At 31.2% G+C, this 72,089-nt stretch overlaps 5 protein-coding genes and 1 long non-coding RNA gene across 7 annotated transcripts; 3 read left to right on the top strand and 3 right to left on the bottom strand.

Moving 5' to 3' along the window:
• Positions 1–4,179: 4,179 nt before the first annotated feature.
• Positions 4,180–6,443, top strand: LOC119371407 (uncharacterized). Its single transcript, XR_016322887.1, has 3 exons — positions 4,180–4,426; positions 5,310–5,395; positions 6,229–6,443. It is a non-coding gene; the product is annotated as an uncharacterized LOC119371407 (long non-coding RNA).
• A 6,544-nt stretch (positions 6,444–12,987) lies between these two features.
• LOC105647204 (tubulin beta-1 chain) lies at positions 12,988–16,231 on the bottom strand. Its single transcript, XM_012233209.4, has 3 exons — positions 15,720–16,231; positions 14,495–14,764; positions 12,988–13,902 (listed from the first exon to the last, which is right to left on the bottom strand). The coding sequence occupies exons 1-3, from the start codon at positions 16,111–16,113 to the stop codon at positions 13,232–13,234; spliced, it is 1,335 nt and encodes a 444-aa protein (XP_012088599.1). The 5' UTR covers positions 16,114–16,231; the 3' UTR covers positions 12,988–13,231.
• Positions 16,232–35,384: 19,153 nt separating this feature from the next.
• On the top strand, positions 35,385–37,626 carry LOC149493105 (uncharacterized). The gene is made up of 7 exons (XM_089726891.1): positions 35,385–35,672; positions 35,765–35,944; positions 36,364–36,414; positions 36,658–36,730; positions 36,864–36,949; positions 37,094–37,168; positions 37,270–37,626. The coding sequence occupies exons 1-7, from the start codon at positions 35,385–35,387 to the stop codon at positions 37,624–37,626; spliced, it is 1,110 nt and encodes a 369-aa protein (XP_089583017.1).
• Positions 37,627–53,946: 16,320 nt separating this feature from the next.
• On the bottom strand, positions 53,947–58,502 carry LOC105647202 (pentatricopeptide repeat-containing protein At1g31430). The gene is made up of 2 exons (XM_012233206.4): positions 56,389–58,502; positions 53,947–56,078 (listed from the first exon to the last, which is right to left on the bottom strand). The coding sequence occupies exon 1, from the start codon at positions 58,092–58,094 to the stop codon at positions 56,418–56,420; it is 1,677 nt and encodes a 558-aa protein (XP_012088596.1). The 5' UTR covers positions 58,095–58,502; the 3' UTR covers positions 53,947–56,078; positions 56,389–56,417.
• LOC105647203 (uncharacterized) lies at positions 54,393–56,126 on the top strand. The gene has a single exon (XM_012233208.4). The coding sequence runs from the start codon at positions 54,393–54,395 to the stop codon at positions 55,923–55,925; it is 1,533 nt and encodes a 510-aa protein (XP_012088598.1). The 3' UTR covers positions 55,926–56,126.
• A 9,322-nt stretch (positions 58,503–67,824) lies between the features above and the next one.
• LOC105647215 (LEAF RUST 10 DISEASE-RESISTANCE LOCUS RECEPTOR-LIKE PROTEIN KINASE-like 1.1) lies at positions 67,825–70,872 on the bottom strand. Of its 2 annotated transcripts, XR_005179025.2 has the most exons (5): positions 70,051–70,872; positions 69,948–69,971; positions 69,585–69,839; positions 68,408–69,479; positions 67,825–68,262 (listed from the first exon to the last, which is right to left on the bottom strand). XR_005179025.2 is itself a non-coding variant. In XM_020684543.3 (4 exons), the coding sequence occupies exons 1-4, from the start codon at positions 70,799–70,801 to the stop codon at positions 68,515–68,517; spliced, it is 1,995 nt and encodes a 664-aa protein (XP_020540202.1). In that variant the 5' UTR covers positions 70,802–70,872; the 3' UTR covers positions 67,825–68,514. The 2 variants fall into 2 exon arrangements, 1 of the variants encoding a protein (XP_020540202.1); XM_020684543.3 differs by having other exon boundaries at positions 67,825–69,479.
• Between the last annotated feature and the right edge of the window lie 1,217 nt (positions 70,873–72,089).

Here is a 72,089-nt window from a genome sequence, read left to right as displayed (position 1 = left end):
ATAAGGTTTAAATATTAAAGGATTTGGTGTGATTTGCTATAATAATTGGTGATGAGTATTTTTCATAAAGAATAATATTGGTGGAATTATTATACCAAGTGATTTTTAATTATGAGAATTAATTACTGCTTGGTGAAGAAAAGTGTATTGTAGCATTCATCAGCTATTTCTTTTCAAGGGTATGAATATAGGGAATAATATAAATTATTGTGGTTATAAGAAAAGTAAATTGTGATTCTTAGTAAGAGATAAAGTACTCTAATCTTTATGTACTTAGTAAAGGATATTGTGTGGATTGTGGCATCTTATGGTTTAATATGGTACAAGTAAGAATTAAATCTAATGGTATTTAGCCTTTTGATATTTAAAATAATTGTTGCAAACTCGATGGTATGTGAATTACAAATAATGATTTTTGTTTAATGGGAGATTCTATAATCTGAGAAGGAGTTAATGACTCCATAAGGGAATTAAAGTACTTATGTTATGTAAATAGTGGGCTATGATGATTAAGTGTATTGATGAATGACATCAGACATGGAGAGATAATTGTCCAATTATTGAATTGATATAGTACTACTGAATTAGATAAGTAAGGATGGATCTAGTCCTGTTATTGTATGGATATTAAGAAGAATCAATTACAGAAACGTGATGAGTATAAATTAGTATGATTTAAATGAGGATAATTATTATTTGGAGTTTGATAAATTTGGGTCATTGTTATTAAAATTGATAAAAAAAAATAGGAGTGATGATGTATTAGGGGATTTAAGATAAGGATTTCTATATTTTGGGATTTCATGAGTGTAGAAAAATTGTGGTTTACAAGTCATGAAAGAGTTATGGATCCATGTGTAATATAATTAAGATCCTAGTACATGTAGGATGTTTAACAAGCCAGACTAAACTTATGGAGCAAGTATAATAAAATGAAAGTAAAAGATAGCAAAGGAAATTAGTGGTTTTGGGATTGAAATGCTATTATATTCGATGATAATTATATTAGGAAAATTATAGCTCGAATAAAATTTGAATATAATTTGAACATAATTTGAATATAAAGAATGAAGGAGAATAATGTTGGTATAATTAAACAGTTTCTTGTTATCTCTTGGAATATAGAGAGAATGTGAATGTTAAGAAATTAAATGATCATGAATAGTAATTTTATGATGTAATTAAATTAAAAAAAAAAAATTTTTTGAAAGTTAAAAAGATGCTTTAGAATAAGTAGTTAAGAATATGTAGCTAGACAAAAAGAAGTGAAATATTATTAATGGTAGAATGATGGAACATGTATATTATTGAAGGTAGGAAAATGGCTTTGAGGTTTAAAATAATTATCACTGTCGGTGATAATTCTACTAGAATATTAAGCAAATAATTGATAATGTTATGACCAAACTTTTGAGTTGAGTTAATCGGGTCTTGCGAGGTGAGTTTCGAGAATTTAGTGGTTCATAAATAGTAAATTTAGAATCTAAAAAGAGATCAAATGTAGGAAGCTATTAAATGTCTGGTGATAAACAAATAGATAAATGATTCAAGGATTGTAATCCCGATGAGGAAAAGAACTAAGTACTTATATGCAGGAAGAAAGATAGACTTTCTACTTGAGAGTAAGAAATTTTTTTGACTTCTGTCATTTGACAGCGTCTAGTTAGGATATAGTTTTATGAGTTATATGAATCGAATCCATATAATGAGCTTATAAATGTATTATGTACAAGTGATGAGTGTTATTAATAGTAATAACTGGGAATAAGAGTTGATGAAGAATCATGAGGTTCAGCTTGAGGTGGCGATGAATATGAATAAATGTAATGTCTTGATGCAAAGTAGTTAGAATAAGAAATTCCTATTACTTAGTGCATTTTTGTAAGTTACTTAGTTTATTGGATGGAGAAAGGGAGATATAATTATGCCTCTAGGGAACAGAAAGGTATCTAGAGTATTTTATACGTCAATGAACTAATTAAGTTTTAATTTTACTATTCATTTGGAATATTGAGATTTGTATAAGAATAAATAAGTGGATTTGGACTAATTTTAACAAATTTAGTAAGGAGGATACACATAAGTATTCGAGGATTGAAAACATAAACTATAAGATTATTGGATGGGTAACGAGATGGTTAAGATTACATTTTAATTATATTGGAACGCCAACTCATGTGTGTCAATTAGATAAATTATTAGTTTAAATTACCCATGGAATGATTGAGGTACTAATTAAGGTGAGAATTATTGAAATATAATTCAGAGTCAATGTAAACCTATTCCGAATTTCTTAGTAATTGGTAGCAATTATGATTGAATGAATATAATTGTGTTATAAATGGCAGCTTGCGACATATCTTGTGGTTTAAGGGAATACTTAATTAATTAGGTCCATTGAGGATTGGTACATTGTAACTCCGATGTTGAAGGATTCAATGAGGTATTAACCTTATTTGGAGTAAAGAATATAGAGATAACATAATTGAGGTTGAGGATATTCCTCGATCGTGTTAGGTATAAATTTTACAGATGATAGACATTAAGATAGACTTGGAGAAAAGGAATAAACCAATGATATTATTATCTGAATATTCATAGGCATTCATGGGATTAAGACAAAGGACATCGTCTAAACAGGAGTTGAATTATGGGTTAACATTCTTAATCTCTTACTTAGTTAGAGCAAAAGGCACTACTTGTTTAGGATTCGTGATTTCTAGATACGTAAACTTAGGTTTAAAAGATTGATTAAAGACAGAAGAAATAAGTAAATTGGATATAAACGACAGTTTGGAGAATTTTACATTTTGATTTAGCTTGTAAAATATATATATATATATATATATCTAGGCTGGATTTCTTCATGGAATCGAGTATAATAGAATGGCATTTGCAAATTTTAGAAAATACATTAAAAATTATTTGGCATGGCAATAGATAACAGGGCTAGTTGCATAATTTCTAGTCATAATTAGTTAAGAAATGGTATGGTATGACAAATTGGAAAGAGGAATAGAGAAGTTAATAACTAAAATAGGGACTTGATGGTGAATTTTAAATTTTCTCTACATAATTGATGCACTACTTGTTTTTTTATGGGATTCTCATTAGTAGGATTTGAAAAGAGATTGTGTATCTATCTTTAGTTGGAAAATGGTTGAGTTGATAAATGGATGATGAACTTGGGATAGAGATTAGGATCTCCTATCAGTTGATAACAACTAGCTAGAGAAATTGCATGATTTTGTTTGAAATAAGCTTGTAGTAGTGCCATAAATTGTTCTCTTAATTGGAAATGATCAAATAGTACTTAATGGCAGCATTTGATAATAATCGAAAATCTCCTTGAATTGGCAGCAACCATCTTATCTAATTATAAACTTCTTCCATGATTATTGGAGCAATGATATTAATATTTGGAATTTATGGAAAATGGATGAGTTAGCATGTAGGTTTTGAATTTTGAAATAAGGATTCTAAATTGGGATAGTAGTAAATTTGAATATGTGGATTCTTGTATTAGAAGACTTAATACTTGGTTTGTGTATGAGCGTCTTATTGAGCAATGATTATTGCCTATAATAGCTAATGAGATTAATAACTCTTACTTGAGCAGAAGTTATAAAGGATTTAAATTCTTAGATGTAAAAGTGAATATTAGTGTCGAATCTGTGCTTGGGGTTATGAATATTTGACTTGAGTTGACGACTTGGAGATATAGTACGATTCAAATTTAAATTAACTATGGTAAGGTGGATATCTAAACATTGGAATGAATAAGTATTCTCCTGATTGTGAATGAAATAACTTTTAGCAGTTGCACCATTATGTGAGAAGCACAACTATTGCATCCTAGTCTATTGTTACTTTTAAAATTCGAGGACGAATTTTTTTAAGGGGGGAAGACTGAAACAACCCGAATTTTTATTTTCAAAGATTTTCCAATTAAATTTAATGAATCAACAGCCTGGAAATTAATATTAATATTTTAGTGCGAATACTGTGAGAAACCGGATCGAAAACCGATTGAAAAAGTTGAAAACCAGTTAAAAATCGATGATTTGGACCGAATCGAATCGAACCGAACTGGTTCGACCCAAACCATCTAGAAAATTCTTTTTTTTCTTATATCCAGCGCTGCACCTTCATTTCTCACCCACCATTTCTGCGCCACCTCCAGCCCACCACCGCACCACCACCTCCTCCTCCTTTCTTCCTTTTCTTCTTTCTTTCTTTCTTTTCTTTTCTTTTCTTTTCTTTTCTTCTCCTTCCTTCTTCCCTGCGTCTATCTCTGTGTGACTGGCGAGAAACAGCAGATCCACTGCGCGCCGCCCAGCCCTCACCGCCTCTCTCCACACCGCCAGTCGACCTCCGGCCACCAGCCCCATTTCCGGTTAATCGAATTCCGGCAACAATATATTAGGTATAATTTAGTTTTAGTGAATGAAATTAATTGTTTGTAGGTAATTTATTTAGTTAAGTTAGGGTTCTTGAATTTATTTAGTTAATTTATTTAGTTAATTGATTTAGTTTAGTTAGATTAATTTTAATAATTTTAGTCGATTTAGTTAATGTTAGTAATATTAGTTAATTAAATTAATTTTATTATTTGAAGTTAATTAATTTAGAAATATTAGTTAATGAAATTAATTTTATTACTTGTAGTCAATTAGTTTAGTTAAGTTAATGTTAGTAATGCTAGTTAATTAAATTAATTTTATTATTTGTAGTTAAGTAATTTGGTTAATTTAATTTGATAATTGTGAGTAGTTAACAGTTTTATAATTTTAGTATTGATTTAATTAAGGTAGTTTAAATATAATGTTATTGTAATGTATAATTTGGATTGTGTGGTGATGTTGAGATTGAAGGAGGATGGGAAAATGTTGTTTGATTAATTGCCCGACGGATGGGCCGTATGGATTGAATATTTGATAAATTGTTGATATTTTAACAGGAGGATAGTCCAACTTTTAGGGGAGATGCTGCCGAAATTTCGGTAGGAATTAGATTATTTTTAGAACTCTAATAGATAGTACGAATTAAATTATTATTGTTAGTAATATTATATTATCAATCATATTATTCTTATTAATACTATTATTATTATTAATATTAGTATTCTTATTAGTATTATTATAAAATATTACTTAACCTTTTATTTAAAGTTGATAAATTAGAATAAATATATATATAGTTTAATTTAATAAGTGAATTAAATGACTGGTAACCAAAACTAATAAACGAATGTGAAATATAATTTTCCGAATTAGAATTCTTACTTAGAATTTTCTTGTTTATTTTAGAGGATTATAAAAATTCAAAAATGCGAGGACAAAAGCTGGAAGCATGTGGCTAAAAAGGCAGTCCTTTTAAAGGACAATAAAGAACTGTGAGTAGTGTTAGATAACTAGTATCATCCGCTTGCATTCATGCATTCACGGCTAAATGTTATCATGCATTATTTTGTTGAATTATCATACTGTGATGCACTATTTGTTGATATTAAAAATTGTTTGATTATTTGTGTTGTGACTATGCTGTGCTTTGTTTGTGTGGAATTGGGATGAAGTGGGTCACCATGGGTTTGTGAGACCGTTACCGTTATATGGATCCCGATTATGATTACCGTTACCGTTATATGGATCCTGATTACCGTTAGCCGGGTAAATGGGAGATCGGCGCCCCCGTGTGCCCCTACCGTTACCGTTAACCACAGGTTGGCTTCTTTATTGGGCGCACCGGATAATCTAGATTTGATCGCAGCCCGCAGGGTGGCCTCCTGTTGTGAGCGCCTGATGATCTAGATTTGATGGAGACGACCGGGTTGCCTCCTGTTGGTATAAAAAAAAAAAAAAAAGAAAAAGAAGAGAGAGAATGGAAAAACAATGAGAGGGCTGGTCAAGTGAGGATTAGACCGGTCGGCCAGAATGGGGGATCGGCTCCCTGGTGCACACGTGAGAGGATGGGCCATGTGGGAGGACGGCTCATCGGGGGTTTCGGTGACTCCACTGACTAATTTCCACGTGATGTGATTATATGAAGGTGATAATAATTGTGATTGCTGTTGTATTGCCATTTGTGTGATAAACTTCATGATCATATACTAAATCGGTGATCAGATAAAAATATTTTAGCATCTGTGTGATTGTGTGGGGTGAGAGGGTTATCTAACCCTACTCATTGAGTTTGGCGCTCACCCCTGCCTACTTATTTTTTTTTCAGGTAATAGAAGAAAGTCCTATGGAGTTGAAACATTAATTATAGAAGACTGTTAATGAGAAAATAATGAAGTAAATGTACAGGTAGAGTTCCGCAATTGTATTCCAACTGGGTTGTAAATGATCAAATAGAGTATAGACATTTATTATGTGGGTTGTACTTTGGATATATATTTGTGAAATAAATTATTGGGCCTGAATCCATAATTATGAATAGAATGTAAGATTTAAATAAGTTAGGCTTACTACGGGCTTTGGGGGCCTTAAGCCCACCCAGGTCCTAGTGCCGGTCCGGCCCACGGAAATGGTTCGTGACACTGTTAGTGGATAAGATAGTGTTTATTAAAACGTTAATCCATTTAACGTTTAACGTTTCCATTTTGTGATTGAAATTTTTTTGACAATTATGTCCTTAATTAACTTATATTAATATTAGTTTAAAGTTTTTCTTTCCAATGGTTGCTATGTTATTGCAAGTCTGCAATTAAATTAAAAAATTACATTATTTTACACAAAAATTTAAATAAAATAATTTAATAATGAATTAATAGAGGAATATGAGAGGAAATTGTATTATTATTTTAGAAATGATCATGATTTCAATTTATATAATTGGACTACACACAATAAATTGATATTCTTTTGACAGAAAAAATAACAACACGTTATATAAATTATTTCTTTTTTTTTATAATGAGTTTACTTCTATAGACACAAGTTAAAATTCTTAACTCAATATTTAAATGTTCTTTTTTGTTATTTTAAATTCAACAATTAATCAAACAACTATTTTTACCAAACATTTTACTTTAAATAGCTAACAGCTAACAATTTACGGCTAATATCTAACGGCTAACAGCTACTAAAACCGTTAATATTGCCGAACGGGCCCCTTGATTTTTTTTTTTTTCTTTTGAAGAAAATGTGTATTTGCTTTGATTACTTGAAGAACGGAATTTAGAATATTTCCAGTAAACTAGGAAGTATTTGTACTTTGCACACTTAATTATAATAAAATCTTATAAAATTACTAAAATTAATAATCACCAAATCACAACTTGTAATCTAATTCCCAAACTAAAAAGTCCAGTACAAGCCAAAACCCCATAGTAAAGGAATAACCCTCTTACAAAAGAATGCAATAATAAGAAGTCTGAAAGCAAAAACCACAAGCCCAAAACCACAATGAAATTCCAACTCTAACACATCTTTGAATATATAGCTTTTTATATATTTTCAACCATATCCACTCTTAACAAGACTTGGATTAATAAATCTTAAGCCTTGAGTAGTCACAGTGGCACCTAAAAACACAAGGAAATATATATATACAATGTGGGTCCCGTTTATGTATGGCACAATCCAAGATGGGGTGAATCGAGTTTTCTAAAAATTTAATTTTTAAAAATAAAAATCAGAATTTTGTTGTAGCGGAATTAGAAAATATTTGTGAGAGATACTTATCAAGTTTAGAACCACCTCACAAAGCTTGTTGTAAATATAGAAAGACTGTGAAGAACAATTATTGCATTTAGAATTGCTTCACAAAGCTTAAACAATTTTAGAATAACTCTGTGAAGAATAGTTATTGTATTTAGAATTATTTCACAAAGCTTAAGCAAGTTTAGAAAGACTATGTGAAGAACAACTATTGCGATTAGAACAACTTCACAAAGCTGAAGCAATTTTAGAAAGACTTTGTGAAGAACAACTATTGCGATTAGAACAGCTTCACAAAGCTTATTGCTATTTTAGAATTCTGTGAAAAACAGTTATTGCATTTTAGAACTGGTTCACAAATCTTTAAGTAAGATTAGAAAACTAATTATAATTCATATTGTGAATTACGTTGAATATAGAAGGACAGATTAAAACTTGGTATAATCACAATACAGAAATCCAGAGTTCTAATGTTCCACAGAAATAAAGCTTATTCACGTTTAAAATCAAAAATTCACTAACAACTTTGCATTTCTGAACAGGTTAACAGTTGTGTAAATAGAATATAATCAAGCAGAACTTCAGAAAAAAAAAAGAGAATAAACACAGAGATATATAGTGGTTCGGCACTAATTCACCTACATCCACTTTCCAAGACTATCTTGAGATCCTCCACTATGTTATTTCTTTTCAAGGGTAAGAGACAAACCAACAATATAAGAAAATAGATCAACACCTAGATCTAACATTTATCCCACTAGATTTTCCAAAGGTTCTAGGCAACCTCAACCCTTTCTATTTTTGCAGAGAATAGAAACTCAAATCAAGACATTAGAATCTCACACAAGGAGAAGGTCGCTTGATAACCTATTACACCATAGCTTTTCACCTAAGCTATTACACAAAAGTTTTTAAAATAAAAAGCATGTCTACAACAGATTATAGAATCTATATAGACAGAGAGAAATGCAAATACAAACACAGAAAGAACGGAAAACGGATTTAGAAAACAAATTTAAAGATTACAAATGTTCTTCGAAAATGTTGTTATAAAGTTTTCTTTTCTCTAAAAAATTTTTCTTGAAGCAAAAAGACGAAAAGAAATAGGGAGTTGAAGAGAGAGCTTTGAGAGATTTAAACTTTAAACAATGGACTCATACTCTTTTGCAAAACCCATTCTTTTTAAAAGAGGAAAGGATTTTTATATGAAAAGATGATAATCTCTTTAGAAGTTAACGTTGAGATTTTTTGCTTTAATGAGCAATGAAGTTTCTGACATTTTTAAACTAAGGAGGCAATGCATGGATTGCAATTAAAAAGGCTGTCAGACCACTTTTAATACTCACACACGCAAGGTTTAGAGGTGAAAGGTTTAGTTTAGAAAACAGTATAACATTTACAGCAGAAACAACCAGCTGTATTAGAAACATACAGCTGTATTAAATTAGAAATTGCTTTTTAGATCAGAAACTGCTTTTTGCAAAATTTCATTTAATAGCCACCAAGGATATTTACTCTAAAGATATTTTAGATGTAAAAACATGAAGAGTAAAGATTTTGACTATATCCTCTTAATAAATTTATTCAAAAACATTTCAAAACAATTTTGAGAGAGAGATAAAATAGATTTGTGCTTATAAAATTGTTTACTCTCTATCCTACAATAATCTCCTAAGACTTATTATAATACTAACCAATAGAAAATATCTTCATTAATCTTCAAGGTCTTCAAATAAAAGTCTTGGATTGCAGGAACTTCATTTCTTCAATAATTTGCATATAAAAAAATCTACATAAAATAATATTAGCATAGACAAGAATATTAAATTTATTTGTTTTGTATAATCATCAAAATCTCAAGATAAAATTGACTCTTGAGCCAACATACATACACCATCTGATAATAGATATGGGTTCGAAAACCCCTCCCCAATACTCAGAAAAAAAAAAAGAAGAAAAACTTAACTTGTTTCTTATAAAAGCATATCCACTCTAAAACACAAAACGTCGATAAAACTCGATAGAAGTTAAAACAAAAAGCAAACAACTCACCTGAATAAGAGATGCCACACGTCAAACCTTCTGAGGACTGTCGAGGAGTCCAAGAAGAGACGAGATCAAAACAGATATTCTAATGTAAAAGTGACTTAAATTCAAAAGACATAAGGATATTGAGGACCTCAAGTGACCCAGAAACGATTCCCTTGTTCATCCAGTGCACAATAGCAGTGATGCAAATCCAATTCCAAAAGATTTTAGAAGAAAAATATAAACATACAAAATAGAAATTGCAGGGATTTGTGATTGTGTATTCGTAATCCTAATATTCCTAGAGTTATTCAAACACTAAAAATAGGCCAACAAGTTATTTACTTTGTGATAAGACTTTGATATGAGAACTGTTTGTGAACAATACAATTGAGAACTAGTTTCGCTCTTTCTTTAAGGATTTATTCCTTGTTTGCCTTTGTTCTTTCTGATTCTACATCAAGCAGCAAAGGAAATTTGGAAGAAAATAACAAACACTACCAATGCATTTATGCATCTGCTGGATCCGTAAGAAAAACACAGTAGTAAGAAATGAAAACAATTCACACAAAAATTTGTAGCATTCTTTTCCAAATCTCCTCATATTGTCAATAGTACATTCGATACAAGACATTGCAATGTAAACTCACTCATTATCAATGAGATGATGATGATATAGTTCTTTGGAACTATAATCAAAGCAAACCAAAGTTGTCTATTAACTCGAAATGACCAAAGTTGTATTATGGTAATTCCATCTATTCTAGAAAAATTTCTTTCTAAAACTTCCTTTCATCTAGTAGTTAAAGCTAACGTAAATGATTTTTTATTTTGAAAGTTCCATCGCCTCAAAAACAACTTAGACTCATGCCCACATGGTTCTAGTAGTTTAACCTCTAAGGGCTTTTCATCTAGAGTTCTTCTATCATCCACGGTAAGAAAGTTGTAATCTTTTATTTGCTTTCAAGGAATTGTTAAACAATCATGATGAGCACTTGTATCGGTCTTAAATATTTGTTTCATTATCACTAACTTAATTTCAGTATCTCCTTTTCTCATAATTTCCCTCTTCCATTCATCTAGAAGATCTGGTGGGGCTCTAACCCCAGTTCTTTTAAATACTCTCTTGGTCTTAGTCGACTCTTTTGGCTTTTCAAGTCTCTTGCTTTCCCTTTCTTCTTCTTTTGCACAATCTTCAATTTCAAAACTCTGTTTTTGTTTCCACTAATTGACGGTTATTTTTCTTCTTCCTTTTCGTAAGTTTCACCATGAATGTGTCTTTTCCATTACTGTCTCTCCTTCTTTTAGTTACATAAGCACCTAAACGATCACCTCCCTCCATAGATTTATTAATAGCCTCCTCTTCAAATCCACGCACAAAATTTCTAAGAATTTTATGTTGAAGCAACTCTAGTACTTTGGATTAATCCTTTTCTTTTTTCTAATTTATGCTAGAAGTTTTTCAAAAGACCCATCATCATCGGTATTCATAATTCTCACCATCTTTCCCCTTTCTTGAATAAAAGCAGCAGATTAGTGAAAAAACAAAAAGTATTACTGATATTTATATATAATAAGTAGAAATCCTAATTCTAACCTGAATAGAATAAAGGGATTGTATACTAATATAAATTAGAAATCATAATTATAAACTGATTAGAAGAAAGTTCCTACGGACATGCATTTATCTATTTAACTTTTTGTCCTTATTTTTGCTACATCAAAAGCAAGTATTCAGAATTTAAAAATTTAGAAGACATCTCACCTCTCAGGTTCGCTATTTATTTCTTCGTCTTCGAGTTTATTCTCTTTTGTCTCAAAACTCTGCTTTTTATTTCCTAATTTGATACAAAGTCGTTTTTTTAATAATCATGGCAACAGACGATTCTCCTCTGTTTTCAAATTCTGAAAATCTTGTATTGCCGGTATCTAAAGCAATATTTTGCAGACTTATTAGCTTGATTAATATGATTTTCTGCTTCATTATCTTTTGAGTTCCCTTTGTGAATCGCTTAATACTTATTTGGTTGAGATTATAGTTTGATTGACAGAGGTTATGCATGGCTGAAATTGAAATTAGGGTTTTGACATTTTTATGTTGCAGAGAACGGGTTTTAAATCAGATGATATAGGGGACACGGAGAAGATGAAGGAACCATGGTTTTTCTTTGCCAGTTCTTATATCTCTTTTCTTTAGTCTATCTTTTGTATATCGATGCAAGCTATTACATGATAAGTCTGGTAATTTAGAAAGGTTTTGTGAATGAAAAAGGGCAGCTTGTTTATTTGATAGTTTAAGGGGAAAAAAATAATAAATAATAGATATTCATTCTTATAATTAATTATCCATCTTTAATTAATTAAGACTTAATAATTAGCTTATGATTGTGTTTATATAATTTTTAGCTTGCAGTGTTTAGCTTCTGGCGCTGGAACAAAATGTTCTCATTTACAGTGCAGACTGCAGAGGTTCTAATCTTTTCATAGGCCAAACATATTATTAATCATACTGCTGCTGCTTGCAATGTCAGTGCGTAGCAAAATTTTCAAAAGGTAATTAATAAATTAATTAAGCCAATAATATTTATTTATTTCCATAATAGTATAATTTAGCTGTGACATTTTCTTCGAATAACAGTTGTAAATTACGTGCGAAAAATGTATTAATTTTATATGCGTGTTCATTCGTAATTATGTTAATGTGGTTCTTATAGTTTTATTTGTTTTATTGATGAGAAAGTTGCCTGCTATGAACCTATTTTTCCTCATTTTTTATTATTCTATTTATCTTTATATTATATATATTCTAGTACTCGCTTTTTTTTTTAAATATGATTGACCGGTTCTTTGTATTATAAATTATTGAGAAAAAAGATAAATACATTAAATGATGTTTATTTAATATTTTACAGTAAAAATTATAATATGTATGTAAACAAAATGAATGAATATTTTAAAAAATTAATGAAATAAAATGCAAAAATAAAACTTCACCATTGAAATGAGGTGAAAAAATAAAAATAATCTAACTCAAGCAAAATGTACATCTAAAATTAAGAAGTAAAACGATAAGTAGAAAAGTCTTTGACTTAAAATAATAATAACCTGCACCTGCAGCCAAAGAAAAATATTTGGGAATGTGATTGTGTCATGTGAATTGTTTGCGTCCTTAATAAGCAAATAGCCAACTGTTAGTGTTAATAAGCAAACAGCCATAAGACATTACAGAATCCCACCAAAAGATTAAAAAGAGAGAGAGAGAGAGAGAGAGAGAGAGACTCGCCGCACAGTCATATCAATGAACCCCTAGCAACATCAATAATTTCAATTCATATACCCATCCTACTAGATACAAACAGCCAGCAGTGAAATACAAAAAACAAAACAGAGTCGAGAAAACCCCATTTTCTGATACAAGGACTCACAATCCATACACGAGCATGTCAATCTAATTTGACCCTTTTAAACAACATTACATAATCACTCACTGACAGCAAAATACAAACTTCAGACATAGTGAAAAGGACTTTTAAGCAACCTCACTCAGGGATCTCCTCGTCTTCCTCCTCGTATTCCTCGTCGTCAGCTGTTGCATCTTGATACTGCTGGTACTCAGCCACCAGATCATTCATGTTACTCTCAGCCTCAGTAAATTCCATTTCATCCATACCCTCACCGGTGTACCAGTGCAAGAAAGCCTTGCGCCTGAACATAGCCGTGAATTGCTCACTAACGCGCCTGAACATCTCCTGGATAGAAGTCGAATTTCCTATGAAAGTTGATGCCATCTTTAGACCTTTAGGTGGGATGTCACAGACACTGGACTTAACATTGTTGGGGATCCACTCAACAAAGTATGAAGAGTTCTTGTTCTGGACATTTATCATTTGCTCATCGACCTCTTTAGTGCTCATTTTACCTCGGAACATAGCTGAAGCAGTTAGATAGCGACCATGTCGTGGATCAGCAGCACACATCATGTTTTTGGCGTCCCACATCTGCTGGGTCAGCTCAGGCACAGTCAGAGCCCGGTACTGCTGTGATCCTCTTGAAGTCAAGGGTGCAAACCCAACCATGAAGAAATGAAGGCGAGGGAATGGGATAAGGTTAACTGCAAGCTTCCGAAGATCAGAGTTCAACTGTCCAGGGAAACGAAGGCAACAGGTAACACCACTCATGGTAGCAGATATGAGATGGTTAAGATCACCAACTGGAACATGGCAAAACAAAACATACGGCACAATGGTCAGATTGTGTCTTTTCCAAAATTATACATCATATATGCAAGCACTTCATGTTAATATTTCTATAGGTGCAATTTATAATGATATGAGAAAGATATTTGCTATATTTACATATTTAATTAACAGAACCTCCAGAATTCATGTCTCATGTTTATACTATTAATGGGACCATAAAGGAATTGGTCGTTGTCAAGATGTGTAAACTTATGTTTCTCCAGAAATGTGCATGTGTATCCGCATGTGCATGTGCATGTATGTAGATAGAGAGGGACCAAACCATGTGAAGGTAAACCATCAATAAGTAAAGTGTATAGTAAGCAACACATCCACTTTTAACCACCAATGAGAAAGACAAATCACCTACCAAATTGGACCCTACATCTCATCAATCTTTGCATGCAAGATATGAAACAGGTAGGTAACCGTTTTATCCCACTTTTATAAATTTTCATTTTCAATCTTCATGGGGGAATACGGATTTTTGGATCATCATGCATTAAACAGAATTAACTGAATAAGTTCTGAACACAAATAATAAAGCATTTTTATGTAACTTACAAGTTGGAGTAGCAAGCTTGAGAGTACGAAAGCAGATATCATATAAAGCCTCATTGTCCAAAACCATACATTCATCAGCATTTTCCACAAGCTGATGAACAGAAAGAGTCGCATTATATGGCTCCACAACTGTGTCAGAGACCTTAGGAGAAGGAAAGACGGAAAATGTCAACATCATTCGATCAGGATACTCCTCCCTGATCTTGGAAATAAGAAGAGTTCCCATACCAGAACCAGTGCCTCCACCCAACGAATGACAAACTTGAAATCCTGTTCAGAAATATAATAAGTGATACTTGAAACCGATAAGAAAAGAAAAGGTCTAAATCTATAGTATTATATGGCTGATATAGAATTTCAGAGCCATAATATACTGCAAAACGATTGGTTAGGTGAGAACACCATTGGTAGCACCAGAGACCAATGATGGTCCAATTATATAACCAAGAAAATCAAACTGAAATACGCAATAAAATTGCGAGGAAAACATTGGCCATAAAAAGATGAAGAAATATAGTTTAAGCCATAACAGATTATTCTGGATACTTGAACAAGCACAAGAAAATATTTTCCTGCATACAATCCGCAATGAAAAAACCAAGATTCAAGTTTCAAGTAAGGAAAACTCAATACATAAGTTACTATGTACAACTTAAAAGTTTATCACCAAACCTCTCAATCACACAGAATCTCTCAAGATGTAGCGCCACAAAGGGCAACTTAGCAAAGTATTCATCCCAATGAATGTAATAACTGACCCAATTTCTTTAAGGCCCTGTTTGGATAAATGATTTCAGAAGCTCTCCTGGAATATCATTTATAAACTTATTCTATATTTCAAGGTCATTTATACCAAATAAGGGGTAAATGAAAATCTATAAATATTTATCAAAATGAATCAAAATAAAACCAAATTCAGTACATGGAAAAAAATCAAGAAGCAAATGTAAACTATTCGGCCAGAAGGAGCTACACCATAGACTAAATTCATCAATATATAGGCCAAATAGGGAAAACAAACAAAAAGAATCAAACCCTTATAACATTTGCAAAAAGCTAACCAATGCCCGTACAGGGAAAAAAAAAAAGCATTTCTCAAGAACAAACCTCAGTCAATGCAAGATCAAATCAATAACAAAACGGAACATACTAACTCACACCAAAGCATTAGGATCTAACAAAAAGAACTAAACCCAATGAAATGCTAAATAAAATGATTCATTACCCTGCAAGCAATCACAATTCTCAGCCTCTTTCCTGACAACATCAAGCACAGAATCGATCAACTCAGCTCCTTCAGTGTAATGACCTTTAGCCCAGTTATTCCCTGCTCCAGACTGGCCAAAAACGAAGTTATCAGGTCTAAAGATCTGCCCAAAGGGACCAGATCTAACGGAATCCATAGTACCCGGCTCCAGATCCATAAGTACAGCACGAGGCACATATCTACCACCACTGGCCTCGTTGTAATAGACATTGATACGCTCAAGCTGGAGCTCAGAATCGCCACTGTACCTTCCGGTGTGGTCAATACCGTGCTCATCACAGATCACTTCCCAGAATTTAGCTCCGATCTGATTTCCGCATTGGCCGCCCTGAATGTGGAGAATTTCTCTCATTCTTTTCTTGGGAAGTGTGGTGTAATTTTCTCGGGAAAGTGAGGAAAACTCTTGACTGGAGGAATCTGATCTACAGAATGGGAGAGAAATGGACGAATCTGAAGATAAAAGTTGGGGATGGACGCTATATAAAGGTAGAGTTTTTTTATTTTTTATTTTTGGATTTCCGGTTTCTGATTGGTTGGTTTCATATTTTATTTGGTTTTTTTTATTTTATTAAATAAAAACACCTAAGTGAGTTCTTCTTTTTTTATTTATTTATAAATTTAGTGCAACCAAATCAACGTCTGAATTTCATTCGTTACATCAATTTAATTTTTTAAATTTAGATGAAATTTCGCGCTGTGAATTCAAAATGATTGTCTATTTGAATTTTTTAGAAATTTAATAAATATTTCATAAAAGCATAAATATTTCATATTAATTTTGAAATAATGTCAATTAAATATTTAAAGTATATATCATAAAAAATACAACAAGTTTCTTTTCTTTTTTTTATTATTATTTTTCAGACGGGTGAGTTGTAAGAGGGTTCTGGAACGGACCCACCTGTGTTTGGGTTCATGGAACCAATATTCTAAAATCCAATGTCACTGCGAGCAATAAAATATTACTATTTTTTTTTTTTTTACATATTAATATATAGATTTAGATTTTGTGACATATAAAGACGATAATTTTCGTTAAATTGTTGGAGTGTACCATTAGTAGTTTGAAAGAATTTCTAAAATAAATTATAAATAATGGTTTGTAAATTTTTCAAATTCAATTAAAGGCGTGTTCAGCAAGTACATTTAGAGTAGTTTTTTCAGAGGTTCAGGTCTTGGAGTGTTTTCTAAAATTTTGTATCGTCTAATGTTTAGCGTTTCACTCTTTTTATTGAAATATTTTTTTTACAACCTTATCATTATCCTTAATTATATAAAATATTTTTGTGTTTCGCTTGTTTATATAGTAAAAGAAAAAAAAAATTGGTCTATTTATATATTGTATTTAAACTCAAACAAATATTAAAAATTAAAAATTAAAAAGTCGATCCATAAAATATTAAAAATTTTCAATTAAAATACTAAACTTTTCAATTTTTGCTCCCTTAAATTTTGAAAATTTAGGTTTAGTGAAATCATCTTTTTTTTTTATAATGAATTTAATTAAAAATTCTAGGTGAATATTTTAATGTCCTTTTTTGCCATTTTAAATTTATTGCCAATTAAATCACTGTTTTTTTAATCAAAACTTTCTCTTTCAATCACTATTTCAACAGCTAACCACTAACATATACCACTACTAAAATAGCTAACAGCTACTATGATATGATGTAATGCTCTACGTTTTGTCAATTGCATAAAGAGTTGGTAGAGTTAAAGAAACGGTGCGTAGCAAAGAAAAATGGTTGATAAGAAGACAGATCATTAGCCGGCTGTTAGTTTGTTAAAATAGTTGTCAATTTGTTAGAGGCAATTTTCATTATATTAAATAATTAGTTAGCTCATTAATTGTTGATAAAAAGGAGATTTGTTCAGCTGTACAGGTAATTGGATTCATTTTATCATCTAATACAATCTATTCCCAGTTTTCTCTCATTATTCTCTCCTTCTTGTTTCTCTTCTCTATTCTTATTACTCTTCTATTCTTCTGCCCTATTCCTGCTCATGAATTAAAATCCACTTATCAATTGGTATCAGAGCCAACGGTCTCCGACTATGAGTGATGGAACCACTACTAAATCTCAAGAGGCCATAAGGAAAGAAATGGCACTCTTGATTACAGAAGCCGAGCGTAGGCAAGAAGCTAAGCTACAGGACATGGTCAAAGAATTAAAGAATTTAATTGCTTGTCTTAGTCACCAACACATTGAGGTTATGGGCAATAGAACCAGACAAGGTATTTCTCAAAACACTGGTAACACTACTGCGATGCTATGCACAATCAATGGGGAAACAATACTAGATTGGATTTTCCAAAGTTCAATGGAGGAGGTTTAGAAGGTTGGTTGATGAGATGTAATTACTATTTTGATGTGGGAAGAATTGCTCCAAGAAATAAAGTTAAAATTGAAGCTTTAAACTTAGAGGGCAAAGCAATTCAATGGCACCAAGGGTTTGTTAGGGTGAGGGGAGAGAGGGCTTATGAAGACTGGAATGAGTACATGAGATATTTGCCTGCTAGGTTTGGCAATAATGCATTTGATGATCCATTGGCTGAATTGAGAAATTTAAGGCACAATGATTCTTTACAAGAGTATTTAGATGCATTTGATGAGCTATACCCAAAAGCTAGTATATTTGAAGATCAAGCTTTGAGTTTTTTTCCTATCAGGTTTAAAAGATGAACTTCAGATGCTAATTAGGATGTTCAAGCCCCAAACATTTGCTGAAGCATATTCCTTAGCAAGGCTCCAAGAACTCACCGTAGCTGCAATTCAACAAAAGCCAAAACTAGTTAGAACCCCTTTAGTAAATATTACTCACAACACTAATTCTTCCAACTATGACATGAGCCACAACAACCAAAATCACAGTAATTCCTTTAAAACCATTTCATAGAACTAGAACCTAGACACTTATTCAAGACCAAACTTCGCTCAAAAAAACCAAAAAGGCTTATTACCTGCACCAAACAGGCTTAGATTGGACCAAAACACAAAATTCCCATCAACCTTAAATAGTAAAGAGATGGATGAGAAAAGAGCTAAGAATCCTTGCTTTTGGTGTGATGAGAAATATTCAACAGGTCATAGGTGTAAGAAGAAATAGTTGTATGTCTTGCAATTAAAAGAAGTTATTAGTGAAGAAGACAATGAGTTTATGGACTGTTTAGAGGAAAATGAAGATCTTTTACAAGGAAGTGAGATGGAAAAAGGCCAATTGTCATTAAATGTAATGTGGGGTACAGGGAGTAATCAGACCATGATGTTGAAAGGTTTAAGTGGCAAGAAGAGATTGCATATCCTCATTAATACTGAAAGTACTCATGACATCCTCAATGAGAAGGTGGTCCAAAAATTACATTGTCATGTCACTAAAATATCAGGCTTATGGGTGGAAGTGGCTAATGGCCAAGAGTTAAAATGTGAGACCATGTGCAAGGCCTTTCAATGGAGTATGCGGCATCAAGAGTTTACTGCTAATGTCTATGCACTACCATTAGAAGGATATGAATTATTCCTGGAAATTCAGTGGTTGAAAACATTTGGGAATGTAAACTGGAACTTTGTTAATCTGATTATGAAATTTCAATTCAATGGCAAAGAATATTTCTTAGAAGGTAAGCAATTTCCCAATACAGCTCAGTCACTTACCGTACTTACAGTTAAGTAAAAACCTAAGTTTTTCTCTCCACAGTTGAATTCTTTATATCGTACTTATAGTTAAGCAAAAACCTGAGTTTTTCTCTTCACAATTAAATTCTTTATCTGCATAGACTTCTATACCTATAAAATGGGGTGAATTAAATGCATTACTTAAGCAATTTGAAGATATATTCCAAGAACCAAAAGGCTTACCACCTAAAAGGGCACATGACCACAAAAAACTTCTTAAATCTGGTTCTCAACCAGTAAATGTCAGGCCTTATAGATATGCATTAGAACCAAAGACTGCAATTGAAGAGATGGTAAAGGAGATCTTAACTAATGGTGTCATTAGAAATAGTGAAAGCCCTTATGCAAGCTCTATAGTCCTTGTTAAGAAAAAGGAAAATACTTGGAGGATGTGTATAGATTATAGGGTTCTCAATAACATCACTATGAAGGACAAATTTCATATTCCCCTAATTGATGAGCTTTTGGAGGAATTGGATGGGGCAATGGTATTTTCTAAGATAGATTTAAGGTCGGGTTATTGGCAAGTCAGAATGCATGAAGGGGATATTTGTAAAATTGTTTTTAAGACACATGAAGGGCACTATGAGTTCTTGGTTATGCCCTTTGGCTTAACCAATGCTCCAGCCACCTTCCAGTCCTTGATGAACTCAATTTTTGAACCATTTTTAAGGAAATTTGTATTGGTTTTCTTTGATGATATTTTGGTGTATAGTAAAAGCAAGCAAAGTCATCTCCAAGAACTTCAGTTAGTTTTACAAACTATGAGACAACACTAGTTATATGCAAAACTTAGCAAATATCAATTTGGGGTGCAACAAGTGGAGTACTTGGGGCATATCATAATAGTAGATGGTGTCCACACAGATCCAGAGAAAGTTATGGCAGTCCAAAATTGGCCTATCCCTCAAAATGTAAAGCAATTAAGGAGCTTTCTAAGCCTTATGGGTTACTATAGGAGGTTTGTTAAGAATTATGGTAAGTTGGCTAAACAATTAACTGAACTTTTGAAATTGGGGACTTTTCAATGGAATTCATCTGCAGCAAATGCATTTCACACATTAAAGGAGGTTATGGTGCAAGCTCCAATACTAGCTCTTCCTGATTCTTCTAAGACCTTTGTAGTGAAGACAAATGCTTCAGGGGAAGGATTGGGAGCTGTACTTATACAAGATGGACATCCATTAGCATATGTTAGTAAGGCTCTTTCTCAGAAAAATCAAGCTTTGTCCACCTATGAGAAAGAACTACTAGCTATATTGATTACCATTAAACATTGGAATCATTACTTACTTCCAAGGCATTTTATAATCAAGACTAATCACAAGAGTCTAAAGTACCTTCTGGAGCAAAAAATTGTTACCCCGACCAAACAGACTTGGCTAATTAAGCTTCAATCTTACAATTCTGAAATTCAATACAAGAAAGGTCAAGAGAATCATGTTGTAGATGCACTTTCTAGATTACCTTTCATCAGTGTGTTAGCATTAACTGCTCATACTCTTCCTAATGATTTGTATCTAGTAATTCAAGACAGTTGGGGAACAGATTCAATGCTACAAAAGCTTATTATAGAGCTACAACGGGATCCTAATTCTCATCCCAAGTATTAGTGGCAACAAGATACATTAAGAAGAAACGGGAAGTTAGTGACTGGAAATGACAATGACTTGAAATTGCGACTTTTGAATCTTTACCATGACTCAGCAATAGGGGGTCATTCAGGGGTTTCTGTCACATGTAAAAGTCTATCTTCAATGGTCTATTGGAGGGGGTTATGGAGATTTGTGAAGGCTTACATTAGAGGTTGTCAAATATGTCAAGAGGCTAAGTAGGAAATTGTTGCTTTACTTGGAACCTTGCAGCCTTTACCATTGCCACAAGGATTGTCCACGGACATCACCATGGACTTTATTGAAGCCCTTCATAAGTCTCAAGGTAAGTCTGTTATATTGGTTGTGGTTGACAGGCTCACTAAATATGCGCATTTTATTGGGTCGGTTCATTCATTCTTTGCTAAGACTGTGGCCTAAGCATTCTTAGATAATGTCTTTAAATTACATGGCTTGCCCCTTACCATAGTCACAAATAGAGATGCCATATTTACTAGTAGATTTTGGCAGGAATTTTTCAAATTACAAGGGGTAGGGCTCCATTTGTCTACATCATATCACCCTCAAACAGATGGCCAAACTGAAGTTGTTAACAGGTGTTTGGAAACTTACCTAAGATTTATAGCTGGCCATCTTCCACGCACTTGGTATTAATGGTTATCACTTGCAGAATTTTAGTATAATACCTCTTATCATTCCACGATACACACCTCAACATTTCAGGCTTTATATGGTGTCCCTCCTCCTCTTCATTTACCTTATTTTCCCAATGAGTCACCTGTTGAAGCTGTGGACATCTTCATGAGGGAGAGGGATGATACTATCATATTTTTGAAGCAACATTTGCAACAAGCTTCTTATAGAATGAAAATGCAAGTTGATAAGCATAGAAGTGAGAGGGAATTTCAAGTAGGTGATATGGTTTTCTTGAAATTGAAACGTTATATGTAGCATTCTATTAATATAGCTCATTCAAAGTTGCATTATAAGCTCTATGGTCCTTATAAGGTATTGGATCATGTGGGAAAGTGGCTTATAAGCTTCAGTTGCCTGAAGGGGCACAAATTCACGATGCATTTCATGTGTCCCTTCTGAAATCAGTTCATTCTTCCATTACTGCTTCAACTCAGCCACCTCCTCTTGCTTTTGTAATGGTTCTAATGCCTTAAGCAATTTTGGATAGGAGGATAATTAAGAGACACAACCAAGCTACAAGTCAATGGTTGATTCATTGGACCAATTCTTCTCCTGTCGATGTTACTTGGGAGTATGCAGATCACATTCAATTGAGATTTCCTTCCTTCAATCCTTGAGGACAAGGATTTTCTCAAGGGGAAGGTGTTGATATAAAGTAATGCTCCACGTTTTATTAATTGCATAAAGAGTTAGTGGAGTTAAAGAAACGATGCATAGCAAAGACAAACCGTTGATAAGAAGACAGATCATTAGCCAGCTATTAGTTTATTAAAATAGTTGTCAATTTGTCAGAGACAATTGTCATTTTGTTAAACAATTAGTTAGCTCGTTAATTGTTGATAAAGAGGAGATTTGTTCAGCTGTAGAAGTAACTGGATTCATTTTATCATCTAATACAATTTATTCTCAGTTTTCTCTCATTATTCTCCCCTTCTTCTTGTTTCTCTTCTCTTCTTCTTGTTACTCTTCTATTCTTCTGCCCTATTCTTGCTCATGAATTAAAATCCACTTATCATACTAGAACAGTTAGTATGGCCGAACAAGCCCTAAATCTATTTTAAATACTCCGTCATTTCCATAATTTTTATATTAGTTTGACTTATATAAGAATTAATAAAAGTTGATATAATTAAATTATAATTTTTACTTTAGTTTATCCTAGTATTAATATTTCTTTAAAATTAAATGGTTCATATTAAATTATTATTGAAACCATAACTATCTATCTAATAATAAAAAATGGCTAATGTATAAGTAAAATTAAATATTAATATTTTAGTTTTATTTTCTTAATATTTAATTAATGACAATATAGTACTTTGACTAATATATTTATTAGAAAAATATATAAATAAGAGTAAAGTAGTAAACTTTAAATATTTTTTGGAAGAATAAAACAAAATAATTTAAGGCAGATGAAAAGGGAAGTAAGATAAAAGTTATAGGATAAAGGGAATGTAAAATAAAATTGTATTAAACTAAAATAATATAATTTGATTTGAATTTTTAAAAACAGTTTAAAATATATAGTATCATTATATTTATCAAATTATGTTCTTCTCAATATAGACAATATTATTAAAATCATTCAAAATATATAAAAATTTAATCTTAAAGTTCTAAATTTAATTTTAAAACAAAAATGAGATAGGTGAATGAAACACTTAAAATAGAGATGGAGAGAGAATCGAGCCACAAGTGTAATAACTATATAGTACTATTAAAAAGAATATATTACTTTTAGTTTTATTATATGATTATAATGATAATAAATGATATTGATAAATGAGATTATTTAAAATATTCAATTACATACTTTCTTCTTTTTTTTTTCACCTCAGCAGAGTCTTAAAAATAGCAAAAAAAAAAAAAAAATTATTACTTGTTACTTATCCAATTATTTATATTTGATGGAAAAATAAAATATAGCACATTTTCTTTTAAAAAGCAATAAAATAAAATATTGCTATCTCACCATTTGCATGAAATATTGAGTATTTATTTAAAATCCACTGTATGAACTCAAACCCGATTATAATTTGAAATTCAAACTTTAAAAAATCACTTTTATTGCTTGAATTCGTTAAAAACCGATTGTAATTAACTATTTAATATTCGAAATAGTTTAAAATAACCTTTAACATTAAAAGATTTTTTATTTTTTAAAATAAAAATTATAAAATTCTATTTTGACTTAATAAAAAAATATAATGTTTATATTAAGTATAATTACTATCGCAACTCATCTCCTGGGACTAAACCGGTAATAGAACTTGGTCATATTAAGGTCCAGAAGGCTTGGATCAGCTTAAGGTCTTGAAGAAATTCCATACACGAAGCCCATGCAAATAATGGCCCTCAGGCCCAAATCCAACATCATCTATACATCATAAAATCTAGTTCATGACATGAGAACATAGTTTGCCTAACACAAAAATTAAATAGGTTAAGATTGAGTTTAAATAGATTCGTATCATAAACAGATGATCCGTATACGATACGAATTTAAACAGCTTTTGTCATCAACTGATAAGTCGTACATAACACAAATTTAAACAAATCGTGTTACAAATTAATTCGTCTAACCATTTATTTTAACGATGAAAATATAATTTCGTATATAATATATATATTAAGCGAGTTGTATGTATTATACATGTTCTATTCTGGTCCCCGATATGATCAATATTAGCATTAAACTCATTAGGGAGAAAATTCATCTTACCTCTTCAATTTATTATTTGATCAATTAAGCTTTTTTACTTCTATAATTCAAATCAATTAGACTGTTGAATTCCTATTTTTAATCAATTAATTCCAGTTATGCAATATTGGACGTTAAAAATATTAATAAAAAAGAAATTTTGAATGAGAAAAAATTAAAATGGACCCCACTGTCCTGCTAACAAATGTTAATTTATAGAATATGATCAAATAATTTTTATTAAGCAAATATTAATAGTGAGAATTTCCTATTTTATCGTTCACATGTGAACTTATCTTCGTCATGAAAATATAATCGCGTAAAACTCTCTACTGTTCATTACATGCAGTCACGTGAACTATCACATGCAGTCACGTGTTTGATTTAGATTTTTTTTTTTTTTTTTTTTTTTTGAGAAGACTAATGACACAAGTATTTAGAATTCAAATAACTAGAAGTAAGATATTAGAGATTGAATTAATCAAAATTAAAGTGAGAGGATTTAATTGATCAAAATATTAAAGTTTTAATTTTTTTTTTAATTGCAAAATTAAGTTTCAAAAAAAAAAAAAGCTAAATTTTGACTTTTATTTTAAAAAGATCACCGTCGAAATTTTGTAATTGAAAAAAATAATATGGCACTAAAAATAAATACCTTCATCCAGAAATTATTTTTTCTTTAAATGAATTTTTCGTGAGACCTACTCATTGAAAAAAAAGGCAGAGAAAAAAATTCACTCAATTATTTTATTTTAGAACACTTTTCTTTCTCTTTAACATTTTTCCATGGCTATTTTTTTATGAAATATTTTATTTTTAGTCATTTCTGGTCACCGGATTTCGATAAAAAAATATCTCAACAAAATAAATTTTTAATTTAATTATTAAAATTTGACATATTAAAATTATATAACTTTATCAAAATTGAGTGCAAAATTTGATGAACGACCACTAATATAATTTACAACATAGTTTGGGCTTGGACCTTACATATTTATTTTCAAAAAATATTACTCATTTTGGTGCAATTTAACAAATATTATATATGAGGTTTCAATTTTAACAAAATATCAAAAAGGAATACTAATTAAGATAATAACAAATTCGGCCAAAAATTTTTTAATAATACCAAAATTGACCTTGACAAGAAAAACGGGAAACACTAAAAAAGGAAATACTAAAAAAGAAAATACTTAAACAAGGAAATATAGAAAAAAAGAAATAAGGAGATACTAAAAAGGAAACATTGAAATAAGGAACTGTAGAATCTGCAAGAGCAAATCCTATACAACTTATGTGATTCAACCACAATCATGACGATGATAACTGATGACGACAACGGTTATAACAATGATGATAAATACGATATAGACAAGGTATATAGGTATATACGAGGTACAAAAATGTCCATAATGCTCTTAAAATATTTAATTATTTTTAATGGAGAGAAGTGAGAAATATTCTTTCTCCAGTCAAATTAAATTATCAAACTAAGGTGAATTGTTGTCTTTGTTGCTACCACTACTGCCGGATTGACACCAACCACCATGTATGGTGGCCATAAAAATCAAACAAACCTAGAGCCCATTATATATCAAAATGATGAAAATTTTATGAGAGCTTCAATTGTGCTATCAATTTTTATGAACTTTGTGGATTTCATCAAAATCACCAAACTCCAACTCAAATTTCAATTCACACAATCATTCACCAAATCCTTAAGTGAACACAAAATCAAGTTTATTTTATAGATAACTATGAATTCAAGATTAACTCAACAAGAATTGTAAAACGGGAAAACTTAAAAATAATCAAAATTAAATTTCTTAATCCGCAAAAATAGGAACTCGATCTACCAAACAATTACAGGATGTAGGCTTACCATAACTGAAGGAGTATTTTGCCATCTTATTCTTATTAAAAGATGACCGAAATTTGATCAGAGAAGGACAGGAAGTAAACCTCTTTCGTTTGACGTAAACAAAGGAGATGAAAAAGAAAATGTGACTTTCTCTCTCCTTTTAAACTATTTATAGTCCGATTAGAGTTTGATGGTCTGAAACACAAAAATTTTAATTTTTTTGGTTTTCTAGTGGTTTAACTTGTAGTATTATAATTAGATTAGACAAAGAAATAAATGCATTAATTAACTTTATATACTTATCTCCCTTAATCGTTAGAAGACTTTCTATATCCATTGTCTTTCTATATCTATTGAAATGATAACAATCTAAAAATCATGCATAATTAATGAATTTGAGATTCAATACCTTAATTAGCATATATAATTAATCAATATTGTGATATTTTATAGCATTAATTACTAGCTAGTATTATTCTATATACTAATAATAATAATAATAATAATAATAATGATAATAATAATAATTTTACCATCAAAACGATGTAGTTTTGATGTAGGAAGTTTAAATCAAGCCTAACCAAAACTATGTCATGCTAACTATGCTAATAATCATTCCCATTCTAATTGTATCATAATTATAGAGATTATAATTATTACCAGCAATAAACTTAATATTAACTTCTATTGTATGATTATAACTATTATAATTACCATTATCATTGTCATAATACTGCAATTATAGAATTTCTAATTATCACTAATTTATAATCAAACCTATTCATATTCTAACAATGTTGCATTACTAGTATAGTTATTAATTATTAATCATAATTATAGACAAACAAACCAAGTTAAAATGATTTCTTTGATAATACTAAGCATTATATCTAATAGGTATTATAATGGAAAGTATAATTACAACAATAAGACGACTATCAGCCTCATAAACAAATGAATAATACTAATAATATGCAATATTATTAGAATACGAATAGGTTTCATTATAAACTAGTGACAATTAGAAATTTTATAATTATAGCACTATTAGAATGACAGTGGTAATTATAATAGTTGTAATCATATAATATATAGAGTTTTTATAGTATTGAGTTTGACTATAATACTAACTATAATAGGATATATATAATTATGATACAATTAGAATTTGAATGATAATTAGAATAAGTGACATAGTTTTGCTTGTGGGTTGATTTAAACTTCCTACATCAAAACTACATCGTTTTGATTATAAAATGGTTATTATTGTTCTTGTTATTATTGAAATATCTCGACATTGATTATTTATACATGCTAATTAAGATATTGAATCAATTTCATTAATTATGCCTGATATTTAGATTGTCATCATTTCAATGGATATAGAAAGTCTTCTAACGATTAAGGAAAGTATGTAAAGTCAATTAATGGATTTATTTCTCAGTCTAATCTAATTATAATACTACAAGTTAAATCGTCAGAAAATCAAAGAAATCAAGGTTTTTGTCAGTCAAACGAATCAACTCTAATCAGACCAAATCAAACTATAAATAATTTAAGAGTAGAGAGAAAATCATATTTTCTTCTCCTTCTCCTTCTTTGTTTACGTCAAATGAAAGAGGCTTATCGTCTCTTCTTCTCTAATCAAATTTCTGCCACCGTTTAACAAGAATAAGATGACAAAATACTCCTCTGATTACAGTAATTCTATATCCGGTCACCTTTTGGTTGATCGAGTTATTATTTTTATAGACTAAGAAATTCAAGTTTTGCTGTTTTTCATTTTTTGGTTGGATTTCACGATTCTGGCCATAATTTTTGTTGAGATAAGCTTGAATCCATAGTTTTCTATGAAATTAGTAAAATTTCAACTTAGGAAAGTGCTTTTGCTCTACAAGCATACGTATAAAAAAAAAATTATTTAGTTCCTTAATGCCTACTATAACTAGTTATTTCGGTTTTCTACTAACGGCTTTAACTATAACCTCAATTGTATTTATTGGTCTGAGCAAGATACGGCTTATTTGAAATTAATATTTGAAATTAATTGAATGAACAATTTCTAAATTATTCATTTAATAATTAATTAATAATAATAAATAATAATAAAAAATATATATATATTAAAATATAATATATATATATATATGGAATTCCTAAAAATACTAACTGAGATCCTCACGAAATTTTGATCATTTTGATATATAATAGGCAAGTTTCTTAATTGATTCAATTTTCCTGCCACCATCGGTGGTGACGGTCCCCACAAAATCCAATTGGTTGAAATTTTAACGATGATATGAGCAACACCACACCATCACATCACCGATAGTAAGTGACATTAACAAGACAATTGCTTAAATTTCTCCAAGGGCATTATTGTTATGTCATCACAATGCATTGTGGCTGTGCTGGCACAACTTATACCAAAAGTATTTAACAATATGGTATATATACATATTTAAAAGCAATTACATACATTATACACACACACATACACACACCAATTAACACATTGGATTAAACCAAGTAAATACAATGTATATTTACATATCCTGTATCAGTATCAATTCAAACAGAATCGAGAGTCCTACTTTGTCTCTCTTCAGAGCATAAACAGTATCTATAGCGAGAATAAGTCGCTGATATGCTTGTACAAAAATGAAATTGTAGAAGAGAAACAGAATCCAAAAATTGAAAAGAAATCGTGGAAGAACAGAAAGAAATAGTATATTCGTAGTCAATACCAATGAAGAAGAAGATGATAAAATCATAAGTGAAATCAATTTTTGGGTGAGGACGTTCACGCTGATCCTGCATGTGATGACAATGGAGACAGAGTTCACGAAAAAGAATAAAAAAATACTCTATTAAAGGAAACATTAAAAAAAAAGGAAACAATAAAAAAAGGAAACATTTAAAAATTAACATATCTAACGCTATAGGAATAAAAAAAGAGCATAACAGTAAAATTACACTGTAAATGATAGTAATTTAAATCTTAAAGTTAAGATAAATGATAGTAATTTAAATCTTAAAGTTAAGACTTTATTCAAAAATAAATTTCAAAAACTGACATTTAGTACAATATCCCTACAATTTACAAACACCAAGGCCATTTAAATGTAGGGGCAAGCATTTGGTTTGAAACCAAACCAAACTAATTATTTTTAATTGAAAAAATTGAGTGCTAAAAATAGGTGATTTGGGATTTTTTTGAAATAAATATATCAATTATATTTTTCTCAAAAGTGTTTAAAACTAGTATATATTTATATATTTTGCCTAAAATTAGCTGTTTTATCCTTCAAATTTTACCCGAGACTTATCGTGTTCCTAAAAGCTAAGAATTTTAGAAATATTGCACGCCTTTATATACAATCAACAATAATTTTGAAAGGTCATGTCAAAAAAAAAAAAAAACTTGGAAAGGTTTTAGTTTTTTATGTGAAATATTAATTTGATATGTGATTAATACAACTTTTATACCAATAGTTTCACATTTTTTAACTATCTAATAAGGTGTAATTTTATAAGTTGAAATATTCAATAGGTTAAAGTAGAAGTTGAGAGTGCTACAAAATTTTTCGTAAAAAGCATAAGAGTGATTTAGCAACTATGGATTTTGTTTAACATAATAAAATATAATTTCGTTGATAAAACATATTGGCATCGAAAAACAGTATTTCGAACAAAGAAATAGGAGGATTACAAATTCAATCCATAAACAAAAAATTTCTAAACATGCTTTAGCTAAGAAGTCAGTTGCTTTATTTGCAGTTCTAGCAACAAGAATGAGCTAATCGTGATAGAAAAATATTAATTTTTCTCGGATGTCAACAATCAAAACCTCAAGATCGTAACTGATTGCCTTGTACGATTAACTATCTTTGAAAAAGCAGCTAAATAAATCTTAAAAGAAATAAGCTGGATGTTGGCTCTAGTAGTAACTATGATTGCCACTTCAAGAGCAATAGCTTCACCACATAATATATAATTACAAAAAACTTTCTTTGCAACCCCATCAACTATATTTCCCATATTCTTGCAAGCAATAACCCCTATTACTGCATAAGAAAAATCCTTTTTTTTTCCAAGCCACATCCGAATTAAATTTGATAGCATCATCAGCAGACAAAGTCCATAAATAATCTCTAGATTACAAGGGTATGTGAGGTATATGACGATGGTGTAATACATAAAGTTTAGTATGAGAGAAAGAGGTGGCTTAGGCTAAAGCTCATTCAGGCTTTATTCAGCTTTGATTTTTCAAATATTTTCTCAAAACTCAGTTGTAAGAAGAGATGAAGAGAGTGAGGAACTTAATGATTAGAGGATAGTCTCATATCTGAATATAGATAATAATATCCACACTTAGTAGTGAAAATATCATTGGATTGACGTGTCATATGAGTTTGTCTCGTTTTTAAGAAGAAATAACTTTAACATTTTGGATTACTGAGCATTCTTCTCTAAAAAAGAGGTCCAATCCCATACATCTTGATTAATGAGGTCTAAAACTTTAAAACTATTGGTGTATTAGATTTTTAGGAAGAGATTTTGAAATTTTGCAATTAAGGATCCAAGCATCATCCTAAATCAAAATACTACTTCCATTGCCAACATTCTGTCTCACACCATTTTTTATTATGTTCCTAGCTTCTAGCAAACTAGCCCGAGTCCAAGAAGAATTTCTCCCTTTATCTGTTACCTGAACGAAAAAAAGATGATTTTGAGAAGCTTTGCCACATATTATTTAGATTGTGTTCGGCAGTAATTTTTTAAGTAGTCAAAATGTTAAATGTTATTTTTTATTGTTAGATAACATAATGTTTGAACTAACTTTTAGAAGTTAAGATAGTATTTTATAAAAAGTTAACTCATGTAACATTTAGCTTTTAGCGTTTTATAAAAAACTACTCAAACAGCTAACAGCAAAACGCTACTAATAGTTAATTTTGCCGTACAGATCCTTAGTTTTGATGTCAGCCTCTACTTGTTTATCTAGTAGGGGTAGATTGAAAATCTCTAATTGTTGAAAGCCATGCCTAATCTAGATCGAAAATCTCAAATAAATCGATTTTTTTTATTAGGAAGAAAAATAAAAAAGAGCTAAAATGAAGGAGGAGGTTCTAGTTAGATGGCAATATAGAGAAATTATAGATATGTCCAAGAAAATTGCATTATTTGTTTGAAATAAAAATACCTACTGCCCAACATTCACTAATTAACTCTCTAAATTCTAATATTGTGACCATCACCTTCCTTTTTGTCCATCGTTACAAACAGCAACTAGATCCCTACCATTTTGGAAGTTGATGGCAATGGAAGGAGAGATAAAGTAAAGCAAAACAGTGCAAAGATAAATTTAGAAATTGAGACAAACAGGTCAAAATAGTTATTTCAGTTTGTTTTTTATTTGGTTGGGGTTTTAGTAAGAGATGTTGTAATAATAATATTGACATTAATGCTATAAGTAATGGTAATTGATGAGTCAAAGAAAACATATAGTTTCTTATCATATCAAAATATACGAGTGTAGTATTAAATTGTTTTACATGATAATAGTTAATAAAATTGCATAGTAATTATTCAAATTTATTATTTTTATGAGATCAATATCTATATATCATATTAAATTAAAAAAATATTTAACATCATATGTATAAAGGAAAATCATAAATTTATAAATGGTGTAGCTCTCTAACGTCTGTAGGACGAAATCACACGAGAGAGGAAAGTGACCAATTGCAACAAAGTATAAAGAAATTTTGCCGGGATGTGGATGATGTTATGCATACAGTGCCGGAGGAAGGAGAAAGTGGGTTGAAATCCTTCAAGGACACTTTCATGAAGGATCATATAGACGCTGCTCATTAGTCCGAGTTTGTTTATGAGTCCAACTCTAGTATTGAGAGTGAGGAGGACAATGAGGATGATGGCACTTGCCTAAATATTTGCTTATCTAAGGCAGAGAAGATCCGTTTGCGGAGAACATGGAGGCTAGCCTTAATAGTGAAACTTTTAGAGCATAATATAGGATATAATTATTTGGCTAAGTGATTGAATGAATTGTAGAAACTGAAATCCCTTATTGAGGTTCTTGCTCTTGAGAATGGTTACGTCCTAGTGAAGTTTTCCTTATCTGATGATTTAGACTATGCATTATTGGTGGACTGTGGATGGTTGCGGACCATTATTTAACTCTTAGAAAATGGTATGCAGACTTTGATCTATATTGGCAGGCCTATTCGAATTGATTTAAATACTAGTATGGTGAGTAGGGGGCTATATGCTCACATGTGTGTTGACGTGGACCTGACTCAGACCGTTGATCTCGAACTTTAGATTATGTCAAAGAATTAGGAGGGTGGAGAATGAGGGGATCCATTTGGTTTGTTTTTCTTGTGGAAGGTATCGACATTCATCGGATTTTTGTCCATCCAGTGATTGATGTCTAGATGTTAAGGAGGGAGATCGAGTTCGGCCCTAGAAGGAGGGAGTTGACTTCAATCAAAACTCTTAACTCTTTAATGTCTGAAAATCAACTTGTTAATCCTGCTATCATAGAGGATTACAGAAGTTGGATGCTAGTAAAAAAGAATAACAAGCGTTGTGCAACTAGACAATCGGCTCCTGTCAAGGTGAAAGATAAGGGATTTAGTGGTAATATGCAAAAAGATAGCCATGCAGGTCATTAAGGCAGTCTTTGGGATCACGATTTGATATTTTATTGAATGAGATAGAAGGGGAAGTGAGGGAGGTGAATTCTCAGACTGAGTTGGTTCCTAGGAATGAGTTTCATGGGCCTCCTAAAGTGGTTAAACCAGCCCAATCTAAGGGGCTTCCCGGTGGGCGTGTGTATGGGGCCAAAGGTAAAAATGTGATAACTGAGTCTCGTAAGGCTCTTAGCCTGGCCCAAAAGGCAGGGAGAGTTTTTACGAATGTGCATGGGGAAAGTGACTCTGATGCTTCCCCCTGGGTTCTCTAGACACGCTGCTCCTTTGGAGAGTTTAGCCCAGTCATTAAACAACTGATCTCTATTGCGAATGAAACACAGGGATCTAAGGTGAAGGCTTCTTATAAAGCGGTTGTCGCGCTAAAGCATACTATGGTCATTGGTAGCAAGTGAACTATTAAGGATAATCAGAGAGTGGTGCCTATAGAGGATAATATGCAAGTTATTTTAGATGTTAACTCTTCTCTATCACTAGCATTACAATAATCTCGACATTCCCCATCCGTCTTCTCTCATTATCCACACTCGCAAGTTTACAGACCAACTTGCCTTAGCGATTGTCTTCCCTCCTTCTGCAAAGGGTCATGTGAACTGAGTTTTCTCCCTTGATGATGTCCTTTATTAGTTCTTGGAGTGCTATGTTCTGCTCTATAATTATTTTTATGATAATTTTCTTATGGAATTGCTAAGGCATGGCCTCGGCTAATTTTCTTTGTGTTTTTAAAGAATATAAGCGATTGTATAAGCCTGTTTTTCACTGTCTTTTGGAACAATGTATTAGTGAAGATAATGCTAGACGAGTGTTTAATGATATGGAATATCAGCGTTGGATTCAAGTTGAAGCCATATGGTCTGATTCGGTATTTGAAATTCAATTATTGGCTACCAACTCTCATTTCTTTGTGTGTAAAGTAACTGATTCTAAAGGGTTCTCTTGGAATTTGGTGGAGCTCTATGGTAGCCCTGATATTTCTTTACATCGTAAGCTATGGGAGGTTTTTAATATTTCCGGCATAGATGGCTCTGATTGTTGGTTGGTGGTTGGCGATTTTAATACTACTATTTCCTCGAAAGAATAGATTGACTACGCTACTGTTACTCACCTTGCGCACCGAGATTTCTGTGAGTGGATTTTTCATGATTTGCTTGTTGACTTGGGTTTTTCAGCCAAACTTTTAGTTAGCAGTGTGGCTCTAATCCCTCAAATTGTAAATCTGCTAGATTAGATAGGGCTGTGTACCGCTGAATGGAGGCCTTTTTTTATAGAGCTTCGGTCCAGCACCTTCATCATTTACAATCTTATCATAGTCCCTTGCTTATCCGGTTGTTTCCTGAAGAGTCTTTTAGGCCTTCACTCTTCCGTTTCCAAGCTTCTTGGATACGCCATAGGAGCTTTAATGATTTAATTTGGAGTTACTGGCTTCCAAGTTCAGTAATCCAGGATAATTTGCAAAATTTGATACCGATCCTTCGTGACTAGAATAAAAGAGTTTTCGATAATATTTCTCTTCGCAAGAAAAGATCATGGGCTTGGTTTCAAGGGGTACAAATGTGGCTGGCATCTTTAAGGCAAGCTAATTTGACTAAGCTTAAACGTAAACTTTTCTCTCACCTAGAAGAGGTTTTAGCCCAGGAGGAACTGTTTTGGTTCTAGAAATCTAAGGAGGATTGGATCAATAATGGTGACAGGAATACTAAATACTGTCATACTGCTGCTATGGTTTGAAAGAGCCCATTGGTTGTTGAAAAACTAAGAGATCTTGATGGAAATTGGGTTTCGGAGGAAGCTCATCTGAAAGATATGATTACTTTGTTTTGTAAGTCATTATATACAAGGGATGACTCTCTTCAAGCTAACTTGTTGGAGCCAAGCCTGTTTCCTTGGATTGAGGAAGGGAAATGGGAGTCGCTATGTCAACCATTTTCTAAGAAGGAAATTCATGATGCTTTATTTGAGATAGCACCTTTTAAAAGTCTAAAGAAAGATGGATTTCGGGCAGGCTTTTTCCAAAGACATTAGGATATTTTAGGTGAGTTTATTGCTAATTTTTTTATTGGCGTTCTTGTGGAGGATAAGTTCCTGAAGATCTGAACTTTATTATTCTTGTCATTATTTCGAAAATTCAGAATCCAGAGAGTGTGTCCTTCTTCAGGCTGATTAAATTATGTAACATTCTCTATAAACTTATTACTAAGACTATGGTTAATCAGCTCAAGGGGGATCTACCATTATGGATTAGTCCTGAACAAAGTAGCTTTGTGCCCGGGAGGCAAATCACGAATAAAATTATGGTTTTTCAGGAAGTTATTCACACTATGAAATCACAAGAGGGGCTATGGGATTTATGGCTATCAAAATCGATTTGGAACAAGCCTATGATAGGCTTGATTGGAGTTTTGTTGAATGGGTGTTGAAGGATGCTGGCTTTCCGGATATTTGGGTCAATAATATAATAAAGTGTATCAAGTCTGCTAATATGAGGGTCTTATGGAAGGGAGAGCTGCTCGATTCTTCTCATCCTTCTTGGGGTGTCCGACAACGTGACCCTATCTCTCCTTACATTTTTGTTTTATGTATTGATTGTTTGGTGCTTTTGATTCAACAAGTGATAGAATCTAGTACGGTGATTCCTCCTCTCTCTAAGAGAGTTTGTCGCTGTCCTATTTACTCTTTGCTGATAATATGGTTCTGTTTACGTAAGCTTCTCTTTCCCAGTTGAATATTATCCTGGATATTTTGAATCAATTTTCTAGAGCATATAGGCAAAAGATTAATTTTCAGAAATCCAGTATTTACTTTTCTCATAACGTGAGTGTGGATTTAGCTGCTGCGATACCGAATGTGGCTAGCATCACTATTACAACAGACATTGGAAGTTACCTTGGAGTTCCTTCGGTTCATAATAAAGTGGATAAGAACATGTATCAATTTCTTTTTGGCAAAATGAGAAGTAAACTAGCTAGATGGAAAGCTTCTACTCTCTCCATGGCTGGTTGCGCTACTTTAGTGAAATCGGCTCTAGGAACCCTTCCATATTATTTGATGCAACTATAATTCCAGCGACTACTTGTAATGAGATGGAAAAAATTTACTGTGATTTCCTTTGGGCAGGTAGGACTAACAAAAGAAGGGTCCACTTGGTGAACTAGGTTAGTGTCCAATTATCGAAAATATTTGAAGGGTTAGGAATTAGGAACCTCGGGCTTATAAACAAGGCTTGTCTTTGAAAGCTAGGTTGGAGACTTCTCAATAATAAGGACTCATTATGGAGTCGGGTTATTATAAGTAAATACATGAATGGCATTTATTTATAGGATTGTGGGGTTGAGGCGAAATCTTCTCATATATGGAAAGTATTTTTGAAGGTATGAAAATAGTGAAAGCTGGGGTTGTGCTTGACGTGCGTAATAGAAAAAATACTAGGTTTTGGACAAATAAATGGTTGAACTAGGAAGTGCTACTGGATCACTCTACTGTTCTAGTTCTTGGCTTGGAGAGGGATAGTTATGTTTACGAGCATTAGAAGCCTAATAAAGGATGGGATTGGGGTAGACTGTTTAGAAAATCACCAGCTCATGTTCAAAATTATCTGAGTGCGTTCTTTTTAGATGATGATGAATGAGCATGAGATGGCTATGTTTGGGGTTATTCTCCTACAGGGGTTTATTCAGTCTCTTCTTCGTATCTGTTCTTAGCTAGTCTTAATGTGGCTTTGGGATAAATGATTGGAATCGAGTGTGGAAGATTCCGATTCCACAGCGAATCCGGATATTTATATGGAAAGTCTATCATGGTAAAATAATGTGCAACTCAGAAAGATTTTATAGAAAGTTAACGCTTGATCCTGGTTGTGGTGAGTGTCCTTCTATTGTAGAATCTGTTCTCATGTCTTATGAGACTGTAAGTGGGCGGGACAGGTATGAGACTCATTTTCTTCTATATCTTCTGATTTTTATAATTTAGATTTGCGTGAGTGGCTGGATTTGAACCTACAGTCTAAGTCTGCATATTCAAAGGGCTGCTCTTGGAATGTTTTCTTTGTAGCTTGTTTATAATGGATATGGCGAAGCAGAAACGACATGGTATTCAATAAGGGTGTTAACTTGGTTCTTACAAAAGGTTTTCTTCTCCACAAAACAAAGGAAATCGAGAAACCAATAGGTAATTCTCATTTTGTGGATAACGATATTAAAGGACCTCGTATGATTTTGATTTCGTAGAATCCTCCTATGAAAGATTGGGTGGCTGTCAACACCGATGGGTGCTCTAAAGGTAATCCAGGGATAACATGCTGTGGAGGGTTGATTCAAAATGAGGAGGGAAGATGGGTGACTTGTTTTATGATGAACATAGGAGTGTGTAATGCTATTGAGGTTGAGTTGTGGGGGATTTATCAAGGTCTTCTATTGGCTTGGAATGCAGGTTTCAAGCAAGTGGAGTGGCAAACTGATTCTCAAGTTATGGTTTCGATCCTCTCTTCTCCAACTTCTTTTTCTTTAAGATTTCAGAATGTCGTAGATGGATGTAAGAAGCTGTTGAAGAGGGACTGGCAGGTCTCAGTCAGCCAGGTTTATTGAGAAGCCAATTGGGTGGCCGATGCTTTGGCCAATCTGCTATTTTGTCAAGAAGAGGTTTACAGGTTCTTGCTCATCCTTCTACTTTGTTATCTCGTTTATTAGAGGATGATAGGGTGGGGGCCATATGGCTAAGACAGATTATATAAGTGTTTAGTTATTTTGGGTGTTACTCCCTCCATTTCATTCAAAAAAATCATAAATTTATAAAAACAATATTTTCTTTTCCCCCTTTAATTTTCCTTCAATATAAAAAAAAGTAAAAATAACTAAAGAAAGAAAATTAATATAACCCTCTTTTATTTTTCAGGATAACTATACCATTAGTGTCTAAATTTTCACATATTTTCTATTTTGGTGTCCCAACGAAAAACGACAATGATTAAGTGTCTAAACTCATAAAATGTTGCAATTAGGTATCTCCGATCAACGTGGATGAACGGAAAATGATTATACAAGAGTGTGGCCTAATTTTAATTGTGTGGTAGCTTACTTGGCGTTAAATTGCTGAAGTATCTGCCAAGTAAGCATTCGCTGACGTGGACAGGACTTGAAATTCCCGTTTCAACCTCAGTTTATTTCTCACCAACCTAACTCCTTTTTTCTTCTTAAACTCATTCCTAACAAAGGAAAATCTCCATTAATGTTTTGCTTAGTGTGGAATAATACTAATCCCTAACACCAAACACCAAAACAAGAAAAAAATCTATTATCACAAAAAAAAAAAAAAAAAAAAAAAAAAACAATAGTGTGTAATTCAAAACAAATTAAAGAGAAGAAAATCAAAACTCATCCTAATTTTTCTAGAATATCCAATCTTAACAAAATCCTTCTACAAAATCCATAAACTAATTATGTAATAATCTTAGAAGACAAAATCAAATTACACAAAAATAGAGAATGCAAACAAATATCTAACAAGAACCCACCTCCTTTATCATGAAAATAAATCATATTCTAGGAAAACACAAAGAAGCAACGCGTTTCTTCAGAAAAAAAAGAAAAAAAAGAAAGAAAAAGAAAAAACATACCATGAGTAAGTTTTCTACGGTGTGATCTTGTCTCCTCAAATTCTTGATAATGAATTTCACCCTTGTGTCTCCTCTTGTTGCTCATAATCAACTCTGAAAGGCCAAAATCTTCCGGAAACAACAAAAACACGAATATTCGTTTAACAAGAAAAGAAAGCCAAACGGGGTTTAAACTTTTAAAGAAAAAGAAACAATGCAAGAAATGACAATCTTGAAATTTGAAAATTTAATAGAAGAAAAGAAGAAAGAAAATGGTAGTTGTTGTTAAGAATGCCACATCTCCTCAATACAAAATCCACAAAGGGCATATAAGAGTAGCAAGCTAGTTAATTAATTGATTAGTATTAATCTTTTAACATTGGTTGGCCCAAGTCTAAGTAAGTCCACATTATACATTTTCACTTTACGATCTCTAACCTCCTACCCAGTTCTCCTAGTTCACCTCTCTCCTTGTGAGCTTTGGTAACGGAGGCTATAACGAGAATTTCAAGCTAATTCCACATGAGCTACGTGTCACATGGCAAAAATTTCGGCATTTTAATGCCAAATTAGCTTCTGTCACATCATTAAAAATGGATAGTTTGCCACACGAGCACAATCATTTTTCCGGTTCACCACGTCATTCGGAGACACCTTGTCGTTTTTCATTAAAACATCAAAATAAAGAAAAAAAAAAGAAAATTTAGACCCAAAAATATAATTATTCCTTATTTTTCTTTCATATTTTTTCTCTCTCATATTTTCCGTTCCTCTCTTCTCCAAGCACAGTGCAGTGGGAAGTTGAGGAATATCTGATTACGGCTAAACCTATAATAGTTAAAAGGACCAAGAGGCCTGATGACAGTAAATCATTGAATCTGCATCATTTCTCTTTCTCATCTTTGTAGGTTGAAAGTAATGATTGGTGCATGTGACCTTTTTTTAGTTGCCAAGACTGTACGAGGTAAAGTCTTTCCACTAACTACTACTATTTGCTTTGAACAGACTCATGAAATTGTATTTTATAGAAAGTAGGCTGCCTTTTTGTTTTTTTTTTTAAATTTTAGCTCTCTCAACAATAACTTAGTATGGAATCTAGTGTTTTAGATAAGGTTAAAATAATTATGAATTATGAAACATTATTCTTTGTATATTTATTGTATTAAAATACTAGTTAAATAACTGATACCGTTAAAATAAATAATTTAGTAGAGCCTTAAATGAAAGAAATTTTATTTTAATTATAGTCATTAAAATTAGTTTAGCCGGACGAATCAATCCAAAAAATCGGTAAATTAATTTTAAAATTTAAATAATTTTACTTTTGAACCATGAGAGAACCAAATTGAATAGATTAATTAGAGATTAAATCAATTGACCCAAACGGTTAAACACAAGACACATCACGAGGCTCTTTAACCATGTCAAAATTGAATGGTATTTAATAATACTCATTCTAATATTTTGCTCTTTTTTTTTAATTTTGATATTTTCTTTTTATATACGCAGACATGGTACTTTTGAATTTAATTTCGCAAATTAAATTTAATTTTCGAGCTCTTTAATAACACCCCATTATTATATAAAACACTAAGAATTATAGTTAATAAGTAAATACAATCTTTTATTTTTAAAATTAACTTTAAAATATTTTCTTATTAAGTAAAGTATATTATGTGCTATTTATCACAAAAATCTCTTGGATATGGATGATTGTACTATATTTGTCTCTTTCCAAAAATATCTTGACAAAATAAGATAAAAGAAAGGGATAGAGTTCTAACTTTTGTCAAAAGGCTAAGCATACAAGGATACAACTTTTTCTTCTTTTTTTTTTTTTTTTTTTGTCTTTTTGAAAAATTTAAATTTGATGGAGAAATTCTAACTGGATAATTTTTAAAATTTTGAATTTACATACCATTAATTCAAAATTTTATATGTACAGATTTTCGACTTGAGCAGTAAATATTTTAGGAATCGTTATTGTTTATTCTAATTATTTGATTGAGACCATTTATTTTTTAATTTTAAAAAATGGGCAATATCAATTGTATTTCTAATCGCTGGCATAAAATATTTGATAAAATAAAAATAAAAATTCAATAATTCAATTTTCAATCATTAACTTTTAACAGTGTATAACTAAGAGCTTACTTTCATCGAGGCTCGTAAATTTAATTTTTAAGCTTAAAAGCTAACTTTTATAAATAAATACAATTACATTTTTTAAAAAAATAAATACAATTAAAATTCAACATAATTCCAAAATCTATAACATATATAAACGTGGAAATAGAGAAGAATAATGAGATTCCGATAATGGTCTTAATGAAATTTGAATATCTTAAACTAATCTTAGTCATGATTAATTATAAAATTATATTTTATTAGTTTATCAGAAATAATTTATTAAAATTATTTTTAAATTTAGAACTAATATATATATATATATATATATATATATATATATATTTTCAAATAAAATATACATAATTAAGCCATTTAAAATTTTAAAATTTTTACTTTTTAAAATTTATTTATTTTAAATAAAATAAATATGTGCGTGGGATGACAAATAGTTGAAATTTTTTATTTTAAAAATATATATAATATTTTATTGTTATATCTATATATCTATATCTATTGAAATGTATTTATTAGATGATATTGTAGAATTGTAGATTTATCCATTTTAGATAAATGATGATATAAATTGAATTAAAATGTGTGTGTTTATATACATTGCTATTTTATTAACTAATTATTATATTCATATTAATTTCATATGAAATTTTATTTTAATGTTATAAAAATTTAAATAATAAAAAACAAAATTTATAATCAATATTTAATATTAACAAATAAAAATAAGTATAAATGACAAGTAAAAGTGACTAACGACATAAAAGAAATTAAACAAGTATAAATAATGAGTATAATTAACAAATAATAAATATAATTAATGTACGACGTTCGTCATAAATAAAGAAGACTATTACTTCTTAAAAGTTAGAATATCAAACTACTACTATGAATACATTATTCATTGTTTAATTATCTATGCGTCAAAAATAATAAAAGGGTTCAATACAAAATTATTTTATATACATATAATATATTACATTTCTAATACTCAAAATAATAATTATATATAAAAAGTAAAAATTTTATATATAATATATAACCAATGCTTTTTATTAATTATTTTAAAATATAAATACTATTATCACCGTTGAATTGCTAAAGGTTTTATAATCGTTGACTGGTCCTAACAAATTATTGGGATTTGATTTATAAGCTCACTCTTGGACCAAACAATGAAAAATAGACCTTTTATTTAGGAAAAAAAAATAATGAAATGGATCAATATTTTAAAATCTCTATTAAAATTCTTAACTGTTTGACGCAAGCCATATTGCTTGCAATTAGGATTGCCATGAGTTTATTTAAAACCAAATTAAACCAGTCAAAAACCTACGCAAGGAGAAAATCGGTAATTAAAATTTGGTCGAATAACAAAACAATTGGAATTGATAGACTTGTTTCACTTTCGATTTAGTTTGAATTGATTCGACTCGATTAATTTTGATATTTTTAACTTATTTTGGATAGAAAAAAAAAATTTAGCAAGGACCATAAGAAACCAAATTAGTATAAAGTAAATAAAAGAACAAATGTTGAAATACATATGTTGCTCAATTTTATAAGAAAAATCTAATGACACATTTAATTTTTAATCTGCCTTATTGAATAATTAACTTGTATATAATTAAAAACATTCTCCAATCCATAAATCAATTTGATTAAATATTAATTTATAGGCTTTTTCGCAAGTGTACGAAATCGTAAACAAGTAATAAAGAGTGAGCAGAGTATCATTTCCACGAGGAATATATACCAAGTACCAAAATTATATTAACTTACTATTATTTAAACGACAATAAAGAGAATAATTGTAAAGATTAAAGAATTAAATTAAAGCAATGAATAAGAAACCAAGCAAGTAATTATTGAAAAGAAATCAAGGTTTAAAAGTTACTAGGGATGTGAACTTCACTTAATTCTATCCAGTTTATCCTATTAGTTTAATAATCAATTTTAATTATTCAAGAAGGAACAATAATCTTAAAATCGCTAATAAACTCTCTCGATGTTTTATTAGCTATTTTAATCCAATTCAATTACTCATCTCTCAATAGCGCAACTAAATATAGATTAAATCATTAAGTTCTTGTAATAATTCAGGAATACACAAATTAAGGCCTTTAATTTTATGAAAACCTCTCACGAATCAAACCATCTTGCTCTCGCATCAAGTTGTTATTCCCATGAAATTTATTACTCTGCTCATATCTAAAACCTTTCTCGATAGTGATTAATAAAATAAATCAATCCACAAATTAATGCCTTTAATTTTATGAAAACCTCCCACGAGTCAAACGATTTAGCTCTCGCATAAAGTTGTTATTCCCATGAAATTTATTACTCTGTTCATATCAAATAACCTTCTCTAGACAGTAATTAATAAAATAAATCAATCCAGAGAATAAACTCTACTTAGAAAAGTTAAGATCAATAATAAATTTTACTTAAAATAAAGAAAATCAAATCAAATATTATAAACTGGAGTTTAATTGAAGCTACATCATATCTTTAGTAAAAAGATTTAGTTCGACATAGTAAATAAATCAAACTCAATTAAATTTGTAAATAATCCCATAAAGAAAAATAAACAAAAAGAAAGTTTAGAAATAAAAACTAGTCAACCTTGGCTTGAGCGGCTTCCTTGAATCTTGACGTCAACTTGAATACTTGAAGTCTTAAATAGAGAAAAGTAAGAAAAGAATAGAATAGAACAATGATCTAAGATCCAAGATTCGATCATGATCCAATTACTATATCGATCTCTCTTCATATAGACATCGTAGGGTAAATTTGAATCCAAGTAGGAAACTAGCTGGTCTAATCAGAAAGAAATATTATTTGAGCATGAATTGATTTTGTGTTATATTTCTTTCCAATTAGGAGTCTTTTTTTAGCAAATGGGGCTGGAACTCAAACAAGGTAAGTTTTCTATTATTCCCATGCAGCTCCATGCACAAGACACACCCAAACTTCAATTCTATACGTGCTAAACAATTAAATTCGGCCCACTTAAATTTTCAGCTTTCTTGGAAATACAGCCGTAGCGTCTGACACGTCCACGCCATGTACTCTACCTACTTGGCCATGTTGAGATTTTATCTCTATTTTTTCAACTCCAACTAAATATAAATTAAATCATTAAGTTCTTGTGATTATTCAGGAATCTACAAATTAAGGCCTTTAATTTTATGAAAACCTCTCACGAGTCAAACCATCTAGCTCTCGCGTCAAGTTGTTATTCCCATGAAATTTATTAACTTGTTCATATCAAAAAAACTCTTCTCTCGACAGTGATTAATGAAATAAATCAATCCACAAATTAATGCCTTTAATTTTATGAAAACCTCCTACGAGCGAAACCATCTAACTCTCGCATCAAGTTGTTATTCCCATGAAATTTATTACTCTGTTCATATCAAATGCCCTTCTCTCGACAGTGATTAATGAAATAAATCAATCCAGGGAATAAACTCTACCTAGAAGTGTTAAGATCAATAATAAATTTTACTTAAAATAAAGAAAATCAAATCAAATATTATAAACTGGAGTTGAATTGAAGCTACATCATATCTTTAGTAAAAAGATTTAGTTCAACATAGTAAATAAATCAAACTCAATTAAATTTGTAAATAATCCCATAAAGAAAAATAAACAAAAAGAAAGTTTAGAAACAAAAACTAGTCAACCTTGGCTTGAGCGGCTTCCTTGATTTTTGACGCCGACTTAAATACTTGAAGTCTTGAATAGAGAAAAATAAGAAAAGAATAGAATAGAACAAAGATCTAAGATCCAAGATTCGATCATGATCCAATTACTATAATGATCTCTCTTCATATAAACATCATAGGGTAATTTTAAATCCGAGTAGGAAACTAGCTGGTCTAATTAGGAAGAAATATTATTTGAGCATGAATTGATTTTTTGTTATTTTTTTTTCCAATTAGGAGTCTTTTTTAGCAAATGGGGCTGGAACTCAAACAAGGTAAGTTTTCTATTATTTTCATGCGGCTCCATGCACAAGACACACCCAAACTTCAATTCTATACATCCTAAACAATTAAATTTGGCCCACTTGAATTTTCAGCTTTCTTGAAAATACAGCCGTAGCGTCTGACACTTCCACGCCATGTACTCTACCGACTTGGCCATGTTGAGATTTTATCTCCTTTTTTTCAGCTCCAACTAAATATAAATTAAATCATTAAGTTCTTGTGTATATTCATGAATCTACAAATTAAGGCCTTTAATTTTATGAAAACCTCTCACGAGTCAGACTATCTAGCTCTCGCGTCAAGTTGTTATTCCCATGAAATTTATTACTTTGTTCATATCAAAAACCCTTCTCTTGACAATGATCAATGAAATAAATCAATCCATAAATTAATGCCTTTAATTTTATGAAAACCTCCCACGAGTGAAACCATCTAGCTCTCGCATCAAGTTGTTATTTCCATGAAATTTATTACTCTATTCATATCAAATACCCTTCTCTCGACAGTGATTAATGATATAAATCAATCCAGGGAAGAAACTCTACCTGGATGTGTTAAGATCAATAATAAATTTTACTTAAATAAAGAAAATCAAATCAAATATTATAAACTGGAGTTGAATTGAAGCTACATCATATCATTAGTAAAAAGATTTAGTTCGACATAGTAAATAAATCAAACTCAATTAAATTTGTAAATAATCCCATAAAGAAAAATTAAAAAAAAAAAAGAAGAAAGTTTAGAAATAAAAACTAGTCAACCTTGGCTTGAGCGGCTTCCTTGAATCTTGACGCCAACTTGAATACTTGAAATCTTAAATAGAGAAAAGTAAGAAAAGAATATAATAGAATAAAGATCTAACATCCAAGATTCGATCATGATCCAATTACTATAGCGATCTCTCTTCATATAGACATCGTAGGGTAAATTTGAATCCAAGTAGGAAACTAGCTAGTCTAATTAGGAAGAAATATTATTTGAGCATGAATTGATTTTGTGTTATATTTCTTTCCAATTAGGAGTCTTTTTTTAGCAAATGGGCTGGAACTCAAACAAGGTAAGTTTTCTATTATTCCCATGCAGCTCCATGCACAAGACACACTCAAACTTCAATTTTATACTTGTTAAACAATTAAATTCGGCCCACTTGAATTTTCAGCTTTCTTGAAAATACAGCCGTGGCGTCTGACACGTCCACGCATGTACTCTACCGACTTGGCCATATTGAGATTTTATCTCCATTTTTTCAGCTCCAACTTTCTTTAATGCAAATTTTAACTATTTTTCTGCTAAAAACTTTTCAAATCAAGCTTAGCAAAGATCAAGGAAATTTAATTAAAAATAAAAATAAATCTAAATAAAAATAAATCAAAGGAATTAAAAATACTTAAAATTCTAATAAAAACTAAACTAAAAACACTATAAAAATAAAATCTGTCATTAATTAAATAATTAAAAAGTATCAGAATTATTTTTAAAAAGTTTTATTAATTACACATACATCCAATAGATTGACATATAAAGGATAAATTGATAAAATAAGGGATATAAGATAATAATATAAATTAAAATTGAACAACAAAGGTCCATTTACTTTAAAAAAAATAAAAAATAAAAAGGTCTATATACTATCATTTTTTAATTCTAGTTGTTATTTTGCCACCACATCATTGTATCAAAAAAAAAAATATTAACATAAAAAATTTTAATTTTTTCAATTATAGTACTAAATTTTATTTATTTTTAACAGTAATTATAACCTCCGTCCTACAATTGTTTGAAGCTTGCTGATATGGTCATTAATAGGTCCCACACGTTGCCATTTTGGCACCACATCATCGTATTAAAAATTTTAATACCAAAAATGCTTGAACTTTTGACTTTTTTCAATTTCGGCCAATATTTTAATTTTACCAATCATTCCTAAACTAGTTAATAATGAGTGGTGCATGCATATGAGTAGAAGAGCGTATTGCACTTGACACTTACACGTGTCTGGTCTTTTTTTTTTTTGGCCCAATGCATAATTTCCCCCAAATTATTCTTGAATTGTTATTTACGCCCCTCAATTTTGCAGTGGGCCGCTTGCGCCTTTCAAGTTGCGTTTTTTATAGCTTTTATACTCCTGAGTAAATTGAAGATTTTGCGTTAAGTATATTCGCATTGAAGTGTCATAAACAGTTGATTTGTCACCAATTTATCCGTCATGTTGGTTTCACATATACAAGAAATAATAAGAAAGAAAAAAAAAAAGAGAAAAACGAAAAATTAAATGAAAAGAAAAATCGTAATCCCTCTTTGTAATAAATGGAAATCCCAAACCGAGAGGAAAATAAAAAGATCTCAGCACCACCATCTTGTTGATGTCCCTTTCTCTCACAAAATACAATTATATTTTAACTCCATTGTTTTTTTTCTGGAATTAAAAAAAAAAGAAACATAAGAACATAAAAGTGAAATAAAATCATATTCAAAAATACAAAAACACAAATAGATTTAAAACTTCAAATTAAAAAGAGTTTTCTTTGATGAAATTGATGCTAAATCTGAGATAAAAGAAATCTTATAATACCAATAACACAATCTAGAGACTATTAATTTCCAAATCCAGATCAAGAAAAAAATAAAAGTTGAAAAAAAAAAATATAAACTTGTGTTAGTAGTTTCGATTTATTAACCATAAAATCATGAGAAAAAGGTTGGTTTGGTTTTGATTATAGAGAAAGAGAAGAAGGGTCCACGTTCTTATTTGCGCTTGAGTTTACGCGATTCTTTTACAGTGTGTCAATAAGCACAAAAGTTATAAAAAATGTAACTTAAGAGACACAAGCGGTCTTCCGTAAAGTTGAGAGACAAAAATGACAATTTGAGAAAAATCAAAAGTGAAAATTATACATTCGTCCTTTTTTTTTTTTTTTGAAATAAAAAATACCTAACATTAATCTTGAGAGTAAATATCCAATAAACAGAGGAAATAAAATCCCAAAGGGAGTTGCAAACCTATTTTTATTGTTTGAAAGTTAATAATTTTAATTCTTAAAACTTATACATAAGTATATGAATTTTTTTATTATAAAACTATATATTTTCACTAAATTTTATTTTTAAATTTAAATATTATTGGTTTAATTTAAAATTTGGATATTTTAAAAAGTTATTTGTTCTCATTTTATTAAACTCAATTTCTTTTTATTATTCACATGCACCTTTTTTTCAAAATTATTCGGTGTGGGGCCTGTTAATGGAAAAAATTAGCTAAAATTGAAAAAATATCGAAGTTGTGACTTTTTTTGATTGTTAAGTCTTCTTTAAAACGATAACGTGCCGTGTCCATATATATATAGTGCTACTGTTATTTCTTATAGATTTCAAAAAAGGATTTGTTATAATAAGAACAGTAGCACCCAATTAGACCACCGACATCAGAAACACCAAATCCATGGAAGGGAGGAGATGGATGAAAGTGAGAATGAGTCAGTTTACTTTTAATTTTATAAAATCAAACAACTAATCATTTTGAATTATTTATAGTTAAAATAAAATTGAACTAAAGCAATTAAAATTTATCAAAATTTAAAATTAAAATGAATTAAAAATAAATTGTAAGAAATAGAGGAGTACGAGTCCTTGCAATTGAAAATCTATTTTCAATGTTTAGCGAACTCATTCTTTAAGTTAAGTGAACTCAAATATAAAATTTGGGATCCACAAATAATATCTTCTGTTCACTAATTTTGATAAATTTTAAATTAGAAAACAATTGTGACAAAAAAATACAAGTAGAGTGTCCCAGGTGTTAAGTTGAAATTGGAGTACAATTGTACAAAAAATAAAATTTAGGGTATTTTTAATGATTTTAACCTAAATCAAAACAGTGATTTTGTTCAAATAATGAATTTTATCTAGTATTAATTTTTTATGCTCTAAAAATAAAATCACCTTTTCTTTTTTTTTTTTTTCTTTGTGTAAAACACCGGTTTTTATACTTTATTATTAGGGACCGCTTAATCCTGCTCGAGTTCATTCACAGTTAAAGTTCCTTATACCTGTCGTTCCAGTTAAAGTTCCACGCACCTCTCTACAGATGTGTTTAGTAGAAATCGAATCTAAAAACTCTTTGCATATGTCTAACATACCTTGCTAAATTAGCTACAATGCGTTGGTATATCACCTTTTCTTTTTATTTGAACTGGATAATGCTTAAAGACAAAATAAGTGGAAATCTTATTTGGATAAGAGAGAAACCAAGTGGAGCAACGAGAAATAAGGACCAATAGAAATTAGCTGATTTGTATTAACAAGATCTCGAATGATGCCCCATCAAACTCTGTTTCAGGTTTTTGCTCCATTTTCAATTTAGAGTGACCCACCAATCCAATAAATTTTCTTTTTTCTTTTTTTAAAAAAAAAAGACAAACAAAAAGTAAATCTTATAGGATTGATTTGATTTCCACGTAGCTTTAAAAAATATATTGCAATTTTTTTTTAATTTTTTCTTAATATAATCTTGTATTGATGATCCATGAACTAATAAAATTGAATTTTTAAACGTAATAACTGCAACAATAAAATAGAGATGACTAATATATTTATTTCAAAGTTGTTTGTCTATAATATTTTTATTTGAAGGTTATTAATTACGAAGTATTGGATACTATATTTTTTGGTATATATGATTAAATAGGGACGAAAACAAAAAATTAATTGAGAAATCCACTTTAAAAAAGAAGAAACAAGCAACACAAATAAAAAAAAAAAAAAAAAAGCCTACATATATGAAAATGGATAGAGTATTTGTTTAGTATACAGGTGAGTGTCTAGAAGGATGAGTATTCGGTTCAATCAATTCGATTAATTCTGTCAATTTAGTTCGGTGAATAAATGTTCAGTTAAAAAAAAATTAAATTTTAGATTATCGCTTAAAGATTCAGTTAAAAGTTAATTTAACTGAATTAATCAAAAATTAACTGACTCTTAAAACTATGTCGTTTTGATTAAGTAGATAATAAAATTAAAAATTATAAATGTTTTTATTTTTTATTTTAATTAAGTAGTTGTTAATAAGTTCGGTTAATTTTTATTTTAGTTAAAAGTCGGTTAATCATAAATTCGATCGATTAATTAAATTTTCATTTTCTTTAAGTTTGGTTCAATTAATGATTAAAATTGATTCAACCAAAACGGTTCAGTTAAGTTCGGGTTAAAAAATTAGTTCTGTTAATTTATTTCAATTAAGAATATTACTCAAATTGACTGAATTGGCAAATGCTTATCCCTAAATGTCTATATCGAGTATAAGAAATATTTTCCTTAAAAGTGAATTCGTTTTGCCGTTTCAACAGTATATTTTTATTTCAAAACGATTGATTTTTCATTTTGTATTTGTTGTAAAAATATAAAAATTAGATTTTTTTTAATTTTTATTTTTATTGATCATGGAATACATTGGAAGTACATATTGTTAACTGGATGAAAAATCTATAACTTTATATGCATATACTAATAAGTAATGTTTTTCAAATATGAAAATGAAAATAAACTCATTTTAACCCTGAAAGCTATTCCTATTGGAGGGATGAAGCTTTAAACTTTTTAAACATGTAAGTTAAGGAAAAGACACAATGATTAAGTCACATTAAAACTTATTTAAAAAAAAAATCTTTTAATGTATTATATTGTTTACTTATACAACGTGTTATATCATAATTATATGTTTTATATATATATATATATGAATATTTTTTATTTTATATTAAATAATAAGTCTTATAACAATATTTTTTAATAAATAATTATATTTATTTTTTTAAACTAAATTACTTGTTAGAAATAATTATAATCAATTAAATAAAAAATTTATTAAAAATAATAATTAAACAGGTTATATTCTTACCATATTTAATATGTACCTTATATAGTATAATCTAATTAATTAAAATTAAAATAATTTTATCTTTTTAGCCAATAAAATTAAATTTTTACATATAACATATTCTTACTATATTTTTTATATAACTTTTATAATATATGATTAATTTTTTATTTTATCAAATAAAATTTAGATTTAGTATATAATATAATTTCTTAATTTATCACCATTTAATAATTTAAATTTAAATAAAAAATTAATAGACCAATCAAAATTAAATTATCTTCATTTCTAACAAATAATATTAAAATCTTTAAAAATATTATATTCTTACCATATCTAAAATATATCTTATATAATATATAATATAAATTTTATTTTATCCAATATAATTTAAATTTAAATAAAAAATTAATATCATCAATTAAAACTATTTTTATCAATACATAAATTTAATAATCCCAACATTTTCAACCTATTTCACTTTTATATATAGTTATAGTTATATTTTAAAGTACCATAATTTCTTGTGAAACCAACAATAATTAATAGTAATAATAAAAAAGAACAAGTATAATAAAAAGTTGCATGCGAGTATGCCACGCGTTCTCCAAAGCAAAGAAAAAGACCAAGACCGAGTCAAGGATCATGAGTACCATGTGCTGCTTCTCCTTTCAATGCTCCTTTTAACTTCTACTTCACATTTCCTTCTTCGATTCTTTTCTATAAATAAATAATTTTACTCATATGGCCCCCACCACTCTCACTCTCATAGTAACACGTCTTTTGCAATCTCCCTTTTAACATGTGTATTCATTAATGTTTAATTTTTCCTATATTTTTTAAAGCTAATAGGCATATACCGGGTCTACAGAGTCACTTGTAAATAATAATAAATAAAATAACTAACGGCTATTACAATAATAATTAATATTCCTGAATAAGGTCGGTATCTTTCCATTAATAGTTATTTTCTCTATTATTTCTTTTGTCTCAAAAAGATAATTCATCTTTTTTTTGGTTTGTCTTAAAATATAGTCCATTTTCATTTTTTACATTATAGTTAATCCTTAAATTATCTATTATATCCTTATTAAATTTTATCTTATTTTCAATAACTCCCATTAATTCTTAGTTATTTTTTCAATATAATAATTACTCAGATATTATTTAAAATGTGCATAATAAGAATGTTAGATGAATAAAATTATCCGTTAACCATATTTCTTAATCTGTGTAAAAATAGAAAGTGGATTATCTTTTTTGAACGGAGAACGGAGGAAGTGTATATTTGGGTGCTACATAAATAAAAAATTGACATTTAACTGTATTAATTATTAATTGTCAATTCCAACTCAACCAATTAAGTGGCTATTTCTTTCTCAAACAACAGCCATCAATTTTTTTTTTAATTTAGTATACTACTCTTATTTATTAGGTGTTTTGTGGCAAAATTTAATGGAGAGCTTTTAATTTTAAGAAGGGCAATTTAGATATTTTACAATATATTTTTAGAAAATCAATGTGTTGCTAATTATTTTCTTAATTCTTGTAAAAAGATTAAATGTTCTATTAAAGTAGAATAAAGAGGCTAACTTTTAACGTTTAGCGTTTAACTTTTAATTAAAATTTTTTTGACAAGCTTACTCATTATTTTTTTTTTCTCCAAATTAGCTGATTAAACAATTAATGTCATTTTCATTTTTTTGTCCTTTTAAATCAAACAGCTAATTAAATAAAATATTTTTAATTTAAACCGTTATATAAACAGCTAACAGCTAATAGAACAATCAATAATTATTACAAAATTTAACAATTAATATTACTAAATAGACTTCGATTATAAAAAATACAAAACTTCGGTTGTTTGATTTTGCAGTACATTGCATCCCCGCCCTAATGCACACCCCTAGTTAGTGCCTATATATACTATTTGACACATGGTATTCATGCTTATTGCTTAATTAGTGAATCATTTTATTTTTTTTGCTCAAATATAATGCTTGATTAGGCACTAAGCATCCCCTTTTCCCACTTCCCACTTTCTTTTTTCTCTTAAAATAACAATGGAGTTTGGTTTAGGTAAGATTCAATAAGAAAAAGAAAAGTTTAATACCTAAAATTTAGATTTCAAATATCCAAAAAAAAAAAAAAATCTCTAATGATACTAACAAAAATTAAATTATTTTGTTCTCCTTTTCCATAAAAAAAGTATTTCCTTTTTTTAATTATGCATTTCATGATAATCTTCGTACCAACTATTTGTCTTTAAACTAGATTAAGTAGATAGATATGATAAAAGGAATATAAAAAAATTGCACCAAATCATACCATAATATATATAAAAAAACAAATGTTTTTATAATAAAAAATGATTTAAAAAAGAATATATTAAGTGTTCTTCCAAAGAGAATAAAAGAGAGTTTTATAGCTAAGAATAAAGCCGGGCATTAATTACCGGGTGGAAAATACTAAACAATTAGCTCCTTATTTTATACTATTTCTGTTCCATTTTTTTTATCTTCTCACAATGATTAAAAAAATGATTGGAACATATTGATTTTTTTAAAATATATAATAGAATATCTAAATTGCCCTTAAAATTAAAAGCTTTCCATTTAATTTTGTTATAAAATTGTACCTAATATATATGGATAAAATTGAAAAAAAAATATAGTCTTGAAATTCTCAATACAAAACGGTAAAATGTTCATTTGTTACTATTAAAGTGGAATCGGGAGTCACCGTCTAAGTAGAAAATTGCTGACAAATCATTAATAAATTACAATTAGATCCTTATTTTATTGTAATTAAATCCCTGATAATAAATGCAGTTTATCAATATGAATATAACATACCATGCAACATTTATTTCTTTTAGCAGAATTCTTTTTTCTTTTTAAAGACAAGATTGTGATACTTCAAATTTATTATTTCCTCATATGAATGTGTACTGAGCTCAATGGTTTTATAAATGTGGATATATGAAATAATTTATCTCTTCCATTTTACAAATCAATAAAAAATTATAATCTTTTTCGTAATTATCAAATGTTATTATTTCTATTCATTTAATCTGCCATTAACATTTTTGTATGGTAATTAGAGAACTAATTAAATCATTTAAATTATAATAAAAAATTTTAATTTAACTAAATTACTCTTTTGGGCTTATCTAATGACTCATTTCTAATAGGTGATGAAATTTCAAGTAAAAATTTGACTCTTCAATTATAATTATAGAAAACAAATTTGATTCTCTAAAGATAGAGTATAAAACAAAACCAAAATTAGCGTAAATAAAATAAACAACAGTAAATTTTCCAGCTGTAATTTTATTTTTCACCCACACCACCATAAAAAAAAAAACAAACAGTCAAACACATTCACCCACGAATTTCCCTCCTTTAAAAATCCAAAATTAAATGAATAAAAAAAAACCATCAATATTCTTTTTTAAACAGATCAAGAAAAAACGCAAAAGCTTCCAATTTCTTTCTCCGTTTCTTCGCCGCTTCAGGTCGCAACCACCCCCACCAGCTTGATAACGCTCTTCACCGTCATTTTCTTTGCTTTTTCCTGCTCTTTCTTTCCTTTTTATCCTCCTTCCAAACTCAAACTCATATAATCTTTCTTTTTCAACTTCACTTCTTTGAAAAAAGGAAAGCAAAAAAAAAAAAAAAAAAAAAAAAGAAAAAAAAAAAAAAGAAAAGGACTCATCTTGTTGAATTGCGAAATCAATAATAATCAACCATGCCTCTGCCGTGGAAGAAGGCAAAGGTTTCAAGAATTTCTCGTCTTGTCGCTGATCTCCAGCAACCAAAATCCGGTAAATCGCTGGTGGTGGAAACCGGTTTCCCTACTTCTCTTGTTGATCTATTTGTCAAAAACCGTGACAGATTAAAAAAACCCAGTAAGAAAAAGAAGATACAACAACAGCAACAGCAGGAAAGGGCGGTGGTTGAAGGGGAGTTTTTAATTTCCGATTCGATACCCGTATCAAACTCTCGAGATTTGCCTCCGGCCGAATCGATTTTTATCGATGACAGCGAGTTTGAATGGCCGGAGAATTTTTCCGTTCACCAGAAAAATGTCGAGAAAAGTGGAGAAGAAACTGTGGTGGATGAAGAAATAAATCGCGATTCTAACAAAGGTATTAAAGAGTGCGGCGGCGCCACCGGCGGTGGTTTGGAGAATAATATCGAGTCTAATAGAAAAGATAAACGAGCATTAATAGCAATTTTGAAGATTTTTCCTGTTGTGATTTTATCTATGAGCACGAAAAGATTAGCAGTTGGGATAACAATGTCGGCTTTTCTTCTAATTTTTCTTGAATGTATTACGAAACGTTTCCTGTGTTGCTCATTGGAAAAACCATCTTGGTCTGCACTGAAGGGGGAAAATTTCTTCTGTTGGTTATTGAAACAATTTTGGTCTGCGAAACTGGCTTTGCAAGGTTTAATCCAAAGGGGTTTTGCCTTATCTAGAAAGGAAGAGATGGTGGTGATGAAGGAGAAGAATGAAGTTGAACGAATTGTGTTCGATAGTTTTGATTTCGATAAGAGTCGTGAATACTTTGATCAGGATCTTGAACGGAAAAATGTAATTCAAACAAGAAGAAGTGTATCAGAGAGGAAAGAGGAAAATCAAAAAATTTTAGAGTCAGTGAATAGTGATAGAAAATGGGGAGTTGTGGAAGCGGATGAAGGGAATAGCCAAAGCTTTAAAATGAAAAGAAAAATCCTTCAGAGATTAATGCCAAAGAGATTGAGGACCTTAAAGAAAGGAAGGAAGGGGAAAGAAAGGGAAAATGATTTGGGCAGTGAAACATCCAGTGGTTGCGGAGGAGGAGATGATAGAAGTCGTCGAAATAGTCTTAGTAGACTAGATTCGGAGGGGAGAGCGAGAAGCACATTATTGAAGTTGTTAGAAGAAGAAAAACAAGACGAAATTGAAAATTGTGTGACAGAAGGGAAACAAGAATTCAGAAATGATGAATTTGATAGAGGAATGTGTAGGATGGAAGAAAACGAAGCATTTGAACATAGAATTTCCACATCTAGTATTGGATTGCAGACTAAGTCAGAAATGATTGTAGTTGAAGAAAGAGTGGATATTGAAAGAGGTGGAAAATCAGGTTATTTGATTCTGTTTCTCATTGTTCTTGCTGGACTTTTGGGGGGTCGAATGCTAGCGCTTGTGATTACAGTTGCATCCTGTTCGATGCTAAAATTGGTGTGGAGAAGAAGGAAATGTATAAATGAGACTCCATCAATGTCAAGTTAGGATTTTTCTCTTGGCAGGGCGTTTCTGGAGATCTTTTTTCTGCGTGATGTTGTTGTCCATGTTTTGCAGCTGGTGGGGAGTGTGTTCTTCGAGTCATAATTGTAAGGAATATTCAACCTTCATTGTTGGATTTCCCACTCGAACTGTTGTAACCTGAAATGTAAATTTATAAACAAAAATTCACAGATATTATTAACACTACATTACTCAGAATTTGAATATCGATCATGTTGTTGCTGTAACTTTAGTTTTTGGTTTGAATACAACTGCAGAATTCAAATGCTGTTGTTAGCTATATTTGGTTTCAAGACCTGTCTCTGTAATTGCTCTGTTCTATTGCAGTTACATACGCAGGCCTCTTGAAACCAAAATATGCGAAATCTTTACATAAAACAACTTGTTCATCAACAATTTTTCATCAGTTCATTTCTCATGATAGAACCTTTTAATTTTTAATCTTCACCTGATCGATATTTGTATTAGATCACGACTTTAGCTCACGGAACTGAAGCCAGGATTCTTTCTTGTTTTTAACTCTTTCATCATTCTCCTTGTCTTTGCGACTCGCTCCCATTGACCGGCCACAGCATGAAAGTTAGATAACAAAACATGAGTTTCATGGCTATGAGACTTCAACTTAACCATTTCATATGCAACCTTCTCTCCAACCTCAAATTCAGAGTACTTAATGCAAGCACTTAGCAAAATTTTATAAGCTGTGAATCTTTCCTCAGGAAGCAACAACTTAACAAATTCTTCTGCCTGATATAATAACCCTGCCCTGCTCAATAGATCAATTAAACAACCAAAGTGTTCATTCTTTGGTTGTAACGAATAAACCTCAACCATCTTTTTAAACAATTGAGAACCTTCATTAACAAATCCCGAATGGCTGCAACCGGTTAAAACAGAGACAAATGTTGCTTCATTTGGCTGGATTCCTTCTTCTTCCATTCGCATAAAAAATTTCATAGCTTCATTTCCATAACCATTATTTGCAAGCCCTTCTATCATTGCAGTCCAAGTAAAAACATCTCTATATTCCATTTTATAGAAAATAACCAATGCCTCCTCTACACTCCCACACTTGGAATACATATCAATTAAAGCTGTTTTCACATAGACATCTTGTTTTACATTATTGCTATTAATAAACATATGCAGTAGCCTACCATATTGCAAGTCTAATAAGCTAGCACAAGCTGCAAGCAAGCTAACCATTGTATTTTGATCAGGCATTACTCCTTCATTTCCCATTTTTTTGAAAAGTTCCAATGCATTCGTTGGTCGTTTCGCCTTGACATAAGCATGAATCATCAAATTCCACAAGCCAACATCCTTGTCAATGATCTGATGAAAGATTTTGATACCCAAATCTATCAAACCTATCTCAACATAGCCATTGATCAAAATAGTATAAGAAACAACATCTTTCCAATGATCCAATTCATCAAACACCTTTAATGCTGAATCCATTTCTTTGTACTTAGTATACATATTCAATAGCGCATTATTTACATTCAATATGGATCCAAAACCCATCTTTATAACAAAATCATGAACAACTCTTCCAAACTCTAATTTAGGCTCTTGTACACAAGCTGACAATAGAATCACCAAAGTTATATTATCAGCTCTAACATTTTCACACATCAGCCTCTTAAAAAAAGCCATAATTTCAATTATTGAATTTGAACTTGTAGTATAAGCACCCATGATCGTATTCCAGCTAGCTATGTCTCTTTTAGACATTTTATCAAACAGGAAGCGAGCATCAGTAAATTGTGCAAGAAACCCGTAAAAATGAAGAAGAGAATTGGCCACATAAATGTCACAATCTAGGCCTGTCTTTATTACATGGGCATGCAATTGTTTACCATTAGGAATCGAAGATAGACGGCAACAAGCTTTGAGAAGAGCAGGGTAGGTGTAATTATCAGCGAAGTTTGAGTTTGAGCCAATTTTGATGAAGTAGTTGTACGCAAGAACGGCTTTAATGGGTGTGGGGCTTTGAGAGTAAGCTCTGATAAGACAATTGCATGTGGGGGTGGGATGGGTGAGAGAGAGACCAGTGGTGATGGTTTGGGCAAGAATTTGATCATTGAATTTGAAATTATTGGATTTTTGTTTGAGGAAAAGAAGAATTTTGAGCAAGTGCTTACTGTACATCACCTAATTTTATGATTTTGGTGGTGGTTGTTGGAGAATTGTGAAATGCATGGAAGTGGAAAGGTAAAGGAACCATTATCGCTTGCCCAACATTACACTGTAGAGGAAGTGTGTGTCCCATTTTCTGAAAGTCACCATTGCCAAACTTAAGATTTTTATGATTTTTCTTTGTTTTATCTTTTAACTCCCAATTCTTTACACAAATTCTATTAACTCGTAACTTGTTTTTAAAAGAAATTTATTTGACTGGGATTCTTGAAATTTTGATTTTTTTTTTCCTGGCTCAAATAATCAATTGAAGTTTTTGAAAATAATATCATTTTTTTTTTCTCAGTAACTCTAAATAGTTCTTAAATTAGGAACGCCATTACACACACCTTCAAATGTCCGAGGACTCCAGCGACAATCTTTTTTTTTTTTTTTTTTTTTTTTTTTTTTTTTTTTGGTGTTTTTATCAATTGGTCTGAAGACTGATTATAAGAGATAAAGAACTAAGAATTACTACAATCGGATACACATAATAAATATCAGAAATTTGTAGCCTTTTGCAGTACATATTAAGATCCATGGACATCACATCTAGTTAGCCGTTAGATTTGTGAGTCCATCTTATTTCTTTTCTCCCAAATGTGTGTTGTGTATTCGATTTTTGTGATTTTAATTTTCCTATTTCGTAGAATTGGCCTTCGAAGCAATTGGTAAAAATAAAAATTAGGAATGATATTACTTAATATATGTTTTTATCATAGGTCTAATTATCAATTTTACCTGAAACTTTTTAAGTAGTTATAAATTTATCATAAATTGATTTATGTATTCGCAGCACTTTAAACTTATTAAATTAGTTGCAATTATTTATTTTGAGGGTGTAATTACAGCCTAAAAGTGAATCAAAACACCTTAAACTTGCCGATATTTTGCAACCGCACCTTAGAAGCAAATTAAAGTTATAATTTTAGTTAACGGCTTATTCGGCAATACTAGCTCTTTTAGTAGCTGTTAGCGGTTTTATGAGCTGTTAGCTGTTTTAATAGCCGTTAGCGGTTAAATATTAGTTGTTAGTAGTTTATATAACTGTTTAGATTAAAAATATTCGGTAAAAATAGTTATTTGATTAGTCGTTGAATTTAAAATGAATAAAATAAAATTAAGAGATAAGAAGTAGTATACAAGTAGATTGTATGACAAAATCCAATCCAAATTAAGTAATTGTATTTCTTTTAATCTAAATAAAAACTTATACTTTAATATTATATAGATAAAAAAAAATTAAAAAAGTACAAATATATAACGAGCATAGTTAACGTGCAAGGCACATTATAAAAAAAGACTAGTTAATGATAAATATAAGGATGATATAAGTTAATTAAGGACATAATTGTTAAAAAATTTTAATCAAAAAATAAAAACACTATACACGTTCGATGCATTAACGTTTTAATAAATGATATTTTATCTACTAACAGCTATTTTATATACTAATATTTTATCGAACGATATAATTTATAAAAATAAATTTTCAACACAGTTAAAACACTAAATTCTTCCTCAAATATTGTTGCCGAACATAGCCTAAGAGAATGTAAAAGTGGACTACGTGAAAATCAATACCCGAAATGGATTGATTGAATTAAAGGAGAAATAAGCGGTATAATCCATCTATTCAAACAATAAACAAGAAAGAAAAAAAAAAAAAAGAAAGATTGTGATGGGAGCGGGTATAAAGCGGAAACAATCCTTATCGAAACCATATGAGGTAAACTAAAAACATTATCGAACAAATCAATAAACTGATCTCTTGAAGCGCAGAATCGCTCACCGGTCTTCTTTCCAGATATCTTGGAGTCACCCACGATCTTCTGCAGTAATCCCTAACTATCTCTCTCCTTTGGAACTCTCTGAGTGGCAGAGAATAGAATAACGTGCATCTCTTTATTCTTAGGGTTTTCCAATCTTATATTAAAAAAAAAACTCTCTTCGATAGGAAGATATTTTTTAATATAAAATAAATTAAATAAAAAATTATTTAATTAAAATAATATCAATTATTTTAAAACTAAATAATTTATCTATTATTTAATACACCCTTAACTTTCCAAATAATTAGGGCACTACAGGGACCGCAGGAATAAAATAAATCAGGCTACTAATTATAATAAGAACCTATGTAGACCAACATATTCTTATTATAATTAATCATGAATTATTCCACTAAAAACTCATGACTGAACTCCTTATTTATTTTACAATTCCACAACATAATAAAATAATGTTCCCCACGTTAAGATTACAGATCCTGTCATTTAAATAACTTACTGACAATTTATTTAAATCACAATATAACTTTAAGATTGTCGCTCAACTTATTTCATGTGTCGGATTCAATATCCACCTGTAGGGTTTACACTATGAAACCTTATAAGCTTACTTAAAGTGCATCATCAATCTCTAAACCGAGACATGGATTCTATCATTAATTAATATTTCACAAACACAAAATATCTTTGCCCAATTCACCGAGAATATTATTCCAATAATGAAACTCACCCTTTAATGAATCAAAGCACAAGACAATCAATGTTTGCTCATATTAAAATAAATCAAGATTAAGAACAATAAACATTATTTCTAATGTCCTAGAGAATATGTTTAACAGTCAATACTAAACATCCATTTTCTACTTGGTCCAATTAAATACATACAAAATGTACTAATCACAATTATTGTTCATATGCTAATAACATTTATTTAATGCAAATTTCCAATTAAATACAAAGAAATAATTGTCAATAGAAAATCATTCATAGCTATACTATTACATATGCATGGTTAATAGTATATCTCTATCAATCTCCCACTTAGACTCATAACCATGCATCTATAACTTTAACTCCCATTCCTTCTACATGACTGTCAAAAGTCTTTGCTGGTAAGCTTTTTGTAAAAGGATCTGCCAGGTTGTTTTTCGATGCAATCTTTGTCACTACCACATCTCCCCTTTGAACTATGTCTCGTATCAAATGATACTTCCTCTCAATGTGTTTTGCCCTTTTGTGGCTCCGTGGCTCCTTCGAGTTTGCAACTGCCCCACTATTATCACAATAAAGTGTAATAGGCAATTGCACTGAAGAAACTACGCCTAGATCCATAAGGAAGTTCCTAAGCCATACAGCTTCCTTTGCAGCTTCAGAAGCTGCCACATATTCAGCTTCCATGGTGGAGTCAGCAACACAAGTTTGCTTAATACTCCTCCAACTTATGGCTCCACCTCCCAAGACAAAAACATTACCAGAGGTTGACTTCCGAGAGTCCTTATCAGTCTGAAAATCCGAATCTGTATACCCAATGGGTACAAGATCGTCAGATTGATAAACTAACATATAATCCCTAGTCCTTTTCAAGTACTTGATTATATGCTTGACTGCAGTCCAGTGTTCTCGCCCAGGATTAGATTGAAATCTGCTAACCATGCCAATAGCAAAACAGATATCAGGTCTGGTACACAACATTGCATACATAAGGCTTCCAACTGCAGAAGCATATGGAACTGCCTTCATGTTCTCTATCTCCTCAGGTGTCTTAGGACATTGGTCCTTAGATAGAGTGATTCCATGTCTGAAGGGAAGAAAACCCTTCTTGGAATCCTGCATGCTGAAACGAGCAAGAATGGTATCAATATAAAGTGCTTGAGATAAGCCAATCATCCTTTTCTTGCGATCTCGCATAAGCTTAATCCCAAGAATATGAGCAGCCTCTCCAGAATCCTTCATATCAAAACGTTGGGATAACCAATATTTGACAGAATTCAACATACCTACTCAATTCCCTATAAGCAGAATATCATCCACATATAGTACCAGAAAGATAACCTTACTACCATTCCATTTCTTATACACACAAGACTCATCATGACACTGATCAAAGCTAAAACTTTTAATCGCCTGGTCAAAACAAGTATTCCATGACCTAGATGCTTGTTTAAGCCCATAAATGGACCTATTCAATTTGCAAAGCAAATTTTCTTGTCCATTGTTTATGAAACCCTCTGGTTGCTTCATATAGATGCATTCATCAAGACTTCCATTTAGGAAAGCTGTCTTGACATCCATTTGCCAAATCTCATAATCATAATGAGCTACAATGGATAGAAGAGTTCTAATAGACTTTAGCATGGCTACCGGCGAAAAAGTTTCCTCATAATCGATCCCTTCTTTCTGAGTAAACCCTTTCGCAACAAGCCTTGCCTTATAAGTTTGCACTTTACTGTCTATACCCCTCTTTTTCTTATAGATCCACTTGCATCCGATGGGTTTAACCCCTTCAGGTGGTTCTACAAGTTCCCAGACTTGATTAGAGTACATGGACTCCATCTCAGATTTCATAGCTACAAGCCACTTATCAGCATCTTTATCTTGTAGTGCTTCATCGTAACAGACAGGTTCAATATTCACTTCTTCAGGGATTCTATCAAAAGCTTCTCCCAAAAGTGTATATCGAACCGGTGGTCGTCTAATTCTCCCACTACGACGAAGTACTACAGGTTCTGCAATCACACCTTCATCTTGCTGTGGCTGTAAAGCCGGCAAGTCCATGACTGGTGAGACTACATCTTGATCATGTTCTGGAACTTCAACATGTCTGTCATCACCAGGAGGCAATGAAATGTTAGAAGCCCCAACATTGTGCTGCTGTATATTTGGATCAACAGCTGCCACTTCAGTTTCTACATAACTCCCACTACTTTCAGGTGGTAGTGAAATGTTAGGTACTGAATATTCAGGCTGATGTTGATTTACTGGTCGACTAACATTTCTTCCACTACGACTAGGCAATGGAATGTCAGCTCCAACCATTGATGGTTTAGGTTGTTGTTCTAATGGAAAGGTTCTAGTTGGTATATTTTCTCCTCTCAATTCATACAAGGCTAATCGACTTTTGGGAATATGGTTTTTAATATAGTCTTCCTCAAGATAATGTGCATTGGTGCTAACAATGACCGTTTTATCTTGAGAACTATAAAATAAACCACCTTTCGTTCCTCTAGGATATCCAATAAAGAAGCATAAGTCTGTTTTTGATTCTAACTTATCTGCTTTCCCTTTCAGCACATGGGCTGGACAACCCCACATCCGAACATGTCTTAGACTTGGCTTTCGCCCAGTCCACAGTTCTGTAGGAGTTTTAGGTACTGACTTAGATGGAACCAAATTCAGAATATATGCTGCCGTTTCTATGGCATACCCCCAAAATGAAATGGGCAAATCTGAATAACTCATCATTGATCTAACCATTTCCATAAGCGTCCTATTTCTTCTTTCTGCTACACCATTCTGTTGTGGCATACCAGGTGCAGACAACTGTGAAGTAATTCCTTGTTCTGATAAATAAGTAATGAATTCCCTAGAGAGGTATTCGCCACCACGGTCAGACCGTAACGACTTGATATATTTTCCATGTCGTTTCTCCGTTTCTGCCTTGAACTCTTTGAATTTCTCAAAGCATTTAGACTTACGGCGCAACAGGTAAATGTATCCATATCTTGAGTAATCATATGTGAAAGTCACAAAATACTCAAAACCACCCCTAGCTTGGACACTCATTGGACCACACAAATTAGAATGAATTAATTCAAGTACATCATTAGTTCTATTACCCTTTATAGGAAAAGGCCTCTTAGTCATTTTACCTTCTAAACAAGATTCACAGGTTGGTAGTGCCTCCACTTTCAATGAACTCAATGGTCCATCCTTGACCAACCTAAAAATCCTATCTAAATTAATATGACCAAGCCTTAAATGCCACAAATAGGTATGACTAAATTCAATAGGACGTTTTCTTTTCAATGGAACAATGACATCAAAGTTATTAACTTCAGAATTAGGAATTTGCAGTTCAGGTGAAACTTTGAGAATAAAAAGATCATCAATCATTGAGCTAGAACATATCATTTGTTTTCTAAATTTAATAACGACAGAATCATCATAAAATTCATTAAAACAAACCAAATATCCATTCTTGCTCAAACTAGAAACTGAAATTAAATTCCTTCTAATTGAAGGTACATTTAAAACATCCTTCAAAAACAAAGTTCTATTATTCTCAAAATTCAAAGAAACATTTCCTATAGCTAGAACTGCAACTTCTGTGCCATCTCCCAGAAAAATGCTTACATCTCCTTTATTTAGCTGACGAGTTACCTGAAACCCCTGCAATGAATTGCAGACATGATTAGTGGCTCCAGAATCTACACACCATTGGAGTGTAGTCAACACCGCTAAACAAGTTTCAACTATCAGCATATAAAACAGAGACATACCTTGCTTCTTCTTGGCTAACCATATTGGACATTGTGACTTCCAGTGCCCAGGTTGCTTGCAGTGAAAACACTTACCCTTAGGCTTTTTCACAGCAACACTTGCACTAGTAGATGCACCACTCGTTTTAGGCTTAGCCTTGTGAGCATTTTTCTTCTTCTTACCCTTGTTCTGGACAGAAGAAGAACCTCGCTCAACATTAAGCACAACAGGTGCAGCTCCTTGCTTAATGATAGTCTCAGCAGCCACCAGCTCATTCAGCAACTTAGACAGAGTGAAATCCATCTTATTCATGTTATAGTTCAAACGAAACTGCTGAAAACTGGTTGGCAAAGTGTTCAAGATCATTTCTATCTGTGTAGCATTGTCAACCTTAGCACCAAGAACCTCCATGTCATACAGAAGACTCATCATCTTCAAGACATGAGTTCTAACTGGAGTTCCCTCCTCCATTTTGGAAGTAAGAATCTCCCTCAGTGCATTTTGCCTTGCTGCACTAGTTTGATCTCCAAACATCTCCTTGAGATTTTCGAGCATGTCAAAAGCTGTGTCCATCTTCTGATGCTGATGTTGCAAAACATTTGACACAGAAGCCAAAATGTAACATCGCGCCATCTCATCAGCTTTAACCCATTTCTGGTAAGCTCTGGTGACCTCCTCAGAGGCACCCTCACCGGGTTTTTCAGGACAAACTTCAGTAAGCACAAACTTATACTCCTCAGCAGTAAGCAAAATGTCCAAATTCCTCTTCCAGTCAACATAGTTTGGACCCTCAAGTTTGTTTTGGGTTAAGATGTTTGCAAGGGGACTGAATGATGCCATTTCTATATCATGCATTAAACAAAATTAGCATATCAATAATAAACATTGAATAAATCAAAATTGCAAACATACAACATTGATATCACAATTCAAAAGAAAAAAAAATACACATTCACAACATTCATGAATAGCAACCTCGATGGGAGAATTCAACCAATCACATGTTTTGCATATTATAATTAGATAAGACCGGCACATACTACTCGATGGGAGATAACATGCCTCTTAAATTAACATTAATGTGTGAGAAAATATTACATCTGATTCATGTCACTAATTAATTTACTCAGATAGAGAGTTAAATCAATACAGACAAATTAGACTAGTTCAGTAATTATATTAAAACATGACATCTTCCGATGGGGAAGAAATGCAAATAATTACAACTAGAAAGTAATAAAAAACCACTCACAAATTAATTCATATAATTAAAATAAATTAATTATAATCAAAATTGCAAAATAATATATTTTTAAGACAATTTTGCAAATAAAATTAACATTTTTGGTTGAAAATGTTAAAAATTTAGTGTTCTGGTCTATTTATGCAAAAATATTAAAACATTCTGGGTTTATCTTGCAAAAACAGAAAAATTCTGGGCCATTTCGCAAGTTTCAGAACTTGTTTGGACTATTTTGCATAAAACATATTGGGCCAAAATTGCAAAAACCGAAAATAGTCTAGGCAATTTTAATAAAATCAGAAACAATCAGGGTCAATTTATAATTTAAATAACTCCAGGGGGCCAAAACGGAATAACTGATACTTTCTGGGTCAAAATATAAAAAATTAAAGCCCAGGGGTTAAAATATAATAAACAGAAGATCCAGGGTCAAAAAAATAAAAACTTAAAGATCAGGGGTCAAAATATAAAATTTAAAAAATGGAGGGACCAGACAGGAATTTTGGCAAGCAGCAGCTTCTTCTTCACGAAGAAGCCCTAGCCGCCGCCCCTTTTCCCTTCAACCTCCATTAACGCCGCTGCCCCTTTTTTTTTTTTTTTTTTTTTCTTTGCCCCTCTACTGATCTTCAAAACAAAAACCAAATTTTGTCTTTTCTTGCCCCTCTCCTCTTCATCGAAACAAAACCCAATATATATATATATATATATATATATATTTTTTATATATTAATGCCCATTAAAAAACCACAGTTTCAAAAAAAAGATTGTATCAGTTACTGTACTTTTGTGCTACTGTCCTTCAAAAACTCTTGAAGCTCTATTAACCATGTACCAATCAAACAATCAAAACAGATTATAGATACACGATTGAAACATGACAAAATAGCCACCATCATACAGTTTCGTATGGCTCTGATATCAATTGATGGGGGCGGGTATAAAGCGGAAACAACCCTTATCGAAACCATATGAGGCAAACTAAAAACATTATCGAACAAATCAATAAACTGACCTCTTGAAGCGCAGAATCGCTCACCGGTCTTCTTTCCAGATATCTTGGAGTCACCCACGATCTTCTGCAGTAATCCCTAACTATCTCTCTCCTTTGGAACTCTCTGAGTGGCAGAGAATAGAATAACGTGCGTCTCTTTATTCTTAGGGTTTTCCAATCTTATATTAAAAAAAAAACTCTCTTCGATAGGAAGATATTTTTTAATATAAAATAAATTAAATAAAAAATTATTTAATTAAAATAATATCAATTATTTTAAAACTAAATAATTTATCTATTATTTAATACACCCTTAACTTTCCAAATAATTAGGGCACTACAGGGACCGCAGGAATAAAATAAATCAGGCTACTAATTATAATAAGAACCTATGTAGACCAACATATTCTTATTATAATTAATCATGAATTATTCCACTAAAAACTCATGACTGAACTCCTTATTTATTTTACAATTCCACAACATAATAAAATAATGTTCCCCACGTTAAGATTACAGATGCTGTCATTTAAATAACTTACTGACAATTTATTTAAATCACAATATAACTTTAAGATTGTCGCTCAACTTATTTCATGTGTCGGATTCAATATCCACCTGCAGGGTTTACACTATGAAACCTTATAAGCTTACTTAAAGTGTATCATCAATCTCTAAACCGAGACATGGATTCTATCATTAATTAATATTTCACAAACACAAAATATCTTTGCCCAATTCACCGAGAATATTATTCCAATAATGAAACTCACCCTTTAATGAATCAAAGCATAAGACAATCAATGTTTGCTCATATTAAAATAAATCAAGATTAAGAACAATAAACATTATTTCTAATGTCCTAGAGAATATGTTTAACAGTCAATACTAAACATCCATTCTCTACTTGGTCCAATTAAATACATACAAAATGTACTAATCACAATTATTGTTCATATGCTAATAACATTTATTTAATGCAAATTTCCAATTAAATACAACGAAATAATTGTCAATAGAAAATCATTCATAGCTATACTATTACATATGCATAGTTAATAGTATATCTCTATCAGATTGGACCTCAGATTTTAAAATTCAGCTAATTTTAAGACGCAAAAACAGTGAATGAGGCAGTACTAAATAGGTGATCCTTCTGCTAGTTACCATTTAATTTCCTACAAGAGAGAGATAATAATCTAGACTATAAAACTTTTATCATTGCTTCACTAAATCATACAATCCTTAAACAAGTAAACATAAACAAAATACTATAACAATTTTATAATAAATATTATAAACAAAGAGATGATCTTCTTGTGGATTCTTTATCTAGAATTCAGCTTGAAGTTGTCTAATTACAGACTTGTCAACCTGGAAAGCCTTGGCAAGAACATCAGATGGATTAGACCCAAATACAGCAATAATTTAAATAATAATATTTTACACAGATCATAATTATTAGTTTTAAAAAGTCTTGAGTGATAACATACCGGTTGTTGGGAATACATATTAGGCATGTGAGAAGAGTTCTCGAGTTCGATTTCCACTGTACATACCTGCGGGAAGGGTGAAGAGTCTTAATTGTATCTAAACCCCGAGCCGAATTAGGCGGTCTTTAGCAAAATGGTCTGAATACTGGTGATTTACACAAAAAAGTCTTGAGTTATAAAAAATATATAATAAATATCAATTTAATTTAGCAAAGTAAAAATAAATATAAAAATAGTGGATAATTGCAAGAAAAATATACGATGGAAACGCAAAAGTAAATAAAACTAACTTGACTACTTGATCTATGGTCGCATCCATATGCCAAACCAGTTCTTTAAAATTTTCTGTAATTTGTAATGTTTTGATATCTCCGCATTTTAAACTAAACACAAACGCTTAACCACTAATACAAGGTCTAGTGGAACAACTACTAGTCCATTTAGCAGTTACAGTATCTGGCGATGGAGAGAATAGAATATTCTTCAACGGGGATTCATCATCAGAATCTGCTGGTGGTGAAGGTGGTGGCAGAACATTCCTCAATGTTTTATGATCATCATCTTTTACTACCTCTTCAATGCTTTGAATTCTCTTTAATTCCTCTAAAACCTCATCCATTGTAGGTCTCATTTCCTTGTCTAGTTGCAAACATCGAAATGCTAGCTCCGCTACCAAAATAGTCATTCTTTTAACTTTTTCATTCGAATTACACCCAAAAGATTTGTCAATCAACTCATCGAATGCACCTTGCTGAATCTTGGTTATTGCCAAGTTAGCCAGATTAATCTCCAGTTGATGCCTACTAATATCAACAGCCGGCATTGATGATAGTAACTCAATCAACACAACTCCGAAGCTATAAACATCACTTTTATTAGTAAGCTGATAACAGAGGTGATATGCAGGATCAACGTAGCCTGGCGTCCCTTGCGGAGCAGTTGAAACATGAGTAACATCATTGGGAAACAACCTGGAAAGTCCAAAATCAGCAACTTTGACACATAAATTGTTGTCAAGAAGAATGTTGTTGGTCTTAACATCTCGATGAATGACATCAGAAGCATGAAGGTAAACCAATGCACTTGCTGTTTCGATGGCAATTCTCATTCGGACAGTCCAATTGAGAGGACTAGATTTGGCTTGATCACCATGGAGATGATCGGAGACTGTGCCATTAGAGATGTATTCGTAAACAAGTACGAGTTCGCGGCTGTGGCGTGAAGTGCACCCATAAAGGGATACAAGATTTTTATGGTGCAGCCGTGTCAAGATTTCTATTTCATTCTGGAATTGCTGAACACTTCTGTTCTTTCTCTCATATAGGCGCTTGACTGCAACTTCACGCCCATCCACAAGTTTTCCTGGTTGAGATTTATCAAAGAATTACATTACTCTAGTAGCTGATTCAATTAATTGCTATGCATTGTTTTTGGTTAAATAAATATGGTCATGAAATGTCTTCTTACCATAGTATACAGTTCCGAAACCTCCATCTCCAAGTTCATTTTCTGATGCAAAGTTGTTGGTAGCTTCTTCGAGTTCAGTGTAGGTGAAGATGGAGACACCAAAGTAGAGATTACTCTTTTCCAAGTCAGATTTTGAGGACAGGTGAGAAGAATAGTTTGCAAGGAGTAAGTTTGAGGAAGTATCTTTTCTATAATAACGATGCCGGAACAAAAAAATCAGCACCAACATTATCAGGATAGCAGTGAATCCCAAACCTAAAATAAAGTACTTTTTAGTGTCAAATAAACACATTTCTGTTGGAAAAGAAACCTATATATGCAGAAGAAAAAAGAAATTGAGATGTGATCAAGGAAGTATAATACCTAGTCCTAGCTTGAATCCCAACCCTGAAACAGAAATTGCAAACTATTGTGTTAGATTAGACAACAAAAACTGAAAAATCCCAACACATTTGTAACTTTTTACCTTTTTTCTTTTTGGCTTCTGACTCTGAATCAATGTTTGGTCCAGAAAAACCAGTACACTCGAATTCTCCATTATGGTTGTGCACACAGTTGCCTCCTTCTAATACACACCAATAACATTCATGGTCTATATTCGCCTGAAGAAAGAAGTTAGCACTTAACATTTTGAATATGTTATCATGGTGAGTATTTTCAGTGTTTAGTGGTAGCTGCAAAATTGAACATTCAGGCATAGGATGAGGACGACTTGGCCTTGAACTTGCAGTAACATTGTTGCTGTAGAAGATAGTGAAGTTGGAACATTCTGTATAATTACTAAAATCAAAATCAGGATTTGGAGAAGATACAGAGGGTTCGCATTTATATAAGGTTATTAGATTTGGTATAAGTGGAAAAGAAGCAAAAGGAAGATGGGGAAAACTCCAGTTGAAGGATTCGCAATTCCTGGAATTCAAATCTTCTTGCAGCTCTGTGTCAGTGATTGAAATATAATTTATGAAATAGGTTTGGGAGATGTTCTTGATTTCATACCATTTTCCTGATCCCCTTGAGAGTTGAATCGTCTGAATCTCTCTTTCGCAGCCATCAACAACAAATGGACCGCACCAATAAGGACTTATTTTGTTAGTGAAAGGGAAATTAAGTTCTCGCTGTTGTCCGCAGGAAATTGCAGTGCAACCTTCGTCAGGAAAAGGAAAAACAGAGTGAAAGATTCCAAATAAGAGAACGATGAAAGAAAGAGCGGCCATCATCCCAAAACCCAATTAAAATCAAGGAAGGAACAAAACCAGCTTTGACAAGGTTTGTTATTTCATCTTCACCAAATCAACAGTAGATATCAAATACTCTATCTGCTAAACGCGTGACTTGACTTGGAACTTTGACACGGAAGACTCGCAGAAAAAACAGAAAATAGACAGTAAAGGTAAGGAAGAAATTTTAATGTTAGAATTTTTCCAAAAGAAATTTCTGTTTTTGTTTATTTTTCTTTCTTTTATTTTTTTTTCTTTGACTAGAAATAGAAATAAAGCTACGAAGCCAAATACCCAAGCCATTGCTGATCAGATCACCATCATAAGCAACATTATTTCTTATGGAACCATCTATATTCAGAGTAAACATTCCCAAAAAAAAAAAAAGAGGTGTCCATGAGCATAATCTTTGAAGGAACCGGTTTATTACTGCAACAAATGACAGAGGGAGTGAAAAGAAACCATAAAATTGTAAAACAGGTCTTCATTAATCTATATCGAATGAAGAAGGAAAAAAAAAAAAAAATACAGATGAGTTTCTAACTTCTTATATCTAATACTGACTGTACTATATCTAGTTGTACACTTGCCTGCATTAGCTCCTATACTAAGCCACATGAACTTATGCCACATCAGCATACATAGTTACATTTTTCAACTCAACAAATACTACAGCTAACTAATAATAAAATAATTAAATATACTCAACACCCTCCTTAAGCTGGTGGAGGAGAGAATTCAACTATTCCCAGCTTGGATAAAAGGAAATCGAAAGAAGCAGAAGACAAGGATTTAGTGAATATATTTGCAAGTTGATGTTGAGTATTGATGTGAGAGGTATGAATAAAACCAGCTGAAAGGTTCTCTCTCACAACATAGCAGTCGATATCGAGGTGTTTCATCTGCTCATGATACACTGGATTTGCAGCAATATATAATGCTGCCTTGTTGTCACAATGCAATGGAATTGGAAGTGAAATGGGAAGCTGTAAATCTGTCAAAATAAAACTTATCCATTTCAATTCACAAACCACAGCTGCCATGCTTCTATATTCAGCTTCAACACTAGATCTACTAACAGTGGGTTGTTTTTTTTATTTCCAAGAGATAATAGCAGGATCAAGGAAGATGCAAAAACCTGTTACTGATCGTCTAGTTTCTGTACATGATGCCCTATTTGCATCACTATAGGCATGCAACTGAAAATCACCAGATGCAGGGAAGAAAAGTCCTTTATTGGGCTTCCTTTAAAAATACTTGAGAACATGCGTTGCTGCATTCATCTGTC

This window comes from Jatropha curcas, chromosome 10 (genome assembly GCF_041381405.1).
Source record: "Jatropha curcas cultivar XTBG-Jc1 chromosome 10, XTBG_Jcur_1.0, whole genome shotgun sequence".
Lineage (NCBI taxonomy): Eukaryota > Viridiplantae > Streptophyta > Magnoliopsida > Malpighiales > Euphorbiaceae > Jatropha > Jatropha curcas.
The sequence above is the reverse complement of the archived record's forward strand: the minus strand, read 5'-3'. Positions and strand labels throughout refer to the sequence as shown.

Bases quoted from the DNA above. Each gene is read 5' to 3' on its own strand.
- LOC105647203 (XM_012233208.4), top strand. From the start codon at position 54,393: ATGCCTCTGCCGTGGAAGAAGGCAAAGGTTTCAAGAATTTCTCGTCTT.
- LOC105647202 (XM_012233206.4), bottom strand. From the start codon at position 58,094: ATGTACAGTAAGCACTTGCTCAAAATTCTTCTTTTCCTCAAACAAAAA.
- LOC105647204 (XM_012233209.4), bottom strand. From the start codon at position 16,113: ATGAGAGAAATTCTCCACATTCAGGGCGGCCAATGCGGAAATCAGATC. The intron at 14,765-15,719 runs GTAATGAATCAT...ATTTCTGAACAG, and splicing joins GAATTGTGATTGCTTGCAGG to GATTTCAAGTTTGTCATTCG. The intron at 13,903-14,494 runs GTAAGTTACATA...GCCATGTTCCAG, and splicing joins CAAGCTTGCTACTCCAACTT to TTGGTGATCTTAACCATCTC.
- LOC149493105 (XM_089726891.1), top strand. From the start codon at position 35,385: ATGGGATTTATGGCTATCAAAATCGATTTGGAACAAGCCTATGATAGG. The intron at 35,673-35,764 runs GTGATTCCTCCT...TCTCTTTCCCAG, and splicing joins AAGTGATAGAATCTAGTACG to TTGAATATTATCCTGGATAT. The intron at 36,950-37,093 runs GTAAGTGGGCGG...TTTTCTTTGTAG, and splicing joins TTCTCATGTCTTATGAGACT to CTTGTTTATAATGGATATGG.
- LOC105647215 (XM_020684543.3), bottom strand. From the start codon at position 70,801: ATGATGGCCGCTCTTTCTTTCATCGTTCTCTTATTTGGAATCTTTCAC. The intron at 69,840-69,947 runs GTATTATACTTC...ACTTTATTTTAG, and splicing joins GGGATTCAAGCTAGGACTAG to GTTTGGGATTCACTGCTATC. The intron at 69,480-69,584 runs GTAAGAAGACAT...AATCTCAACCAG, and splicing joins TTTCGGAACTGTATACTATG to GAAAACTTGTGGATGGGCGT.